The 72,089-nt window shown below is 34.8% G+C and overlaps 2 protein-coding genes and 2 pseudogenes across 2 annotated transcripts; 3 read left to right on the top strand and 1 right to left on the bottom strand.

The window, feature by feature from the left end:
* Positions 1-13,169: 13,169 nt before the first annotated feature.
* LOC138935281 (uncharacterized) lies at positions 13,170-14,288 on the top strand. The gene has a single exon (XM_070299731.1). It carries the CDS (start codon positions 13,170-13,172, stop codon positions 14,286-14,288), a length of 1,119 nt encoding a protein of 372 aa, XP_070155832.1.
* A 16,459-nt stretch (positions 14,289-30,747) lies between these two features.
* Positions 30,748-31,435, top strand: LOC138935771 (uncharacterized; annotated as a pseudogene).
* A 1,622-nt stretch (positions 31,436-33,057) lies between these two features.
* LOC138935770 (NADH-ubiquinone oxidoreductase chain 5-like) lies at positions 33,058-44,284 on the bottom strand (annotated as a pseudogene).
* Positions 44,285-45,281: 997 nt separating this feature from the next.
* On the top strand, positions 45,282-48,189 carry LOC138935769 (uncharacterized). The gene is made up of 6 exons (XM_070300604.1): positions 45,282-45,737; positions 46,068-46,143; positions 46,468-46,516; positions 46,929-47,097; positions 47,682-47,844; positions 47,954-48,189. Exons 1-6 carry the CDS (start codon positions 45,282-45,284, stop codon positions 48,187-48,189), a joined length of 1,149 nt encoding a protein of 382 aa, XP_070156705.1.
* The last annotated feature ends 23,900 nt before the right edge of the window (positions 48,190-72,089 follow it).

The raw sequence follows: 72,089 nt of genomic DNA, 5'->3' as shown, positions 1-72,089 counted from the left end.
CCGAGCACTCATGTAACATTAAACTGTTTCTTTTCGCCGCGTAAGATTGGGTTGTTTCGTCGCGCAATTGTACTCGCGCGGATTGATTGATTTTTATTAATTAATTTCTTATTAATTATTGCAAAAATCGCATGAAATGGTAAAAAACCTTCCTATTCAGTTTAACCCGCTTCACATGCAGGTGATGAGTGGGGCGCAAATTACCAAACACTTTCTTACATAGTAATATTTTTACAACAAATTAAAAATAAAAGGTAAATATGCATTGTTGTGCTTCCGTGGAGGTACAGAGATTTTGTTGGGATCGTTGGCCAATTGGAACTTAGCAGCTCAGGATCGTACAGGGTCTTCTCGTCGCTTTCATTAATTATGGAATCGTATTAGAATAAAAGGTCGTTTATTCGAATACATTAACTTTATATCTTCTTTTCTTTCTCGCACTTTAACTCGGCTTATCGCGGTATAGAGTTGCTTCGCATGCCTGATATTGCGGCTGCCGTCGCAAGATCAGCTGAGAAGTTCTTTATTAATAAACCATTTACGTTTGTCCGTCTCGTGGTTACTATTGTTAATCTATTCGCAGTATATAATTGTATGATTATAACTGTTTCGTGTGATTTTGCGATTAAGACTGCCTAGCGCTCGTTTGAGATGGGTAGTTTTATCACCTCCTGTTTGATTCGTTTTCGGAGGGAATAGCTTAGCGACAGGACCATAGGTGGTCGTGTCGCTCGATTTTGGGTGGGAAAAACCCGGATGCAAGCTATGTATATTCTTTGCTTGCATTTCCGGCGGGTCGTTCTTCAAGTCTTGCGATCGCGTGGCCTCCGCGCGTGCCTCGCTTTGTCAGCGGTTGCGCTCGTAATTTTATACGTCTTCCTCGGCTTGGAGTTATAGTCGGAAGACGTTAAATAATATTTAATAATTAATAATTATGCTAATTTGGTTATAGCCGTTTTGGGCTATAACATCATATTAAGGTCCCACCCCCGCAGGATAGTGATGTTGACATACATATGTTGTCAAAGTCATCGTCCTAAGTGACCTTGACCTTGAAATAAGTGGCGATCGCGATTCGTTAAAAAGTTATTAACAAAAAAAGATGGTAATTATGCAGTATAGGGGAGCCAGCTCCGATGACCTTGACTTTGACATGTGTTGTCAAGGACATGACCCCGAGTAACTTTTTCTTCTAATTTAATCGTCGCTCGTTGCTTATTAAAAAGTTATTACCAAAAAAATTTTGAAATATACCAAAGATATACATGGACAGGAAGCACGCGCGCGCACACACACGCACACGGGGGGTGCAAGGGGGGCCTTCGGCCCCCCTCCCGCACCCACCCCGCCGGTAGACAGGGTGGACCTTGCTTTCTTTACAATGTAGCACGTACTTTGTAAGTTGTAAAGCGAGGTCCACCCTACCTACCGGCGGGGAGGATGCGGGAGGGGGGCCGAAGGCCCCCCTTGCACCCCCCGTGTGTGTGTGTGTGTGCGCGCGCGCGTGCTTTCTGTCCATGCATGTACTTTGGTATATTTCAAATTTTTTTTGTTAATAACTTTTTAATAAGCAACGAGCGACGATTAAATTAGAAGAAAAAGTTACTTAAATTTATGTCCTTGACAACTATATCAAGGTCAGTGAAATCGGTGAGGTTGCCCTTAATCTTAAGCTTTACTATCTTTTTTGTTAATATTTTTTTAATGAATCGCAACCGCCACTTATTTCAAGATTAAGGTCATTCAGGATGATGATGTTGATAACATATGTCAAAGTCAACGTCATCCGTGAGTGTATCTGCAAACACATATTAGCCAATTACTTCCTTTAGTACTGATACAAAGTGGTAAATTTCTCAAACTTCTTTATTCTTATAACTTTTTAATAAATAATGACCGCCGATTAAGTTATAAGGAAAAGTTACTCAGGGTCATGTCCTTGACAACATATGTCAAAGTCAAGGTCATCGGAGCTGGCTCCCCTATACTGCATAATTACCATCTTTTTTTGTTAATAACTTTTTAACGAATCGCGACCGCCACTTATTTCAAGGTCAAGGTCACTTAGGACGATGATGTTGACAACATATGTTAACATCACTATCCTGTGGAGGTGGGACCTTAATATGCATATTTACCAAATAAAAATATTTTAAATAAAAAATTTATTTTTTCATAACAAATATATTTTTGTTTACATTAATTAATTAATTAATTAATTAATTTTTGTAAACATCGCAATCTAATAGTAAAAACTTTAAGTAATTATGATACTTAATTTAAGTAAATTAAAATAAATAATAAATTTAAGTAAATAATTGTTTCATGTAATGGTGTTTTATGCGATATTCTTATATTAGAAAATAATACCTTTAGAGTTTTTAAAGAGTCTTTTTCTCTAAGTATTTCTATATATATATTATATATATATATAAGAAACTGAATTTGTTGTTCGTCTTAAAGTATTAAAAATCGATACTTTGTCGCCGCGGATCCTATATGACGCGCTTTCCTAATATATAAATTAACTAAAAGAATTTGTTGCTCGCATGTTTTGGGTATTAAAATAATCTGTGGACAATATACTATCGAGATATATAAAAATCTGAATTTGTTGCACTTTACAGAATACATATGATTATCTTTTGTCGTTCTATATCTCGAAATTTCATTTTTGTTAATTTCAAACAGTTTGCATATATGTATATATATAAAAAGGCATAGTAGTGTCTTACGCCAATATGTAGTATATATGTTTCTTGAAAAGAGAAGCCTTTTCATGTCATCGTGCCGAAATGTTCGGCAGCGCTTTGTATTGTCTGAAAGTAGATAAAGGCACGTTTTGTTTTGACATCGGATCCGCGTCGCGCACGACTATCTCGCGTTTCTTCTTTTTTATAGATTCTTATATATTTCGATCACAGATATATTACATATTTCGATCATACATCGTCCACAGATTATTTTAGTACCCAAAACACATGCGAGCAACAAATTCTTTTAGTTAATTTATATATTAGGAAAGCGCGTCATATAGGATCCGCGGCGACAAAGTATCGATTTTTAATACTTTAAGACGAGCAACAAATTCAGTTTCTCATATATTTCGATAGTATATTGTCTACAGATTATTTTAGTACCAAAAACATGCGAGCAATACATTTTTTTATTTACTTTTACTTCGCGCAAGTGAATGGTACGGGGCGGCGAGACTGAGTATATAGTGGTATTAATTAAATAATATACTTTTTTTAAAATATTTTTATGTTATTTTAGAGCAACAAAATAGCAACAAATTCTAGTGTATTTTATTTTTTGATTCGAGCATATTCTATATATTTTTTTCACTATGGGGGGGGGGGCTGGATTAATGTCAAGCTAGCACCCCCCACTTTGAATGTAAATTCCTGCTAAACGGTTTGAGCAACAAAATTCGGACTACGGCAACTAATTAGCACATAATTAGCACTAAATTATTTGATGTATTTAACTTAATTTGGCGTTGGTGGGGGGGGGGGCTAACTTAATATGGGTTAATATCAAGCTAGTTCCTAGACTTAAACAGTTATTCAAGATTTAAAACTTGTATATACAGTTAATTTAAAAAAGATTTCAAGTTTAAACGCGCATAATTCATAGACAGAATAAGAACTTCCTCTTTGCATAATTTGGGAACTGTCTCGAAAGTATTCGTTTATTATACAAAAGAGATCACAACTTCCGTACAATAATTTATTAGCGTGTGCTAGAATCAAAATAGAATAAAAAATTCTAAACAAAAATAAGGCTGCAATAGTTTTTGAGTTATAAGCTATCAAAGTTTACCACTGAGATCGCGTAGATCTCACGTGCTCAGGCGCCTAACTACATATAGACGTACCGATTCGTCATTGATTTTTTCAATCAATAAAATAAAATCAGCCTTGCCGTAAAAATCAATATCACAATTATTTCAAAAAATGAATAACAGATCGGTACGCGTGTATGTTTAGTTATCCGCCTAAGCGCCTAAGTTCTACATATCATTGGCAAACTTTGATCACTTATAACACAAAAATTATGGCAGACTCAACATTTTTGTATTACAATGTTTTATTCTATTTTACCTCTACATCGCGCTAATAAATTATTTTATGGATTTTATGAGATATTCTACATATATAAGATCTTTCATATATTTACCGCATACTTTGAGGACAAATGTATATATAATAAACGGATACTTTGGAGACAGGTCCCAAATTATGCAACTCCTATATAAAATGGAAATTTATATACATGGATATATTTTTCCTCTACAATACGCTCATAAATTATTGTATGGATTTTATGAGATATTCTGCATATATAATATTTCCCATATATTTTCCGCATAGTTTAAGGACAAATGTATGTAATAAACGGATACTTTAGAGCAGTGCTGGGATTTACTTGCACATTTCGGCCTGACTCTGTGGCTCACGCCTATTGCCCCCCACTCACCGCTCGTGCGCTAGCAACGAGTCGCCAGATATGCGTAACTAAGGACCGCGGCGCTTCGTCTCAGGAGCGTTTATATGTAAGAATGCCCAAATATAATAATAAGACAATACTTTTCTAAATACAGCGCGAAAATTCTTATAATTAAAAGTTTTTCTTCAATATTTTATAATTCATTGATATAAAATATTGAAGAAAAACTTTTATATATAGAAAAGTATTGTCTTATTATTATATTTGGGCATTCTTATATACGGACGCTCCTGAGACAAAGCGTCGCGTTCCTTAGTTACGTGTATCTGGCGACTCGTTGCTAACGCACGAGCGGTGAGTGGGGGGCAATAGGCGTGAGTCACGAAATCGGGCCAAAATGTGCAAGTAAATCCCAGCACTGATATACATTTGTCCTTAAACTATGCGGAAAATATATGGGAAATATTATATATGCAGAATATCTCATAAAATCTATACAATAATTTATGAGCGTGTTGTAGAGGAAAAATATATCCATGTATATAAATTTCCATTTTATATAGGAGTTGCATAATTTGGGACCTGTCTCTAAAGTATCCGTTTATTATATATACATTTGTCCTCAAAGTATGCGGTAAATATATGAAAGATCTTATATATGTAGAATATCTCATAAAATCCATAAAATAATTTATTAGCGCGTTGTAGAGGTAAAATAGAATAAAACATTGCAATACAAAAATGTTGAGTCTGCCATAATTTTTGGGTTATAAGTGATCAAAGTTTGCCAATGATGTGTAGAACTTAGGCACTTAGGCGGATAACTAAACATACACGCGTACCGATCTGTTATTCATTTTTTAAACAACATAATGTAATACAGTTTTTTTAAAAAAAATGTTAGTTGCAAATTACATATTTTTTGTTAAAAACAAAACTATATATTTTTTTATACCAAGTAATTTCTGTCATTATTTTGTGCATAAAAGTGTTAAAGTATGATCATCGAGAAATGCAAAATTACGAGATATTTATTAGTTTATGTAAGCTTGTCAAATTAAAATATTAAATATCTCGTAAACTGTTAACTTTTTGATCATATTACCTTTATAATTTTTTATGCAGAATATTACGAGGAATCGATTTCTATAAAAAAATATAGTTGTTCTATTTAAACAATTTAAGGTAACCTTGTCCTGACTTTGACAACGTCACCTAAGGTCAAACCATAGGTATTATTTTATATGTTCCCTTTAAAATCATAAAACTTTTGTCTTAAACATTTTTATCTACCGGGCTCAGTTTTTTTAGATATTCGGTTCGAATGTTTAAAATAGGACACCCTGTATATATATAAACACTATATAAAGACATTATTTTCTAATGTTATTATTTTCTGTTTATAAATAAAGTCATTTAATTTATTGTCAATATTGTGTGCATAATAAAATTATTTATATAAAAAGTACAATTTATATGTGTATATAAGGTGCGGGAAACTTCTCTTAATGCGGGTAAAGTGCGGAATAGAAATGCTGAATGTAATTCTGTATTATTTTGCGGTTTTTGTAATAATTTACGAGAAATTAGTAACAACACAATTTCTTCGGCGGTTTAGCAATGTCACCAGCTCTGTGACTCGTCGTTCCATCACGGATTTGTGACGATTTTCTAACAATTTTTATCTCCGTTAATTGAGATTCTCCATTAATCTTCGCATTTTATTTTCCACATTAATATTATATGTATAATAATCTTGTCTTGCGTCTGAAACTAACTTATTACGTTTGTTTATCATATATAAGAATCGCATAATATGGGAACGGTTTCCAAAGTATTCGTTTATTATACAGAGTGTCGCACAACTTTCGTACAATAATTTACTAACGCATTCTAAAAAGTGAAGTAAAAAATTTTAATAAAAAAATGTTGAGGCAATAGTTTTTGAATTATAAGCGATCAAATTTGCCAATGATATCGCATAAAACTAGTGCGACCCATAACTAAACATGCGCGTACCGATCTGTCAACTGTTATTGATTTTTTCAAACAACAAAATAAAATCAGCTGTGTCGCAAAAATTAATATCACACTGACTTGAAAAAAAACATGTATGCATAGTTACAAGCCTGACCGCGCGAGTTCTTTGCGGTATCATTGGCAAACTTTGATCAATTATAACTCAAAAATTATTGCAGCCTCAACATTTTTGTATTAGAATTTTTTACTCTATTTTTACGTCTAGAATACACTAATAAATTATTTTATGGATTTTATGAGATATTCTACATATATAAGATCTTTCATATATTTACCGCATACTTTAAGGACAAATGTATATACAATAATAAACGGATACTTTGGAGGCAAGTCCCAAATTATGCAATTCCTATATAAAATAGAAATTTATATACGTATTTTCTCAAAGTAAGAAGTTAATATAAAGAAGACTTTAAATTTAAATATATATTTTGTGAATAGAATAAAAATTTCTATCACATAGGAAAATCGCATATTTTGGAAACTGTCTCCGAAGTATCTGTTCATTATATATATATATTAATTCTGAAAGTATACTGTTAATATAAGAAAGACCTCAAATTTAAACGCATGTTTTGAGGACAGGATAAAATTTTCCGTCATATATGTAAATCGCATAATTTCGGGACTGTCTCCGAAGTATTGCTTATTATATATATATTTCAGTCCTCAAAGTATGCATTGTATATAAGAAACCTATATAATTTTAAAATTATTGACTTATAAATAATTTTATAAATTGGGATATGTTATTGAGGTTGTATTACACACATTTATAACTAAAATCGAAGTGGTCTCAAAGTATACGCTTGACATATATATATATATATATACAATATAATAGGTAAATATGCATATTAGGTTATACCTCACCGATAACTTTCACCTTGACATATATTGTCAAAGACATAACCCTGAGTAACTTTCCCTTATAACTTAACCGGCGGTCTCTTATAGTTTCTGAGATATTTAAAGTTATGATTTCACAATTTTAATGATTTTTCTATTATAAAATAAAGAAAAATAAAGGTTGTTTACATTGTATTTACGTAGATCAGACATGACAAAAGTGTTAACTTACATTTTTAGAGACAAAGCTCTTTGGGCTTTTTTATTTTCCACGCAAAGCGAGATTCAACGCAAACCTATATATTTAGTTTTTTATAGTAGAGCCCACTGCGTCCACACATATACTTTCTCATCTATACATGTGGGGCGGACTGTTTCTCTGTCTCTATATTATTACCCAAATGTTAACTTTAAATATCTCAGAAACTATAAGAGACCGCCGGTTAAGTTATAAGGAAAAGTTACTCAGGCTTATGTCCTTGACAACATATGTCAAGGTCAAAGTCATCGGTAAGGTGTAACCTATGCATATTTACCATATAATAAGATCATTAATCATACAACAGAATGCAATAGATTATAATAGAATACAATGTGAGAATTAATAATAAATTCATACTCATAATTAAATAAATTATTTATATTAATAAAGCAAAAACAGCTGGTAAGTAAAAACTAAATTTTGAGAATGCTGAATTAACATGCATTTCTAAAAGATATCTTAAGGGCATCTTATTTATGATGATACCATGATACTATTTATTTATTCATTACAAAGCAGCATATGAAAACATAAATAGGAAACAACTATACCACATCTTAAGAAAAATAGAAATTGCAGGAAAGTTAGGGAGGTAGTAAAAATAACAATGACAGAGACAAAAAGCAGTAAAGGTTCGAGGGTCTCTGTCAGAGCCGCTAAACATCCAGAATGGAGTTCGACAATGAGACCCGCTGGCGTGCCTACTTTTTAATTCGCTTTGGAGAAAGTAATAAGATCCCTGATGTCCAACCATAACTTAAGGAAAAGAATTAGTTTCACTAATCCGTCTTATACCCAAGAATACTGTAACTTATTATTTTATTATGAGCAAATTATGTAGAAATAATTTTACAAATCCACTGTAGTAAAATTCAATAAATTACTATTAACATTATAAATTAATGTAATTAAAATATTTGTTTATCATCAACATTTGAAAAACAATCAAGAAAAATGCGTGTAAAGTGCTCAGTTTGCTTACAATTTTACACGTCATCTGACATAGTCTACAATATTACATATGGGTATATTTTCCACCAAGAATGTCTAAGACATTGGCTTCGATAGTAAGTTTTTTGATAAAAAATGCTATCTTTTTCTAATTCTAATTCTTCCTTCCATGTCTGTAATACAAGGTTTGAGGCTTTAAGGGTTATATATATATATATATATATATATATATATATATATATATATATATATATAACATTAACATACTTGTTCAATCTTTACAACAATATCATTTAAAATACAAGGTGAAAGAATATGTCAGTAAGCCAAAGGAAAAGTTTTTGGAAGAGCTACTAACAATTGTGACGCAGTACTTTCAACCACGCAAACATGCTAGGCAGGGAAACTATCTTTTATAACTTGTCAGTACAGCATGCAATAGATTATAATAGAATACAATGTAAATTGATAATAAATTTCTACTCATGACTAAATAAACTATTTATATCAATAAAGCAAAAACAACTGCTAATTAAAAACTGAATGATACTTTCCCAGACAGCACAAGGATGTCCTTAGGACGTCCAAAAGGCATCCAGGATATACATGTGGGATATCCTGAAAATATCCCATTTTAATCCTCGGATCTCCTCTAGATGTCCTGAAGAAGAGTAAATGATAGCCGAATACTAACCTCTGGAGAACCCAGGGAGATCCTGTGGAACATCCTATTTCTATGGGATATATTAAAGATATTTTTCATACGTTTCAAGGAACAAATTTTAAAATTTAAATATAAATTAAGATTGTGTTCTGTTATTTACTACTAATACTAAAAATCTAATATTAAAAACAGTTCACGTTGTTTAATATTTGAGGCTTTCATGCTGTACATGAATATTTTAAGTTTGGTTTCCGGATTTGAGTCGTGTAATATTTTATAAACAATCCAATATCTGAATTTCCTATGTTGGGATTGCATCAGAAATTGAACTGTTAGAAAATAATTACATTTGTAATTTCCTGTCTGTTGCTCTTTGCAAGCTTTATATAATTCTCATGACCAAATCTCAAATACGAGTTTGCGCGTCGCATAGCGGTAAACAAACGAACTAGCGGTTGAATATTATTTTTTGTAAAGTTTTTGGAATATTGCGGACAGTAACATTTCTCATGAAATATTAAATAAATAATAATTTTAGATACATGAAAATGTGCGCATCAAAACTCAATTATTAATATTACACAAAATTAATGTTAATTATCTCCCGTCACACGCACGCCGCCACTTGCACGGTACATGTCGCGTTTCTCGCATCGCTAGGCAACGTAACAATGTGATCGCGCAGTCTCCGCGGTCCGTCGCTAAATAATAATCGTGCAGCAGTTAACGATAATAAGACGATAAAGATTCGCTACGCTGTGTGTGAGCAGGTGAGTGAGTGAGTGTGTGAATGAGTGACCGAATGAGAGAGTGTATAAGTGTTGTGTAAAAAAGACAAAGAGAGCGAGAAAAAATGTGTATGTGTACGTGCGTGCGTATGTATAAACATTTCTCCCTCATTCCCTCCTTCCCTTCCTCTTCCTCTCTCTCTCTCCCTATCTGTGTCTCCCTTTCTTTTACGCACACATTCCACCATACACACATCGCGTGTAGCAATCAGCTGATCGCAGCATCCGACGAGCGGCGATCCGGAACAACTTTCGCTAAAGTGACGTTATTTTAAATATTCCTGACGTAATTCTAAGACATTTTCTTTTTTACCAAAATTTCATTTGAAGCATAATTTTATGTTATAAAATAAAATAGTTAGCGACTCATGCGTGGTAGTCACACGTCGGACGGTCAGCCGCGGCGCGTTGCGCCGCTCCTGGCTGCCTTCTGTACTCGACGCGTGATTTGCTAACTATTTTTGCTTATAACTCAAAAATTATGCTTTAATTCAAATTTTAGTAAAGGAAAAATCGTCATAGAATCGTATCAGGAATACGTCATTTTAAGGATGGAAGGTTGTTCTGAAACACCCTATATATCCTCTGGAAATCCAAAAGACATCCAATATAATAAACAGGGCAGATATATCCTACAGACATCTAAGGCTTGGCACGATTACGATAACTGTGGCCCCCTATTTAAAAGGTCGTTTCTGAAGACATTTTTCACGAAGAACACGGGAAAAATAGAAAAAAAATTTCCGACCAATAGTTTTCGAGATGTATCACTTTAAAGTATTGGACATGATAATAAAACGTTACAAAACGGACCCAATGACCTTGACCTTAACATATGTTGTGAAGATCACTGTCACAAGTATCTTCTTGATTTATTTTTTATTCAATATTTTTTCAAAATAGACTTTTTTTGTTAAAATTTATTTAATTTTTTTATTTATTTTAATTTCCTCGCTTCGCATTGTAAAGTATATGCGTGGGCGCAGTGGGTTCCGCCCCCCCTACGGGGGGAGGCACCACTTTCGAAAGATATAACCTAACCCAAACCTATTTCTGATTTAAAACTAAAATTTGGTTTGGGTTACGTTATATAACCCAAACCAAATTTTCGTTTCGAATTAAACTTTAACTTTAAATATCTCAAAAATTATAAGAGACCGCCGATTAAATTATAAGGAAAAGTTACTCAGGATCATAATTTTGACAACATATATCAAGGTCAACATTGTTGGGTCCGTTTTTATAAAGTTTTATTATCATGTCCAATACTTTAAAGTGATATATCTCGAAAACTATTGGCCGGAAATTTTTTTTACTATTTTTCCCGTGTTCCTCGTCAAAAATGTCTTCAGAAACGACCTTTCAAATAAGGGGGCCACAGTTATCGTAATCACCCCCAGGGCTTATCCAGTGGACATTTATAGGACATTAATACTTATTATAATACTTAAGATTTCTAAATTATATTAAATAGCCGACACAACTAAAAATAATTATGTATGCATATTAAATTTTTATAAATATATATATTTATAATAATACCTTAAAACATCCTACAAATGTCCTGAATCGTCCTGGACATTTTCAAGATGATCCTCAGGATGTTTTGTGCTGTCTGGGTTATGATGTGTAAAAGGACTCCCAAATATTGATAACATAACTAACTATGTTAATGTTTCTTTTCAAAATACTTCATTCCTCTACTGTCAAGAAATTGTTTCTTGAGCATACAAATATTATGAAAAAAAATTTATTGATTGTTATATATCAAACGATAAAGCTATTAATATAATTGCAATACACAAATTGGCAATAAGTGTTTATTACTTTGTGTTCAGAAAATCTCGCGACTTTTGCGCAATTTCCTCAACGTCGTCTCACTCACTCTGGTCCTTCTCTTTTAGTGTTCTCTCTCTCTTCCTTTTCTCTCTTGTACGCGACCTCAACCCAATCCCGAAGCCTGTCTTATCAATTTATTCAGCATCGCGCCATGCTATCATACAATCATAAGCACGCTCTCAGGACCTTTTCCGCGCTCCTGCGTCGATATCGACCCTTCCGATGATCCTCGATCATTCTGTGAGTAACGGTCTTTTGTAACGCACGTAGCCTTTAGAAAAGTCTACAAAGCTCTCGGAATTCGGTTTTGCGATTCGGATCTAGTGATCAATCTCACGGTGTTCTCAAGGTTCTCGGTGACTATAAGGACATTATCAATCGGAAATCAATCATCGAAGTAAGTTTGAGTGAGAATATTCGCGAGATGCGGCTCGGACCAACGTACGTGCGCGTGGATTCTAAGTGTTCTTCCCGACAACCCCCCGAAACCAGAAACTCCTCGGATACTTTATCAAACATTTTTTGGTCCTTCGAGCCGGATCGGTGGGTGCGGTAACGAACATATCTGTGTGCGGACTTAGAAATTCGAGTGTGTGCTTTCCACGTGCTAACGGCGAAAGTTCGAGAACGTTCCGTGTCGTGCTTTCTCTCTCGCTCTGACTTCCGTTGGGCTCGGTTGCTCGTGCGTGTTCGGCGACGCTCGGACGGACTCGGGCGCTCGGTAACGGATCTCTGCGACACATGCTCAGGCTCACCCTCTCAACGGTCATCTTGTGAGCCTCGTGCGCGCGATATGGACGGCTCATTGAACACTCTCTCCTCAGTGAATCGGATCGAACATCTCTGTGTGCGGACTAAGAGAACCACGTGTGTGCTTTTCAAGTGCTACCGGCGAAAGTTCGAGAACGATCCTCGGCGCGCTCTCTCTCTTGCTCTCAGACTTCCGTCGCGCTCGCCAGTTCGTGCGTGTTCGGCGATGTACGGACGGAATCGGTCGCTCGGTGAGTGATCGTCGTGGCTCGTAGTGCTCTCTCACTCTCTCTCTCTCCGACTTCCGTCGCTCTCGGTTGTTCGTGCGTGTTCGGCGACGCTCGGACGGATTCGGGAGCTCGGCAACGGATCTCCGCGACGCGTAGGGCGCTCTCTCTCGCTCCCGTAGCCACGCGGTGCTTTGACTCACCCTCTCTACGGCCATCTTGTGAGTCTCGTGCGCGGTATACGGACCTCTCTTTCTCACCCTCGGACACGCACGGCTCATCGGACACTCTCTCTTCAGTGAAGTTAATCAATTAGACATCACCTGACAAAACAAGCATAACTCATCATGTCCAATCTCGAAGCAAGATTCTCTCTGCAGCTGAATCGGTACACTTACATCAAATCGGTGGCTTTCGAGTGTAAGGAACCGACGTTCCCCACTTTCCAACTGCAAATGCTCAGGGTGAAACTCGACCTCATAGACAACAACTGGCAAAAGTTTGAAGCGACTCACAAGCGAATGGCGGAATCCAAGGCTGGACTCCTTCTGGATCACGATTACTTTCAAAAAAGATATACGATCAGTGTCTTTTATATTATGCTGACGCAAAAGCTATTGCTTACGCAGATTGAAGAAAAGGAACGGATTAATCGTCTTTCTGGCTCGCAATTAGCCAACCTCTCAATGGGCGGGCAGACATCAGCACGACGGCATCTTCCGGAGATCACTCTTCCACAATTCTCGGGTGACTTCTCAGCGTGGAGGCCATTCCACGACTTATTCTCATCGTTAGTTGGCAGGAATGCTGACATCTCCAACGTTGAGAAAATGCATTATCTCCGGACCAGCCTCATGGGCGAGGCGACTCAACTTATCTCCAACCTGCCAGTGTCGGAGGACTCATTCGCCTCCGCTTGGGACTTGCTTGTCAGTCGCTTTGAAAACAAGCGGCTTCTCATTTCGGCCCAGGTAGATAGATTATTCCGCACTAAGACCATCTCACAACGGTCCGCCAAGGAGCTCAACACCCTCCTCAACATCAAAACGGAAGCGCTCAATGCCTTGGAGTCTCTTGGAGCCCCTGTTCAACACTGGGATTATCTCTTGGTTCACCTCACTGTCCAATGGCTCGACCCAAGCACCCGAGAGACATGGGAAGTCAAGCTTGGCTCCACTACGGACCCCCCATCATACAAGGACATTCACACATTTCTCACCGGCCGCGCTCGAGCCATGAAAAGTATGGAATTCGGAACGTTGAGCGTCTCTCCAGCGGACAATTCAGCGTCCCCGGCATTACGACACAGCAGCAAACCATCGACGGCCACCGCTTATGTGGCCATCTCATCCCCCCCTTCGGGACTTCGGAAACCTCTGGATGTGCACTGTACTCTGGCCCTCATTACATTGTCTCTTGTCCTCGTTTCAGAGATATGTCTCCTCATCTGCGGCGCAACATCGTAATAGACCGTCGACTCTGCTTTAATTGCTTGGGCAGGCATAACGCACTCGCCTGTCAAAACTCCAAGAGGTGCAGAGAATGCGGCAACAAGCATCATACCATGATACACATGGATGGTCAACCGCCCCCACGTCGGTCAGCTACACAAGGCAAGGTAACCTTCGACCGCAGCCACACAGACGTCGGCGCCAGCCTGACCAACTGAGAGCACTACATCAGCGGCTTCATCATGATTCACGCACGCAGTCGTCGCTCCATCTCACTCGTCCGGCAGTCTTACTCGCTACTTGTTGCGCTATCATCCGATCACCTGGCGGCTCGCCTCACTCGGTCAGGATGCTCATCGATCCCGGATCTGAACTCACCTTTGCTTCCGGGCAACTTATCAAAATCCTCCAGGTACCTCGACGGCACGCCTCTGTCCCCATCATAGGTATTGGTGGATCTCAGTCGGAGCGAACTCGGGGTGTCGTCCCCCTAACACTTCACTCAGTTTACTTTTCGCAATCCATCAAGGTTACAGCTTACATCCTCAAGAATTTAACAACCTCACTTCCGTCTATAGCGACAGCAGAGCATAGTTGGCCTCACCTTCGCGGACTCCAGCTGGCGGATCCAGATTCCTCCTCGGAACCATAGATTTAATCCTCGGTGCCGACTCCTACGGACTGTTTATCCAGCCCGATATCATTAAAGGGTCGGAGGAGGAGCCCATCGCTCAACACACTATTTTTGGATGGATTGTTCTCGGTCCGACCTCTACACCATCGGCCACAGCTCATAGTTCTCATCATGTCGCGGTGGATCATGAGCTTCACGACCTGCTCACGAAGTTCTGGATTCAAGAAGAGATTCCCTCATTCTCCACAACTCAGCTCAACCCTGACGAAGAAGAGTGCGAAACTCATTTCACGGACACCCATTCTCGAGATAGTGCTGGGCGTTATGTCATACGGCTCCCCCTCAAGTTACAGACCAGCCATCTAGGGGAGTCGCGAGCAACTGCTCAACGTTGCCTGCAACGCATACTACGGCGCCTCTCAACGGATCCGACCTATCAGAATCTGTACTCATCATTTATTCGGGAGTACGAAGAGCTTCAGCACATGGTCAGGGTTCCTCCTTCCACTCCAAAACCATCACCAGTGTTCTACCTTCCTCACCATGGAGTCCTTCAGGATGACAGTATCACCACCAAGTGGTATTCAACAGGTCCAGCCTCACCAGTACGGGATCTTCCCTCAACGATATTCTGCACACGGGTGCGAACCTCCAACCAGACATCTCAGATATCTTACTCTGGGTGCGACGACACCGGTACATTTTTATCACGGATATCACCAAGATGTTCCGCCAAATTCAGGTTTATCCAGACGATTGGGATCTCCAACGGATCCTCTGGGTCGACGATCAACTCAACATCATCCCGTATCAACTCACGACGGTCACGTATGGCACCCGATCAGCCCCCTTCTTAGCTGTTCGCGTCCTCCTTCAACTTGTCGAAGACGAAGGTAAGAACTATCCCTTGGCGGTCCACCCTCTCCTCAAGGGGCGGTATGTGGACGACATCTGCGGTGGCGCTGACACTCTTCCGGAGCTGATCTCTATCGTTCACCAACTGGTAAACCTCTGCAAGGTGGGCGGCATTCCTCTGGCGAAGTGGCAGAGTAATCATCCGGAGTTATTCCAGCTATGGACGGCGCAGCAGTAGAGCCTCACTCGTTTGCTAACACGCAGGGTAAGATTTTGGAACTCACATGGCAGCCTCACTCAGATCAGTTCGTCTTCCAGAGCAAGGCCTCCAACCGGCCCGTCATCACCAAACGGACAATACTATCGGAAGTAGCGCAACTGTTTTATCCTTTGGGATTCTTATCTCCGGTAATCATCAGAGCGAAGACGCTCCTCCAGGAACTATGGCTGGAAAAGGTCGGCTGGGATGACTGTCTCTCGCCGCAACTTCGAGATCGGTGGACGCACTTCCGTTCAGAGCTGTCTGACCTGACTTCTATCACGATTCCTCGGTGGATGTCTCTCACGCCGTCAGCCACGGTCGAGCTTCATGGATTTTCGGATGCTTCGCAACTTGCCATGGCGGCTGTAGTTTACATCAAGGTCACCCCTCATACAACAGAGCCAATCATCACACTGGTGTGCGCCAAAACCAAGAACGCGTACCTCAGGGCCATTGGCGGTTTATTTCCGGCAAGGAGAATCCAGCAGACTGTGCTTCTCGTGATCTCTCTTCCGCGCAATTCTCTCGGCATCATCTTTGGTGGAACGGTCCCTCGTGGCTAGTACAGTCTCCTCAACATTGGCCAAGCACGATATCACAGCTAGATTCGGCGGCGACTCTTGAGGAGTGGCCCGGGCTTTTTCTCACCTCCTCAACAGTAAGGCAACACCACCTCTGGGAGTTCCTCTATCATTACTCATCACTCACACGGCTTCTTCGGATTACGGCTCACTGTCAACGGTGTTCTGCGATGAAAAGTATACCACAGTCCTCTCTGGCCACACCTCTCACACCTGCAGATCTGGAAGTTTCACGACTATATTGGATTCGGTCAGTTCAATCGGCGTACTTCTCATCGGAACTGACAATCATCGCAAGCGGAGCACACTTGTCAAAGTCTCATCCTCTCGCCAAGTTTACGGCCTTCATCGATCATTCGGGCATCCTCAGAATCGGAGGCCGACTCAGGCATTCTCAATTGGACCCTGAATGCAAGCACTCAGCCATCTTGCCACGGGATTCATGTCTGTTCCAACTCATTATATCGGATGCTCATCTAAGAACTCTTCACGGCGGAACTCAGGTAACCTTGACATATCTTCGCCAGGCTTACTGGATTGTTGGTGGCCGAGCTCCAGTAAGATCTCACATTTTCTGCTGCGTTCGGTGTGCTCGACAACGTGGCGTAAGGGCACAGCAACTCATGGGTCAACTGCCATCATCTCGCATTACGCCATCTCGTCCCTTCCTCAACACAGGGGTTGATTACGCCGGCCCCCTCACTCTCAAAACTTGGCGAGGACGAGGGGCTAAGTGTCACAAGGGATGGTTAGTCATCTTTGTTTGCTTCTCAACTTCGGCGGTTCATCTGGAGGCAGTGACGGACTACTCAAGAAGGATTCATCGCAGCGTATCGGCGGTTAACGGGACGGCGAGGTATCTGCCAAACTCTTTTTAGCGACTGTGGAACCAATTTTCTGGGGGCAGATACATCTCTTAAGCGGCTATTCAACTCGGGATCAAAGGAATTCTTGGAACTCACTCAGCTACTGACGGCACCACTTGGGTCTTCAATCCTCCAGCAGCCCCTTACTTCGGCAGTAAATGGGAGGCCGCTGTCAAATCGGTTAAACATCATCTGCGAAGAACTATAGGCGAGACTGCCCTAACCTATAAAGAACTTACGACTCTTCTAGTTCAAATCGAGGCAGTCCTCAACTCCAGGCCATTGTGTCCACTTTCAGACGACCCGGAAGACCTGGCACCCCTCACCCCCGGGCACTTCGTCATCGGGGCAGCGCCAACTACAATTCCAGAGCCATCTCTCTCCGCAGTGCCTCTCTAAAGGTTATCTCGGTGGCAGCTCATTCAGCAGCAATTCCAACATTTCTGGTCGCGTTGGTCAGCTGAATGTCTTCAACGTCAGCTTGCGATATCGAAATGGCACCATCCTTCCACGCAAATCAAGGTCGGCTCTCTTGTACTTCTCACGGATGAGAGATTCCCTCCATCAAAATGGCCTCTTGCTCGGGTCACACAGCTTCATCTAGGCTCGGACGGTCTCTGCAGAGTGGTCACCCTTAAGATGGCCACAACAGAACTCAAACGGCCTATCACCAAGTTGGCAGTGCTTCCGATGACACCAGATCAACCCTCACCCTCGGAGCAAACAGCAACGGATCCGGCCTTACCATCACCAATAGCATAATTCTTCAACGCTGTTGTAGAAGGCGGGCGGAATGTTCAGAAAATATCGCGACTTTTGCGCAATCTCCTCAACATCATCTCATTCACTCTGGTCCTTCTCTTTAGTGTTCTCTTTCTCTTCCTTTTCTCTCTTGTACTCGACCTCAACCCAATCCCGATGCCTGTCTTATCAATCTAATAAGCATCGCGCCATGCTATCAGCCAATCATAATCACGCTCTCAGGACCTTCTCCGCGCTCCTGCGTCGATATCGACCTTTCCGGTGATCCTCGATCATTCTGTGAGTACCGGTCTTTCGTAACGCACGTTGCTTTTAGAACAGTCTACAAAGCTCTCGGAATTCGGTTTTGCGATTCGGATCGGATCTAGTGATCAATCTCCCGGTGTTCTCAAGGATGTCGGTGACCACAAGGACTTTATCAATCGGAAATCGATCATCTAAATACGTTTGAGTGAGAATATTTGCGAAGTGCGGCTCGGACCAGAGTGAGTGCGCGTGGATTCTAACTGTTTTTCCCGACACCCCCCGAAACCAGAAACTCCTCGGGTACTTTATCAAACACATTTTTTTTTTAAATAATTGTTATAAATTTTCGAAATATATGTATATGTGACTTATATACTAAATTTTGCAATTACAGCGTCGACGGTTTAGAAAAGGCTACAAGCAACAAAATATTCAAGTTATGACAATAGAACTCTAAAATTATAAATGACAATTATGATATATATACATATATACATACATACATATATATATATATATATATATATATATAGGGTGTCCCATTTTAAAGGACCCACTTAAATATCTCAAAAACACTGTGTTAAATCGAAAAATGTTTCAAACAAAAGTTGTGTGATTTCAAGGGAGCCATAAGATGGTGACAATGATTTGACCTTGGAAAATCATTTAAAGGTCATGTAAATGTCAACTTTAAAATCTTAAATAGAAACCCCCATTTTTTATTTAGTATTCTTGTAGCTGACATCGAGAGCTTTCCAAAACACTATAATAAAGTATTTTTTTATTAAGTACTTTTTTAGTTATTTTATATTTTAATCTGACATATTTTGATATAAAAAATAAAATATTTTGTAAAATATTCAGTTTTCGATAATGTTCCTGTAATACTTCTATATACAGAATAATAAGACAAATTAATTAGTGCCAAAAAAACAAATAATTGTTTTAAAAAATACATTGTAAATAATTTTCTTAAAAACTATGTTTTTATACTAATTGATTTGTCTCATTATTCTGTACATAGAAGTATTACGGTAAGATTATCAAAAACTAAATATTTTACGAGATATTTAATTTTTTATATCAAAATATGTCAGATTAAAATATAAAATAACTCAAAAAGTACTTAATAAAAAAATACTTTATTATAATGTTTTGGAAAGCTATCGATGTCAGCTACAAGAATACTAAATAAAAAATGGGGGTTTCTATTTAAGATTTTAAAGTTTACCTTCACATGACCTTCAAATGACTTTCCAAGGTCAAATCATTATCACCATCTGATGGCCCTCTCGAAACCAAACAACTTTTGTCTAAATATTTTTCTCTTCCGGGCTTGGTTTTTGAGATATTTGCCTGAGGAGATTAAAACGGGACACCCTGTATATATATATATATATATATATATTTGAGATACATGCAGAGCAATATAATTTAATTAATGTATTTTTCAGGGATTTTAATATTCAATTGGAAAGAGAGAAGAATAAGAATAACAAATTACAAGAAAAAATATTGTAAGTTTTCAAATATGTATCAAATTAACGTATTAAATGAAAGTAAATATTTGAAAATAAATTATCATTTTTTTAGTTTGTCTTTTCTAGATTATGTTATCATCATTCATATTGTCATATATGTCTATATATATTATCATATTGTTATTATTTCTAGAAAACTGGAAAAATCAATGAAAACTGGAAACTGTCAGCATCTTTGCCGGTATGTTTTTATGATAAAATCCCTAATAAAGAATAATAATTATATAAAATTGCAACTTATTTAATTACATTATTGTGATTTTTTAAATTAATACTTTACTGTTACAGAATAATGTCAGATCACCGAACTCTATTAAGAAGCCACGAACCGATAATTATATAAAAAATCATTTTAAAAAACCAAGATAATATTAAATAAGGTAAACTGTTTTTTATTTGTATTTAATGTAATTATGTCTATTTTTATACATGACTATAGATCTAAATGCAATCAAAAAATGGGAATCAAAAAATCGGAAAAGCTATATCTGAAAGAAATCTGCATCTAGGAGATGGAGTGATAGACGAGGATGGCAACTGGGAACGGAGAACGCCGGAGGACGCTATAAAACCGGATACAGATAAATAGTGTTATAGCCCGAACAGGCTATACACGAATTATTAAATATATTATTCTAAATACATATGATTTTATATGATTGCTCAACGTGTAACGCGAATACAGATTACGTTACGAGCGTTGACCGAACAAAGCGCTGACAACGCGAGCCATGCGCTAAGCCCGAGCGACCGTGCAATCATTTCATTGCGAAAACGCGGAAATCAGGGCAAGCGGAAGAAGGACATTGCGAAAATGCAACGTAGAAGTCCTACTTAAAAGCGAAATAAAAAGGAATAAAGAAATTGCGAAAGTGCAAGCAAAGAAATCCTACTTAGAACTTCTTAGCTTGCATCCGGATATTGCCAAATCAAGCGACACGACACACAGCCTTGTCGCTAAACGACACCCTCCCGGGAAGCCAAGGAGAGTTAATAAAAAGGCCCACCGCTAACGAACGGCGGGCAGTCTTTACCATTAATATTACGCGGGCAGTCTTGATCATTAATTAATATTACGCGGGTAGTCACAATAACTACCAAACGGGCAATCTTTATTCCTTTACGCGAGCAATATCTCTAACAACCGCGAGTGTCAAAACGAGTATCAATAATTATTAAAATATTGAATAGCCACGCAGTCGGCAGAAATATATACGAAGAAGCGAGAGGCGAGTCTCGAGACCGAAACTCGACTCTAGACACGCGCACGTTAAGATATCCGTTATCGTGATACGCGACGCGAGCGAAAGTGCGGGAACATTGTAATCAAGTCACAAATAAAATAGATATTAATATATTTATTTAACTGAAAAGGTGTCATTTTAAACAAACAACAACAAGTGAAGTTCTCAGGCGGAGCCCGAATTCCCAAATTCCTTCCGGCAAACGATCCCAACTACCGTGCCTCTCCGGAGGCACAACAATAGGAATACTATGTTCTAAAGAAGTATTGCCTTCCCGGAAATAAGAAAGAAAATTTACAAGCAAAATCAGAAATAAAAATTGAATCAAATAACAAAAAAAAAAATAAAACTTTTGTATTGACATCGTATTTTCAAATTTATTCAAATGATAAAATAAAAGAATATTTTCGAGATGAATATAATTTAAATTATTATATGCGATACTCGACGAATTGATAACTAAAAAGTTGCGGTACAAAAAAAATGATAAAGGATGGATGATAGCCTTCTCAATACTCCCAGAAATAAATAATATCATACAAAAGATTTATAACATACAAAATTAGAATAAATACTTGCAAGAGAAAACTAAAGGAATAAAGAAACTTTCATACTGACATTTTATTTTAAATTTCATTCAAATAACAAAACAAAACAATATTTTCAAGAATAATATAATTTGTAGCAAGTTATGGTATGCGAGACTCAACAAATTGATAACCAAAAAGTTGCAGTACAAAAAAATTGATAAGGAATAGATACTGATGTAACGATGCATCCCTCCACCGGGAGGAGACCGGGACCGGCGAAGACCAGCCACCGCGCCTCCTTATGCCGACCGGCCCGGTACAACCGCCGCCAATCCGGGTCCAAGTGGAGCCCGGCATTATCTTCAACGTGCCCCACTTCACCGTGCACGTCGCACGGAAATACAAGGTCCGGTCACCGCAGGGGCACTGGATAATGCGATTCTCAAAGAACGGAAAACTCCGTTACCGTCGCCGCCTGAATTAAGAAACGCGAGCGAAAACACGCCGAACACCGCGTCACCGAAATCGTAATGCCTTTAATTTCAGGCATAGCGAACCGGGGGGGTGATGTAACGATGCATCCCTCCACCGTTACCCGGCCGTCGATCTGCTGGAAGTCCGCCGCCCGACAAACACCGGTCGGGCATAATGCGAAGGCGCCGAGCGCCCATTTTTAAAGCGTAAGAGACGCGCCGATTTAAACGCGCGATTACCCGGAACCGTCGCCGCACTCGGCTAACCATACCGATCGTTCCCGAAAATACCCGAGTCGCGCGCGCCGGTTCACCGTTAAACAATATGCCTTAAATATTTAGGCATATTACCCACGCGCACTCGCCGAAAAGCGGTATAAATAGAGCATGTTTTGACATCTCGAGACCAGATTTTCCGCAACCGCCAGAGTCTGTAAGACGCCTGGAAATCCGAAACAATCCTTAACACCGCTCAAAGAGAGAGAAAACGGGGAGTACCCAGCCTCCGCCGAGAGTTTGCGGCATCTCAAATAAATCCGACCACCTACGTGCAACGGCGATCGTCCAGTGGTAGGGAGTTCCCTGCCATTGACGGGTGTTCCTATCAGCCGTTGCACTCCTGAATTTCACAGGAAAGACCATCCCAGACGAAACTATAACGCGCTATCCACGCACCGACAGTAATTCCGCGACCGCCATTTACGCAATCGGACTCGCCATTAATACGGCGCGCTAAGTCCCGCTCAGGGGGAGGATCTATATCCTGCCGCGACACTGATCGACGTACACGAATCGATACAGGCGCGTCAAAGGACCGCCCACCGACCCGACCGAAATTACCGCCCGATAACTAGCGGCATCTGCCGAAATCAAGACCCGCGAACCGTAATCGATATTATATCGAACTGCCGAAATCGCGCTCCGCGTCGCGCATACATGCATTGTTTCAGATGCACCGCATCCGACACGATCGCACTGCTACCCGAATCCGCATCTTATACACACACGTTTGCATTCTTGTCAACCACACACTGCCATTCGCATTATATATATACTATCGATATTCTGCTAATTGATTATACATCTATATTATACATTCGCGCAGGCACTCACTCGCCTCTCGTCTCACACGCACACAACTACACACGCCCACACACATACACCGTTTATACACATACGCACACGCTGTACACACACATTTATACGCAATAAATTATATTCTACCTAACAACAAATTATCTTTTACTTTCGTTTGTCTCTCGATACACCTTTCACGAGCCCCGGATTCCGACCGAGTTATCCGCGACCGCCTCGCGAAAGCGGTTTATTACACTGTTACGTCCGGTGGGCTCCACGATTCTTTTCTTTCATAAAAACTCTTTCACTGATATAAAAAATTATGCTCTGGAACCTTTCTGCATACGACCTAAACAATAAAGAAGGAGATATCTAGCAGGTGAGACTAATCTTTCAGAACGAATTGTGGCGGTCTACGGCAACCACAAAATTACGACAGCGCGATATTGGCGAAATATTAGCGTTTCTCGCAAGCGCTCGCCCATCCGCGCGTAGTGCGGGAGACACCGCTAGTCGGCGCAAGGCACTCGGGCCAACATGGAAGTGGAAAGCAGTCCGGCGCGCATATAGCGTGTCCGCGCGTAGTTACGGGCGGCACTGCTAGGCAGCGCAGGGCGCTCGGGTCAACCTGGAAGAGGAAAGCCGCCCGACCAGAATATAGGTCAGACCCCCTGCGGTGAAAAACACGAAGAAAGTTCTTGGCGCCAATCGTCTACTTTCTAAGCGCAAGTCGCTTTAAAAACGTTGGTAAACGATACGGCGCCAGTCGCCGCACCACCATTTAAGACGCCACGAATTAAGAGCGCCAGCACGCTGCCCACATTGGCCGAGATCACCCTTCGGCGCAAGACTTGCCCCACGCCGTTGCACTTCATCTCGGCCAAACGGAGAAGAGTCGCCGCTCAGTCGCCTTCAGCCTCCGGCGCTCGGTCTCCAGATCCACCATGCGCTCAGCCGCTGATAGATCTGACCCACGGTGCCAGTCCACCATCTGCCAAGGACAAACCACTGGCTCCAGGAGACCCACTACCGAAGCGGAAGAAAACCAAGGCCTGGCGCTAGCCCGCCGAAATCAATTACCGGGCATTCCGGCTTGGGAATCAATAGGGACCAACCGATCATGCCAGATATTGGACGATCACGGAGTACCACGCCTCCGATCCCGTGGTTCCCTGCACCGCTTATATCGCTCCTACGAAGGACACCCGTAAAATTGAGCATCGCCATGCAGACGAGCCCTCACAAAACCGGCATCGACGCAGCGACACAAACGAAGAGACGAGGAGGAAGGGCACGCAAGGTGCTATTAAATAACAAATATCAAATGTGCAATCGAAATTACGATAAGGAGAATCATTATTGTAAGAAGTAAATGAAGAAATAAATAAATTATATTTTAAACAACACATTCATTTCTCTACCTACAACTTTGGGTTAAGAACTGCGAACTAGCATATAAACTACGCGTATAATCGCACAGCGACTCATACGAATAAAATTTCTGATTGCCTAATAGAGAGGATACGTGGGGAGATGCTAAGATTCGAGAATACTTAAAATCTTCGCTCCGAAAATTTATTCTGTTTTCGTTCTTCAACCGACTCATTACTTAGCTATTAGTCAGCTCTGAGATCAGATATTCGGTTTCCCGTGACTTTGAATTATGTAGAGAGCGAGTTTAGATAAAAGTGAAAGACTTAGTGATATTTCACTGAAATCGCGGCTGGAAACAAGTGTAGAATTTTTCAAAATTTTAAATAAAGTCAAATACGATTACGAAATTTTGGATTTAAAATTTTTTCGATGTTTGGATCCACATACTTATGTGAATCTTCATTTTCAAAGATGAAACATATAAAATCTGGGGCGCGATCGTTAAGCGATGCATCATTATCCTCGCTGATGCGAGTAAATTCGTCAAAAACTGACATTGATGTTTCATTCCTTAAAGCAACAAAATGCAAATAGAGTTTGCAACTTTAGTGGAATAGGCCTACTGGGGAAACCACTCTAAAAAAACGCATCAACAATAGTACCTCAAGGGTGATGCGGAAACCTATTGGCGTTAAATACAAAAATATACAACTGACTTGCTTTATATTACAATATAGTTATACTAAATAAAAATATAAATTTTATATATATATGTCTTATTATGTAATAAATTTATATACAGACCCTAGTATTATATATATATATATATATATATATATATATACCGGGTGTTAAATTTCAAACGTAACAGGTGGAATATCTCGTAAACAATGCATTTTAGAAAAAAATGTTTCCTACCAAAGTTGTAGGGTTTCGAGGGGGACATAACATAGTAATATTCATATGACCTTGGGCGGCGTCTCCAAGATCAAGTGGAGGTAAGAATAAATTTTTTAAATGGAAACCTATATTTTTTATTATAACATCTTTTTCTACTAATTAACTTGAACAACTTTTATCTGAAGCATTTTTTTATTTACCTAATATTTTTTAAGATATTCAAGAAAAACTTGGTAATTCTTCAGCTTACGATATTGAAGATCAAATAATGGAACAAAAGGACTCAAAAAATAAAAAAGAAAATAATTAATGAAGCAAATAAGAAATAAACTTTATTCATAAATCTTCACATTTAAAAATAAAAGAATTTTTACAAAAAGAATTTTTAGAAAGAGTATCGAAGTCAACCAAATTCTTTTTTTTTTTTTTTTAAATTCCATTAATCTAAGTGTTCAAAATGTTGTCCTCTTACATCTATGCAAGCTTGTAATTTTCGTTGGAAACCATTATGCACACTTTGTAATTCGTCTCTTGAAATTCTTCCGCACGCTTCGCGTATTCGTTCTATCATATTTTCTCTTGTAGTTGGAGGATTAACATAAACAATTTCCCGGATTCTACCCCACAAATAATAATCTAGGCAAGTCAGATCAGGTGATCTGGGAGGCCAAGACACTGGACCTCCCCGACCTATCCATCGGTCAGGAAAAATAACATTCATGTGTTGTCTGACGATTACACTAAAGTGGCAAGGTGCTCCGTCAAGTTGCATCCACATGTTCTGTCGAAGGTTTAGAGGCAAATCTTCCAGAAGAGGAGGTAGTTCCTCAACCAGAAAGTTCAAAAAAATTCGTCCGTTAACGATATTATCGAAGAAAAATGGGCCGATAATTGTGTCACCAATAATGGCACACCACACATTCAACGACCATACATGTTGATGATCAATTTGTCTTAACCATCTAGGATTTTGGTCGCTCCAATAATGAAGATTATGACGATTCACATGGCCACTGTTATGAAATGTAGCTTCATCGCTCCACAATATTTTAGAAAAGAACATTTCATCTTCTTCATAGCGCTGTAAGGCCCATCGGCAAAATTCTAATCTTCTATTATAATCTTCCTGCGTTAATGCTTGGTGTAAGTGGATATGATATGGATGTTGGTGTTGACGACACAAAATATTCCAAACATTTACGTTGGATGTTCCAAGTTCCCGTGACAATTGTCGTGTACTGTAATGAGGAGAAAAAGTCATAAAATCTCGCATTCGAAATCAAGCGCGTCGATTTCTTTGTTTATAACTAATACAACAAATTGTGTTTTTTTTTTGTAAAGAACAGTATGTTATTACAAAATGTCCTCGTTTTTTTAAATAACCTGTTAAAGAAAAAGTCTCAATTCTTCGTTTAGGTCATAATGTAAAGATTTGCTCTTCTACTTGTCGATCGTGTTAATCCAAGCATTCACACGCGATACTGCTTGGAGACACTTCGACAAGAATGCTCTTGTCTATGAACTTGATAAGACTGCTAGTACGCATCTGATTTACTATTCGATGTGCCTTGCCTTGCTTGATGAGCCTTACCTTGATTGATATATTTTGCTTTGTTTAATAAAAGTTCGATCATGTTACAACACTGGCGAAACTTGCACCGGAAGGATTACGAGGCACGTATCGTGCAAGGTAAGTCGCTATTTAGTCAAATTTTCACGGTCCCTTGAGTTGTTTGTTTTATATTTGCATTGTATCGCTTCGAAAGAGAAATGATTAACATCCTCTTTTTCACTCTTTATTGTTACATTTTATTATAATATTTTATGTAGATTAGAGATTATAGAAAGAGAATTAATTAACACACTCTCCTTTTCATTCTTTATTGTTACATTTTATTATAATATTTTCTGTAAATTAGAGATTATATGAGGAGAATTGATTAACACCCTCCCTTTCACTCTATATTTTTACATTTTATTTAATATTTTATATTTTAATATTTCATGTAATTTAGAGATTATATTATTTATTTGCATTTTTTTATGTATTTTATATATTTCGAAAAAAGAAAGAAGAAATATATACAAGATGTCCGGTAAAGATTGTGCCAACGTTCGTGAGCGGGTAGAGCACAGTAAACTGAATAGAAAAATCCTATAACATTTTTTTCTATAACGCTTAATAAAGGAGTTATTATTCAGTAAAATCTGGTCAATTAGCGCCGACTTTTAGCCGGTCGCACGTCAGTGAGCCATCCACTTGGTAGCGTGCGCCGCCGTAGCGACGGAGCGTTCACGCACATTATCAAGCGCGCGGCTAAAGGTCGGCTCTGATTGCCAAACTTTACTCAATAATAACTCATTTATTAAGCGTTATAGAAAAAAATGTTACAGGACTTTCCTGTTCAATTTATTGTGCTCTAGCCGCTCATAAACGTTGGCACAATCTTTACTGGATAACCTGTATATATGCATCATGATAAATATTATAAGGCAATAAAAAGTTTTTTAATTAAAATTCATGTGTAACAAAAGTTCAAAAAATAGTAAAGTTTCTTATAAAAAATTTTTCCCTAGAAAATAATAAACGCTTTATATAATGAAAATATTTCCAAACTTTTCAAACGTAAAAAATTACTGTTAAAAAATTAATGATCCAAAAACAAATATGAGATCAATATTAGGAAATCTGACACTCTAAATGAGCATTTCCTGCCCTTAGATTGGTAGTTAATACCGGCTCAACCGAACTCTACGCCTAACACCTCGCAAGTGGAACCAGAGGAAGCTGAACCTCCTAGTAATGAAGTTGAACCTCCTAAACCTCTTAGTAATGAAGTTGAACCTTCTAAACCTCCTAGTAATGAAGTGACACAGGTTTCTGGGCCGATTGTTCGCCGTTCTATCACGTCAGTTACAGCCCGACTACAAAACTAGGAAAGACTTGTTAAAGGAACTCGTCAATATCGGCAAAAGCATTTTTAAGCGAAAGAGGAATGTTGGGATATCGATGTATCGATGACATGTCAATGACATGTCCGCGATTGCGCATGTCCCGATGCTGAACAACGGAAAAAGAAAAGGAGAATCTGGAAGAGTAATAAACAATTTGACGTGACTGTGCTTTTTCGTGTCTGTTTAAATAAATTGTATTCTCGGACATTAACTGGAATTACTAATAAATACAACCAAATACCACAACACAAATGCTTACTTTTCTGTTGCTTTTCAGCTGACGGCCAACAAATTGCAGAACAAAATAGAATTTAGCTGATCCATAATCAGAAACCACAGCAAGAAGTTAATCAAAAATGGGATGCGTCATATATATTACGCGTTGAGGATTGCGCTAGTAAAATATATAGAAATATTAACAATATATTTGTCAAGTGGTCTATATTAACATTGGATTCTTCTTATGTATTATAGAGACTAGCACGAGCTTGCGTGTGAATTAGAAGCGTAAGTGAGAGGACCGTTTTGGCGAGAGCAAATTCGAGAGCGTTGCTGCGTGAACGAGCTGAGAGGATTCCGGCGATCGACGGAAGGACCGGACGAAAGGATCCGACGATCTACCCTGTGACAGCCTCGGAAAAACAACCAAGAATTTGGTGGTTATCCTCCGCGAAATAGCCACGCGCGATCATGCTCGGGATTATATCGTTCTGTCGTCATTGCCGTGAATTCGTACTTTGGTGTAAAGGCTAAGCCCGATGCTTTGATGTAGATTTTTCGCGTCATGGCCACGTCGTCAAGCGATTTGAGTCCCGGAGCCTCGAGAGTATCGGTTTCCGCAGATCGAGACATTACCTCGCGTTTTAATAAAACGTGTGTCGTCTCTCTGGAGATTCGGATTTCGTATATTGTGTTTGGTTCTCGCACGTTTAACCTTTAAGTCTCATTCGTGTTGTATGTCGGTCGTCCGAGTGTGTGTGTCGGTTGCGTAAGGAACGTCCTTTTGTATGTCGTTTACGAATCTTCGCGTCTAAACTTTGCGTGCACGTCTGGTGCGAATTTCCTTCGCGATTATTGTACGAGTTGCGCGAGAGTGTGAGTCGCGTAAATTTGAGGTGTTATGTCGGTTGTGCAGAATCGCATTTGAAATTGTGAGCGCGTTTTGTGAAAGTCTCCTCGCGATTCTTGCATGGATAGCGTGTGTATATGCAAAGTGTTCGGTATTGCGTGTTACGTTTGTTCATATTCAAAGCATGTCCGCGTTGCGTTAATTGCTTGTTAATTCTAAGTTGCGTGTTAGTTTTTAAGTCATAATAGCGGGCGATACGGTCGCCTTCGGAGATTGGATATCGAGAATCGAATAGGTTCTCACTCGAATTATATTCAGTAACTAATTATTTGTCAACTCCGCGTTGCGAGGCGTAGTTAACGCCGAGAGAGAGTTATGGTCGATTTATCGGGTCGATCTCGGCGTATATCTCGTCACGGTACGCGCTGACCTTCTAACATCCCGTTTCCACCTGGCGCGTTAATCTCTGTCTCCGTTTTCCCGTTTTTGTCAACGACTATTCCGCATCTCCCCTTTGGCGAATTAGCTCCGATTCACCGATGCAACGTACATCCGCGTGACGGAGAAATCGACACGGCAAACGCGTCTATCGTTCGGCCGCGAGACGAATGTAAAAGTCGTCGCAAAAATTTGGCTTGGATCTAATAGTTTTTATGTAGACATATACCAATATCTAATGTGTGTGTGTGTGTGTGTGTGTGTGTATCACTTTATAAAGAAAAATTAAAAAAAAAATAAATAAAAAAGTTATTTAAAAAATTATTAAAAAAATTATAAGAAAAATTATAAAAAAATAAGAAAAATTATAAAATAAAAAGATTTCAATGTGTTATTTTGAACATAAACGAAATTACTGTTATTACAAACAATTATAAACAAAATACTATAATTTTCTGTATTGAAAACTTAATTTATTAAAAATGGGGTGCCAAGTTCACATAGATATAAATATTTCTACTTGTTCTTACAGATTAAAAGAGATTTTGATAGAAAATTTCCTGACTGTAAAGAACAATTAATGAAATCTTAGAACATAAATTTCAACAAATTTTTCAATTATTTTGAAAAAAGTCTATCTATAGGCGATAGCATTTATGAAACTTTAATGAATGCACAGTCTCTGAAATTGGGCTAATATTCCTGTATTACAAACTTTATCTTAATTTATAATATGCAAATAATATGAACAATATTCTATTAAAACATTATATCTATTAATTTCTTTGTAGATTAGAAAACGGCTCTTGAAATATGGCTTTTAGCAAGTTTTGTAGTCCCTAAGTTAAATAAAATTACTTTTAAAATTGGAATCAAGAAAAAATGTGGAAACCTACAATCTCGGAAAGTCAGGAAGGAATTCTAGTACACTGCAAAGTAAGTTTATTTCTATTCTATTCGTTTCTGAAGATCCAAAATAAAAAAAAAACCGGTTTTTCACGATTTGTAATTTACTTTAGGTATCTGGAGATTTTGAAAAAATATGTCAGGACAAACAAAATAAAATGCCTCAAATGAACCTTACGATGCAACCTTTTATAATCGTCGTTGGACCAGAAATAACTGCAATCAAAAATGTATACATCCGACTCGATACAACATTGTATTTTATGCCGACGGTATTAAAAGCATTGGATGTACTTTTCAAGATTTGTGCAACATTTAATGCATGTTATCCCAAAGAATGTGAAAACATATAGTACTTAACCCAATGGGGAATTTATGAGATTCATACGATTTGGGATGAGAATATTCCTTTTCTGTGTAGTGCATTAAATAAAATAAAAAGAAATTAGTGTTCTTCATTGTATATATATCTGAAAATTTGTATATATATTATTGTATATATTATTGTATATATATTATATATTTTTTCATATATATTTGAAACTTTTTTTCTCATTACTATTTAGTTTTATTTAGCTTATTATTAGCTTATTATTTGGTTCTTGCAATATAAAAAACAATTAGTTTTCCTAATACTAACATCGCATTAAAAATCGCTCTAGCAAAATAAATGGTCGAATTTGTTTTAAAAAGATTTCGGAGATAATCGAGCATATATAAAACATTTGAAATCATATCATCTATTTGAGATGACATATAAATGCACTCATTCTAAATGTTATCGAATATTTCCTTCTTTTCTTTTCATTACAAAAGCATTTAGGCTCATGTTCATTCCAAATACATCAATTACAAGACACAAATGATAGGAAATCGCAAGATGATTCGTCATTACAGATGTCTATAGTATTTAAAAGGGAAAACATATCAGAAAGTAATTCATGTAATAATACAAATAATTTTGAAATTGAATAAAATATTGCATCTAACGATATTGAAAATTGTGTGCTAAAATTTGTCGCTCAATTATATTAGAAACCCACTTCCTGATCGATAGTTCAAAAAATTATAGAAGAATTTCAAGATACAATTCAGAATGTTTCTAAACATTTTCTTCAAAAATTAAAATCGCAGTTACCCTCTGATTTACATAATTTTGATAATTGTTTTAAGATATCCATATTGGAAAATATTAACAGCGAGTATAAAAGATTCCAATATCTCCGAAAATCTAAATATTTTATCTCTCCACAATCATTCTTTATTGGAGAATTGTATAGTAATAAAAGAAAAGAGCAAAACACAGTTCTCACTGTTCAGAAATGTGAAGGTAAAATCATACCTCTGTGTGAAACATTAAAATCTCTTTTAGAATTACCAGGTTTCTACGAAAAATTATTTTCTATTCTTAAAACAAATGTTGCTGCAAAATACATTGATAAGACGTATATAAGTATTTGCGATGGTACTATATGGAAATCTATTACAGAGCATTATCCAAATAAAACAGTTATACCGTTGTTTTTATATTACGATGATTTTGAAACGAATAATGTTGGATTTCCCGCTCTCATTGCACCTGCGCTTAGCCCTATCACGCGAGGCTACCATATATTGTTCTCAAGTTAGCAGCAATGCAAGTTTTAATGTTGGTAACCCTGAAGGTGCCGGCCCCCGGCCATTTTTCTCTCTCTCAATAAAGTGATCTCACAGTCGAAACCACGTGCGCTACAATCTTTTATTCCTCACCTTCCGGAAATACGGCACAAGTCGTAACAAATAATCCTTTAGGATCTGCAGCAAGGATTTATAAAGTAGGAGTACTTTATCGCAATTTTGCCTTCGCAATATGCTTCGTTATTAGAGAATATTTTTTTAATACAACTGATAAATTCATCAGATCAAATATATTTTAGGAACGAAAAATGCTTTCGGCCTATAATAGAGGAATTGAAATATTTAAGTAATAAAGGAATTGTTATTCGTGATGCAAACGGTTCTGAACATATTGTTTATTTCGTCATAATAACACTTTTAGGTGATAATTTAGGACTTAACGGCCTTCCAGGTTTCAATGAGTTTTTCCAGTGATTATTTTTGTAGAATTTGTCGTGCTGTAAAAACAAATACGTGTTCTACAATTTCCAAAGACAAAAGTTTATTACGTACCCCTCAAAATTATTGCGAAAATGTTGCAGAATTGGCATACGGCATAAAAGAGGAATGTATATTCAACGAAATTTCTTATTTTGATTATTCGATAAATATAACTTGCGATATAATGCATGATCTTTTCGAAGATGTTTGCAGATATGATCTTGCGAAAATAATTTAGTATTTTCTAGCAGAGAAGTTTTTCACAATAGAATATCTAAATGAAAGAATTAAATACTTTAATCATCAATCAAATTTTGATAGAGGAAACAAAATGCCATTGATAAAAATTGATTACGTGAAAAAAAGATGTGTAATAATAATAGTAGCAGAAATGTTTGCAATGATTTGTTACTTAACTTTTATTATAGGAGATCTAGTTCCTTATGACGATGAAGTTTAGAATTTCTATCTCATGCTTTGTAAAATTATTAATATTGTAACAGGTAGAATTATATCAGATGCTCAAGTAAACTTCTTTAGATCATTAATAATTTCCCATTATGAAATGTATATACAATTATTCAATAATTACCTAAAACCTAAATTTCACTTTATGGTACATTATCCAGAAATTATTCGAAAAATGGGACCTCTTAAAAATTTATCTTCCATTGGATATGAGAGGTTTCATAAAATTTCGAAGACTTATGCGTTTATCGCAACGTCAAAAAGAAATATAACATTGACATTAGCGCTCAAGGTACAATTGCGTTCTTGTTATAGCTTTCTTAGTAAAAAAGGACTTGACGACATAATTAAAATAAGTTCAGAAATAAGATTATTATCAAGTGATTCGGATGCGCACTTAATAGCACTCATTCGTAGAAAGACACTCACGACAACTTGTCCCAAATCAATTTTTATAAATGTATCCCAAATAGATGATAACATTTAATGGAAGTTGCATGGGTTCGATATAACAGCGTTATATTTAAATCTAAATATGTGATAATTTCTAATGCCGATGATAATAATTTGTCATTTGGCATAATAAAACGTATTATTTTAAAGAACAGAAAATTTTTTTATGTTATATATAAAAAGTGTACTACTTTAGGTTTAGATACTTATTTTAAAGCTTACGAAATCGAACTACCACACGAAAATAGTTCATATGAAATTTACATAGTTGATGTTTCGAGAATATAATGTGAAAACATGCAATTTCCATATTTCAGGCAAAGATCGATATTTTATTTCAATGTTCAATGTTTAAGAAATATTATAAAATTATTGTAATAAAATTTGTTCTAAAATATAAAAATATTGTAATAAAACTTGTTATAAATTATAAAAATATTGTAATAAATCTTTTTCAATACTTCAATAATATTGACTTGTCTTATTTCATATTTTACCATCTTAAAAATATTTTTTATTTTATATATCTATATTAATATTATTATATCTATAATATATATATACATATATATATATATATATATATATATATATATAACATATATAATATAATTTATCTATAATAATATTAATGAATCTATAATAAACTTCGATTCAAATTTTGGTAAAAGAAAAATCGTCTTAGAATTGTATCAGGAATACGTCATTTTACGGACGGAAGATTGTTCTGAAACACCCTGTATATAAAATTCTGAAACTTTTTTCAGCAAAAGATCAAATGAATTTTGAGTGGAAAAATTATGTGCACCTCGTGTTACGGAATTATTAACTAATATTCCAGATAGCGAGGGTACTAAACAGTTTCTTATTTTAATTCAACATATACTCAATTTTTTTTTAAATAAAAAGTTAAAAATAGAAGAACGCATATATTCTATGTGGCATGCAACATCTTTTTTAAAATTATAGAGAAGATAGTTCGAGGAACTAATCATACCTTGATTACGTAGCAGTTAGCCATGTGAAAAAATTTTCAGACGAATAAGGTCCATAACATCTACTTTCTCAATAGTAGTTAATTTTAATTTATTGAGCATTTTGAGACGTTTAAATCGACTGCAAATTTTAAACGAAATAAGTAGTGACTTAAGTAAGTTTAATTTATACTGTCAATTTTAATTAAATCGCATAAATGTTTATCAAAGTTTAATTCACTTTAGTAATGGATCTTCTTATTTTAAGGAAGTACATTTCAATTTCTACAAGAAGAAAATAATCAATTAGGAATTTCTTCTGATACTTAAATTTTAAAATCTTATGAAACTCCATCTATAGAAAAAATTTTACATATTTTGGACACCGCTAAAAATGCATTGAATATCGCAATAAAATTAAAAATGGATATGACTGAAGAAAAAATAAAGGAAAGTTTTGAAATCATTAATATTCGACATTTAACTGAAGAGGAAAGTGAAGAAAAAGAGGAAAATGACAATGACATTATAAAACAACAAAATAATGAAGAAGCTGCTAATGAAGATTTTGAAGAAGATTTAGAAAATCTGCAAAATGATATTTTAATATTTAAAACTCAAACAAAATTAAATTTAAGAGATTATACGGCTAACTGCACAGAAAATAATAAAAGTTTATTTTTAGATGAAAATATTAATTTAAAAAATGTTAGGAAATCTTTACTTTGTTGGCCGTATCAAAATAAAAATAGGTTGTTTAGTGACAGATTATATCAAGTTCGTGGTATGAAACTTGCAAGTACAAATAAATCAAATGAAGAATTGAAAATAGAATGTGAAAAATATTACTGTGTTTATCATGATACAGGATGGTACATAGGAAGGGTATTACGCGTAGAACAAAATACATGTAAAATTAAATTTTTATGTGCCAATTTAGATGAACTTAAACGGCTAAAGAAAGATGATATTCAAGAAGTCGATAAGAAATTTATAATATACAGACCAATATCTTTAAATGGTATAAATCCTTTTATAATTAACAAAGATGTACGTACAGAAATCCCCAAAAAGTTCAAAAAATTAAAGAATGATTAGTTATTATTTTATTTTATTCATTATATTTTTATGAAAATTTTAAATTTTAGTTTTAATATAATAGTAATGTACCAAATTTTTATTTTCACGTATTATATTATTTATTACATTATCTGTTATGTAAAATAAAAAGAATAATAGATTTATTTTGTTACTTTACCTGATCTCATTGATATACTTTTTTACCAAACTATGTATAGTGTATAAATAAAGAAAATAAATATAATTTTTGAAAACACGTTTTAAAAAAATATACCGAAATACTAGCAATATAAGAAAAAAAAAATAATACAATAGAAATACTTTTTAATACTGCGGCAGTACTGGCAATACTAGCAATAAAATAAAAATACTAAGAATAAATCATTATATCATAACATAATACAAATGAATTAAAACCGTCTTGACATAAAATTAATTCAAAACACACAGAGAAAGATACAGCCTACGTGGAATTACTTTTATGTCAAAACATAATTTTAATTTATTTTTATTATGCCATAAGATAATATTAATGTACTTTTGTTATATTGTAATATAATTGCAAGAATATAAATTGTAAGCCATCATAATAATTCAGTGAATTAAAATTATATCTATGACATAATAAAAATTCACGAATTAAAATTATATATGTACATAATAAAAATTTGGGAATTAAAATTATGCACATAATTTTAATTTCCAAGAAATTTTCCATAACAAAATAAATCCAAGATTAATATTTTGTCTAGACATAATTCAAATTCTGCATTTTCAATTATAGCTTAATAATAATTCGATAAATAAGTATGTCTAGATATAATACTAATTTCTTATCTTTGAGTATCAATTTAATTTGGTAGAATTTTTTTGATGGTATTAAATAGCAAAACAGCGTGCCATATCCGTTCCCGTCCGTGGGTGGTAACGAACTCCGTCAATGACCTAAGTCACAACTAATTTCCGCGATACTTTGTTTATTAATTTTGTTTTTCTTTCATTCGCGATAAAATTCTCGCAAAATATCTTTTATCATATACACTTATGTTATTTTACAATATATCGCTCTAACTAATGTAAAGTCAAATTATCAATCCATATGAATCGGATTATAAAAAATTAAAATTTAATGTATATATATAAAAGTAAATTATTAATGATTATATAATCATTTAAAAAATTTATAATCATACACGCAATTAATGATCATTAGTATGTATATCAAATAAATTAGTTTAAATCTATGTATTATAAAAGTATTATAAAATATTTTCTATTTATTTTAAAGTGAAATATTAATCTAATCTAATAATCTAATAATCCATTCATCTATTTTGTGGTAACGGAAGTAACTACAGTCTACAGTCTACAGTCTACAGTCTATTTAAAATTCAAAATCTACCATCAACTCACTACAAAACCGTTACCTCGTAATAAAATATAATTCACTCACCATCCGATGCGCAGTAGCGGAGTTGACTGCATTGAGATCTATATTTACTTCGTAGATCTATACCAAACAAATACAATACATAATCAATAATCGAAATTATAGCGACACTCGCAATAATTATATAATTGTTGTAAAATTATTATTGTACTCTTTGATTTTACATACCAAGCGTACGATAATAAACAGAAATATATTTAAATAATTTTATAAATTTTGAGATTCAGAACAATTAATTAATAAATAATAAATTCTCACCTTTGCGTTGCTCCGCCGGCGCCCGATGATTCTCCCAGATCTTCTCTTCCTCTCAGTTTGTCTAGATCGTTAGCTCTATATGCATATTGTATCCTCGATTAACCGATTTATCGAATAAACTGCAAACAAATACTATTGATATTCTCGCATAAAAGATATTTTTTATAATATTTTGTATACATATTTGGTAATTTTCGATAAAACATTATTTATAAATCCAACACAAGTTAACCTCAAAAGTGTTAATCGGATATTTTAAACTTCTGGTATTTTATCGTGAACTTATACTTGATTCTTATATTTGATACGAATGCCGTTATTCTTTCCTAAAATTCTTATTAATATATTATTGTAGCTACACATATTTGTTTATATTTATTGCAGATTTTCATTATGTTATAATGTTTCGCTGCAGGAAAGGGATAACATGTACTTATGTATAATTGACTGATTGTGAATCAAATTGTATTAATAGAATTTCATACAATTGCAAAAAAATTGTTAAAACTGTTATAGCCCGAACAGGCTATACATGAATTATTAAATATATTATTCTAAATACATATTATTTTATATGATTGCTCAACGTGTAACGCGAATACAGATCACGTTACGAGCGTTGACCGAACAAAGCGCTGAAAACGCGAGCCACGCGCTAAGCCCGAGCGACCGTGCAATCATTTCATTGCGAAAACGCGGAAATCAGGGCAAACGGAAGAAGGACATTGCGAAAATGCAACGTAGAAGTTCTACTTAAAGGCGAAATAAAAAGGAATAAAGAAATTGCGAAAGTGCAAGCAAAGAAGTCCTACTTAGAACTTCTTAGCTTGCATCCGGATATTGCCAAAATCAAGCGACAAGACACACAGCCTTGTCGCTAAACGACCCCCTCCCGGGAAGCCAAGGGGAGTTAATAAAAAGGCCCACCGCTAACGAACGGCGGGCAGTCTTTACCATTAATATTACGCGGGCAGTCTTGATCATTAATTAATATTACGCGGGTAGTCACAATAACTACCAAACGGGCAATCTTTATTCCTTTACGCGAGCAATATCTCTAACAACCGCGAGTGTCAAAACGAGTATCAATAATTATTATAATATTGAATAGCCACGCAGTCGGCAGAAATATATACGAAGAAGCGAGAGGCGAGTCTCGAGACCGAAACTCGATTCTAGACACGCGCACGTTAAGATATCCGTTATCGTGATACGCGACGCGAGCGAAAGTGCGGGAACATTGTAATCAAGTCACAAATAAAATAAATATTAATATATTTATTTAACTGAAAAGGTGTCAATCTTTAAACAAATAAAAACAGTGAAGTTCTCAGGTGGAGCCCGAATTCCCAAATTCCTTCCGGCAAACGATCCCAACTACCGTGCCTCTCCGGAGGCACAAAAAACGCAGAAGTGCAGCGCATATTGACAAAGTACCATATAGGACATAAAATAAAATCTAAAAGCACATAAAATAAAGAGTAAGTAAAACAATCAGCCAAATGCTTAAATTTCTTTTTGTTCGACATATCTCTTATACAATAGTTGCATGTTTCTTATAATTCAATGTATCTCTTGCTGTCTATGTCTCATAATTTACGATACATCATCATTGCAATACAAAACGTTTTTGCTACGTATGTGAAATGATTTTTGCTAGCTAGGCCTTTGAGATCACATTGAATCTAAATATTTACAGTCACATTTATGAATTGGTTTAAAAGTATATAAAAAATACAAATATATATTTGTATACCAATCTAGGAATGTGAACATACATATTTAGATTTAAAGTGATTCCAAAGGCCCCGTAACATACCATTTCATATATGTTCCCCTCTCGACCATTCTATATCTGTATTACACTAATGTGTAATACAATAATGTATCAAATAAAGACATCGATCTAACCGGTAACATCACATACAAACGCGCGCGCATGTGTGTGTGTGTGTGTGTGTGTGTGTGTGTGTGTGTGTGTGTGTGTGTGTGTGTGTGTGTGTGTGTGTGATTATAATTTAAATCGTGGTACTCAATTATTTTTAAATTTGTTCATATTTATTGCAGATTTTCGTTATGTTACAACGTTTTGCTGCAGGAAAGGGATAACTTGTACTTATGTATAATTGACTGATTGTGAGTCAAATTGTATCATTAGAATTTCATACAATTGCAAAAAAATTGTTAAAACGCAGAAGTGCAGCGCACATTGACGAAGTACCATAGAAGACATAAAATAAAGTTTAAAAGCACATAAAATAAAGAGTAAGTAAAACAATCAGCCAAATGCTTAAATTTCTTTTTGTTCGACATATCTCTTGTAGTTGCATGTGTCTTATAATTCAATGTACCTCTTGCTGTCTATGTCTCATAATCTATGATACATCAATACAAAACGCTTTTGCACGGATGTGAAATAATTTTTGCTAGCTAGGTCTTTGAGATCACATTGAATCTAAATATTGACAGTCACATTTATGAATTGGTTTAAAAGTATATAAAAAATACAAATATATATTTGTATACCAATCTAGGAATGTGAACATAAATATTTAGATTTAATGTGATTCCAAAGGGCTCGTAACATACCATTTCATATATGTTCCCCTCTCGATCATTCTATATCTATATTACACTAATGTGTAATACAATAATATATCAAAGACATATCGATCTAACCGGTAAGATAACATACAAACGCGCGTGACTCTCTATTTTCTTTAATTATTATTAATACATAAATTACAATAAAAATAAACATAAAAATTTTATAATAATTTACATTTAATCTAATTCCCTTAATTACTCTTAAAACTAAATTTTTTCTTGTAAATGTAATCCACTTTTTATCTATTTCATATATATTATTACCTTAATTAAAAAATGATTTATAAATTTATATAAATATTATATATAATTTAAAAATCATATAGATCTAAAAAAAAACCTATAAAAATATAAACTTGTACAATTTTTTAGATATATAAAATTTCCTAAAATAATCTCTAATAATAATATAAAAATTGTTAATAATTTAATATTAATTTTTAACAACATAAAATAATTATCAAAAAAAAATAATCATGTTAATATTGAACTTCTAATTAAACTTAATCTTATTAAAATAATTATAGAAAATTTTATTAACTTTTTTTCTTTATATTAATAAAACCTATACCTTCTATTATTTTCATCAAAATAAATATAATAAAATAATCGAAAAGAATATGAAACAGTCAAAGAAATTGATAAAACTATTATAAATAATAAAAATATATTAATATTTATTAAATAAATTGATTCTATAATTAAATCTTTAGAGTAAAATCCTGCTATAAATGGAAATCTTATCAAAACTAATCTTGAAATATAAAAACTTACTATAGTAAAAGAAATATATTTATTTATATTCCCACAAAATCGAATATCCTGATTATCATTTATTAAATGAATTATAATTCCAGCACATATAAATAACAATGATTTAAAGATTGCATGAGTTAACAAATGATAGAATGATAAATAATTTAATCCCAATCTTAAAATTATTATTATTAAACCCAATTGACTTAAAGTAGGCAATGCAATAATTTTTTTAAAATCATTCTCAGAATTTGCCATTAATCCAGATATAAATATAGTAAAAATTGATACACACAACAAAATTTTATCTATTATTTTATTAATCAAAATTTTATTAACTCGAATTATTAAATAAACACCTACTGTTACTAATGTTGAAGAATGAACCAAGGCAGATACTGGTGTGGGAGCTGCTATCGCCATAGATAATCAGACAGAAAAAGGAATCTGTGCTCTTTTAGTAATCGAGGTTAAAAAAAACATTAACTTATTAGACCTTTATATAAAATAAATATTCATCTCTCATAAATATATATTAATCTAATAGATATTAATAAACCAATATCTCCAATTCGATTACATAAAACAGTTACTAACCCAGAATTATAAGACATATATAATTTTAATAAAAAATTACTAAACTACATGAAATAAGACCTAGCCCACCCAAATAAAATCCTAATTAAATTTGAACTAATAATTATTATAATTATTGATAAAATAAACAAAATTACTAATTTAATAAATCGATCAATATAAATTTCTCTCCCTGTATAAATTATACTATATAACATAATTATTGAAGAGATTAATATAACTATCCTAATAAATAAACATGATAATCAAATAATAAATAAAATTCTATATTAATTGAATTAAAATTAAATAATAATCACTTCATTATAATTCCTAAATCTATATAATAATAATAAAGTCTTAAAAAAATAAATAAAATAAATATCATAAATATAACAAATGAATAAATGAATAAATTATTTATTTAAGATAAAAAAATTTCTTCAATTCCACAAATTAATGTTTTATAAATAAACTACTTAAACTTCTTAAAAATTAATATAATAAACATAAATTTAAAATTAATAAAACTAATGGTTTAATATGAATTAATAAAATTATATAATCTTTTAAATAAATATTTATAAATTTCTCCTCTATATAAACATTACCATGAAGAATATATGAATATAAATATAAAGAATAAGCACTTCTCTAAAAAAACAAATAATTATTAAGTAAACTATCATATATAAATCTCATCCAATTAAAATTCTAATTATATAAATCTCTCTAATAAAATTTAAAGAAAATCGAAAAGAAAAATTAGCTGAACATAAAAAAAATCATCAAATTCTTAATGAAGGCATTACATTTAATATCCCTTTATTAAAAAATATTAATCGCCTATGTGAACGTTCATAATATAAATTTACTATAAAAAATAATCCTGATGAACATAATCCATAAGAAATTATTAAAATATATGATCTAATAAATCCTATCTTTATTAACGTTAATATTGAACATATTAATATATTTATATGAACAACTGACGAATAAGCAATAAGTCGTTTTACATCAATCTGAATTAAACAAATTAATCTCACTAATAATCTTCTTATAACCCCTACTCTAATAATTAAATAATTAAATTTGTTTATACTCATTGCAGATTTTTGTTGTTACAGCGTTGCCGCAAGAAACGAATGATTTTGTACTGAACCGAATCATACTTAACAGTCAGGATTTCATACAGTAAAATGTTTTTATTTATATAATATAGCAAATTCAAATAAATTAAAGTATAGTAAAAGTTTTACGCATAAAAGCATATCGCAAAAGAAAAGGCAAATATTATTTCTAAGATCGAAAGAGAATTACGAAAAATGTAGTGAAAAATCTTATAATTTGGCAGTAAAATGCGATTCTGAAAAATCAGAATTAATGTCTGAGCCCAATAATTTTGCAGATGAAAAAAATTATCTTAATTATTCAAAAGTATCGCATGCAAATATAGAGAAAGAATCAGAATTAGCTGTTGACTCAGATGTAGAATCAGCTATTAACTCATAATAGATCAATCATCAATATTTATTTACTTCTGCTTTACGTAATGTTTTTGTCATACATAATATTACACATGTACAAGGTGATGCTATTTTACGTATTTTGAGATCACATCCTATCGTATTTACCACGTTTAACTAAAACTTTTCTGCAAACACCAAAAAATTCAAATTATAATATTATACCATTAGGTTCAGGTCAATACGTTCATATCGGTTTCGAAACAACTCTTCAAAATAGATTGATATGCATACCTGAAAATCAATTACCTACTAAAATAATTATAGATATAAGCACAGATGGTGCAATATTGAATGAATCTAGACAATTTTGGCCAATACAATATAGAATAAAAAATATAAATAGTAAACCTATTATAGCTGGAGTTTATATAGGAAAATTGAAACCATGTGATCCTCATAAATTTATGGAACGATTTGTTAATGATGTTCTACAAGTGATACAAAATGGTGGAGTATCTATTCATGATAGAAAAATTCCTTTACGCATTAGATGCTTTATTGCAGATGCACCAGCAAGAGCATTAATTTTAAATCATAGAGGTCACATGTCTTCAAATTCATGTTCTAAATGCAAAGTTGAAGGGTTTAGAGCATCTAATAGAATGGTATTTAATGAGTTTGATTCACCATTACGAACTGATTTTGAATATAAAATGTGTATAGATATAGAACATCATAATGGTGAAAGTCCATTATCTGTACTTCCAATGGGATTAGTTTCAAATGTTCCTTTTGAATACATGCATTTGGTTTTGCTTGGAGTGACTAAAAAATTGATTATTGCATAGCTTGAAGGGAAGTTTGCCGTGTCAAAATTGTCTGGTAGACAAATAAACATAATTTCAACAAGATTGATTTCTTCTAGCGTTTATTGTCCACGTGAATTTTCTCGTCGGTGTAGAGATATTGTAGAATATAAAACCTATAAGGCTACTGAATATATATATTTCGTACATTTTTAATATACACAGGATCTTCTGTATTATGTAACGTGGTGACACAGAATGTTTATATACATTTTTTATTGTTATCCTGTGGTATCCGCATTCTTATGTCCGATATTTAATCTGATGAAGATATCTTATTTGCAAAAAAAGCATTACGAAAATTTGTAATTCTTAGCGAAAATTTGTACGGAATAGAATTTATGTCATATAATTTGCACGGTTTATTTCATCTTGCCAACGATGTAAAACTTTTAGGGAAGTTAGATTCATTTTCCGCATTCGATTTTGAGAATTATATGCCAGAATTTCGGAATTTCGGAATCTTTCATTGCAACAGTTTGTTTGAAGATTACACGAGTTAAACTTATGTACTGTATCCTTAAAATCGAATAATTCTGACGGTATAGTACGTGCATATTATATTCATAAAAGTGGTCCTCTTTTACGTAATATCCCTTCGACATGTACTCAATTCAAATTATTAAAAGTAGGTCATATTACATATGGATGTAATGAACGTGACAATTGTTGTTTCTTAAAAAGTGGAATTATATGCATTATAGAAAACATTGTTCAAATCTCAACAAAATATTATTTTATTCTTAAAAGATTTAAGGAAGTTAACAATTTTTATAATTATGTAATTGAATCAAAATCAATGGGAGTGTTTGAGTGTTTTAATTTATCTGAACGATTTATTATTACTTTATCGGATGTATATACTAAATGTTTTAGAATTCCAAAATGGTCTGGAATTATTGGTGAAGAAGATACTATTATTCAAAATGTATGGGTAATAACTACAATGTTTCCAGACATATTAAACTGATATGCTATGATTTACTATTTTGTTTAAATTTGAATAATTAAATAGTGTATATAATATAATATAATAGTATATATAATTAAATAGTGACGTGTATATAACATATAACATTTATAATGTTAATAAATGTTATATAATATATATACATAACATTTTTTTTGATTATTAAAATTTATATAACATTAATATTCTTAACTAATATTTATCTAACTTAATATTCTTTATAATATTGAAAATAATTGTATTAAGTTTTTATTCTATTTAGTATAATATGTCTAACGTTAAAAATACAATTAATTGTATAAATAAGCATAAATATAAGATAAAAGAATCGAAAATGACTTCAAAAGGAAGACATATAATAAAACCTAAGAAATTGCTTACAACTTCATCTGATGAAAAACGGAAAACGAAAAAAAGAATTATAAAACGCATATGTACAGATATGTGTGAAGAACTGTACGATCTTCAGTCAAGTGCAGCACACCCCAATATCTTAAGAGATATTACTTTTCCAAACAACATGCATAAATCAAAAATACAACGTGTTACATCGGAAATATCACACGATGCAAATCACGTTTTATCTCGTAGCATCAGCATGGATACTAGTCTATCACCCAATAATCACAAACAATCAGTTACATATGATACCAGTCATGCATTGTCAAGAAATCTCACTGAAGATTTAAACATGTCATCCAATGATCACAATTTAAAGCTTCCAGTCAAATATGATAAAAGTCATTCATTATCAAGAATATTTACTGGGCAAGACTTGAGTATATCTTACAATAATGAGAATTCTAAATTATTAAGTAAAAATAATGAAACGGTTGAGCCATCTGGAAGTATCAATGGATTGCAGAAAAATATATATCATAATAATGATGGAACAAGGATTAAGACTTTACCAACTATGTTAGAAAATTCGTTTGTAACATCATCAAATAGAACGAAATCAACTAATAATATCTCAAACATCCCTGAAAAGGAGAATTGTCAATCCATATCTGATTCTGGTGTTAACGATAATGGAAATACTAAAAACAATAAGCACAATGAATACACATTTATTTCATTAGATGTTGAACAAATACCAATTGTCTTTCACAACGACTTACAGGAATCTGGTAATATTAGAGTTTTATTTGAATTGCAATTTTTATTAAAGTTTTATTTGGATTAGAGTTTTAATGAAAATCTTTTAACGTATAAATAAGGTCTACAAAATTAATCATGATTAACTATTTTGGAAAAGTTTATTAAAAAACGTATATATAATATATATCTATATGAAACTATTACTATAAACGTAGTTTATATAAAATTAATTTAAAATTATACATTACATTTTTTAAATTTATTTAATAAGTTATTTCTTCAAAAATGTGCAATAGCGAAAAAGCAAAAATAAAATGATTAATAACTTGATTTGTTTGTAGATTGTCGCAGAGCAAAATCATCTAATGACACGATCCAATGCGAAATTATTAAACTTCTGAGGTATGTAAATAATACTAATCTTTTAGTTTCCTTTTAATTTATAAATATTGATTAAAATCAAGTGACATATGCGGTAGCATTGTCAAATACAGACAGAGGCATAAATATTTTGATACATGTACAAGTTGTACTATTTTAACTGAATTTTAGTAATTATTAATTTGGCACACCGTTGAATTTAAAAAAAAAAATATATATATATATATATAATAATGAATATTATAAATATTATAAATATAATATATTATGAATATAACATTATATTTGTAATGTAATATTATGAATATAAAATATACAATAATAAACTTATACTAATAAAAAATGTCTATAAGAAATTTATAACATTCAGGTATCATAATACGTTATTTTTATTTTATTATATATGTACAATTATATATTTTCTATGTTATAGTCAAGTAGTTGAGCAAAATTCTATAATATTATCTGATATAAAAGTTTTAAAAGAACATCATACATTGACGATGCGAAACAATTTATATAAAAGAACAGATGGTTTTCCCTTGAAAACGGTAAAAGAATTTAAGGAACTAGAAACCGATACAGATCGTCTGCAAGAATTGGTATTTCATATGCATTTTTCCAACGACATATCTTATAATAGACTTCATGATGGACATAATAATGGATCAAGCATTCCATCTAACAAGTAAAGTCGGAATTAACAGTTATGAAGAAAGAGGGTGATGTCCGTTTAGACACGTTCGATTGGACAATAATCTTTGATTGGCCAATCATGCTGCTTACCTAAGCATCAGTCGATGTCAGTGGTTTTTGTCCAATTGCTCATGTCCAAAAATGCGCATCCCAGAAAGATAATTTTTTTTTAAGTCTTGCCATCTCATTCTATCTTATAATAGGAAGATGTCACTATATTCGCTGTTTCAATAGTCCTATTATAGGTAAGGCTACACAATTAAATGCTAAAATACAGATATCTCTGAATTGACATCTTATAAGATAAAACGAGATAGAGTTGTAAAGCAATTCTATAAAGCCTTCTAAAGGAATTATCTGTCACAGTAAACTGTCAACTTCCAGCTTTATATGCTGCTGTACTAAGGTATAGAAATGCTTGATCTATATATATTATTGATTTTTTGCAAAAAACAGATAATTATGAACTAATTATGAAAATTTGTTACAGCTAACATATCTTCAATTTGTTGGCGGCATAAAGTTGAGAGAAGCTCTCAGTCATTTCCAAAAAGAAACAATGACAGATGAACTAACATGTAAATTTACTTATTGGGGTCGAACAAAAGAATCGTTAGCATTTTACAATACACAGATTGCAAAAGTGTTTTTTTGTACGTATTTTCCGTTTTATGAAAGCATAATATACGCTACATATGTTAAAATATGAATATTTTGATTCTTTAAATATCAATAATGTGAAAATATTATTATATGTTTTAGATGCAGCTAAAAGATGTCCACATTTTAAAAGGCCCGAAACTAGGGCGGAATTTAAATTAGAAATAATGGAAGTTTTTCGTGCGGCAAAACAACGACAGTATTTGAGAAGTACCAAAGATAAAAGAACAGCAGAAACGGAAGAAATGTGTTCTGAAGACGCTGTTTCCAATGATCATTTTGATACTGATGGCATTTTTGAAACGGAAGATCCTGATGCGTCCGATGAAAGTGATTGATATATATATATATATATATATATATATATATATATATATATATATATATATATATATGTATATATGTCACACACACACACACACACACACTCATGTTTACATTTATGTGTAACGTTCAATATATAATAAGAACTTTACATTTAGTTTAAATATTTACATGCGTTATTACATTTTTAATCATAAATATTAATTTTTGTTTATGCGTTATTACATTTTTAACCATAAATATTAATTTTTGTTTATGCGACCTTCGTAAAGAGAAAATTAGTCTTCAAATGTATATCAATAGTATATATATATATATATATATATATATATATATATATATATATATATATATATATATATCAGAGATATATAGATCAGATCATATTCATCAGATATACATATATACAATATATAAAGACTGCGCGCTTCCATACGAGTCAATGAGTCAGCATCAGTAAGAGAGGAAGCAAATGGGTTATATGGTATGCTCTGTTACACAATCTTCAGTGTGACGAAGAGAACATCTCTCTTGAACATCACCTCTCCCTCCTCTCTTGCTGATGCTGTCGCGCTGACTTGCGTACGGAAGCGCGCAGTCTATTATATGCTGTGTTCAATATAAATATATATTATCCAGTATATGTGCGTATATCATATATAATGTATGCATGTCGAATGTACATTTGTAATAAATATATTAGAATAAATTATTATAAATGTAACAACATTATAATAAATGTAACTTTTTGTCAATTATATTTATTGAATTTTATTTATTTTCTAATCCTAATCTAATCTTGATCTAATTCTAACCTAAATGTCCCAAAAATATTATCATTAATAAAAATATATTAATAAAAATTAATTAAATACATTAATAAAAATATATTAATAAAAATAAACTCATAGACCGCAATAAATACAAACATATATTGTTGTCATTTTCTAAACTTCATATAACGTACAATATGCAGTATCAGCTTGAACATCATTTATGTATTCATTGTGTCATTCTTATGTTAAATTTTATAGATATCATAACATGTTTGCGTTCTGAGCAGCATATGAGCCCGCATCTGTTTCTATTTTTGTCATCATGTTTGTAAGAAATATGAGTACAATATGAACTCAGAATGCATATATTTTGCTATCTAGGTAATTTTGTCAATTTTAAAGATATTTGGAATCCGCTTTCGCCATGTGTTTTAGAATCGTTTGTAGTTGTTTGTAGTGATTTTGCTTTTATTTGTAATTGAATAGTTTAAAAGTTACAACGTATTTGCGATAAACAAATAACGTAACTTTTAAAATATTCAACTACAAATGAATCCGTTTTCGCCATCCGTTTTAGAATCGTTTTTAGTTGTTTGTAATAATTTTGCTTTTGTTTGTAGTTTAAAAGTTACGACGTAATTGCAATAAATAAATAATGTTATTTTGTCAATTTTAAAGATATCTCAAATCCGCTTTTGCCATGTTTTAGAATCATCTATAATTGTTTGTAGTGATTTTGCTTTCGTTTGTAGTTGAATAGTTTAAATGTTATGTTATTTTTTTATCGCAAATACGTTGTAACTTTTAAACTATTCAACTACAAACGAAAGCAAAATCACTACAAACAACTACAAACGATTCTAAAACACATGGCGAAAGCGGATTTGAAATATCTTTAAAATTGACAAATTTACGTTATTTATTTATTGCAAATACGTCGTAACTTTTAAACTATTCAACTACAAACGAAAGCAAAATCACTACATACAACTACAAACGAGTCTAAAACACATGGCGAAAGTGGATTTGAGATATCTTAAAGTCGGGTGATAGCCATTTTTTTTAAATTTTTTATTTATTTATGGCTCGAACTACAAACGAAAATATTTTTACTGCAAACAACTACAAACGAAATACTGTCATTTTTTGTATTGAAAATTATTTATTTAATAAAAGTGGGGTGCCAACTTCACATACGTAGTTTTTTATGCGAATGTATTCCGAATGTTCTAAAACATTGAAAAATCATATTCTTAAAAAATGTCTGTATGTATGTATGTATGTACGCGATTTGTTGTGCAACCGCCAACTTCCGCAACTTTTGAGATATCTAGTTAAACTTTGAGATTCTAGTTAAATTTTTTTACATGGATAGATTATTAAAAGTTGGTTAGTATAGAATTTTTAGTGAGAATCGGTGAAGGGATCCATTATTTATAAAATTTTGAATTTTTTAAGAAATGTTTGTACACGTAACTTTCGCAAATTTTGAAATATCGATATTAGATATTTTATATTAGTCTCTATCTTTAGATATAGAGGAGAATTTTAGTTCACTTACCTCTGAAGAGAAAGACGACGAGGAAGATGTTTGGTACAGGGCGAAAGCTCTACCTAAGAGGCTTCTTGGTAGGCATCTCCGTCGGCCGCTTCCTCATCGCTATGAGCCTCTACTTAGTCCTGGGAGTTGAAATTATTAAACCTAAAAAGCAAATTATTAATTATTATATATACATAATCAAAAATATATCGAAAAATGATAATTAATTGCCAAATAAAATAGTTGAAACTAATATAAACATATATATTTATCTCTTGCGATACCTTTATTGATTATTACTTCTCCAAGTTCTTAAAAATGGAAAAAGTCGTGATATTTCCCGAATCATTCAGATGCGCTCAGAATTGAGCGAGAAACAATATGTAACGCAAATCCGTAGATTCGCTGGAGGAATAGGAGATGAGAGATTACTCACGTGAGCGTAATTTTAAAGAATGTTTATTAGAAAACACTGGGAGCGAGCGATGACACGTATCCCGCACTTAGATCGGAAATTTTCTAAATGTCCTCCGATGACCTGCCTTTCTCCGCGTTTCGGAAATCTTGAAGGGCTTCTTGCGAGAAGCCCACGCGAGAACGAAAATCTTGTGCGCGAACGCCGGATGATTTTTAGCGCGAGGCAGAAGACTTCACTAACAAACAAAGCGATTAAACAATTTAACTATAAAGAATTGATCGCCGCGATAATATGATGCGATCGTGAGACACTTCGATTTTAAATTGAAGAGAAAGCGAATTTGATTATGAGTGGCGCGACTCGACACGAGAATAAGACACGAGAATAAACACGAGAAATTATGATCGACCAGCTCGAATCGTTGTCGTAGGCAGACTGACTAACGCCCGGTAAGACTTGCGATTGACCAAATTCCATAATAGGTTATTTTCGGCATCGAAGAATTTCGAGAATCTAGGTGTTTGTCATAGTTTTTTATTGTAAGGCTCACGCGATCACGCGCCGATCGTCTGATCGCGACGATGTTTATCCTCGCTCGTATTTTGATTTTGGCTCTTACCGTTCAGATTTGTCGGTTGAATTTACCGTTTAAATTTATCGACTAAATTTAACGTTTCAATCTTCAACAATATACAATGAGTTTATATAGTTTGACAATATTTTTATAATAATGAACCATCCCAGACAGCACACAATATTTATGATAAATATTCATAAATATTTTTTACTATTTATTTTTTAAAATATCATATAAATATTTTATGCATATTTCGTTGCGCAAAAAAAACAAACTATTCGAGAACTAGAAAATATTAAGTTTCAATCAAAACAAAAAGCTATGACTAAATTAGAAGATGAAACCTAAAGAAACCTAAAGAAACGGTTAATAATTTTCTTTTAACAAATAACAATAATGAGAATTAAGAAGAACTATCAAATGTCCAAGAAGTACATAACAAACACTTTCATGAACATGCAATGGATTTTGATAGAGTATCAATACAGTGATAGTGATGTACATACTGAAATAGATGCATCTAGTATTGACGGTAATATTAATTTACATAACAAAGATATGGAAAATCCAGAAAAATTGCTTGCCAAACAATTTAAATAAAAAATAAAAAATTAGGCTAAAGAGTTTAGAGTATTCCATAATTGCTTAAAAGGATTGTTAGCTATTTTAAATGAACATACAGAAATAGATTTTCCTAAAGATCTTCGCACGCTTTTAAGAACACTAAGAACAACGCATATAGAAAATATGGGACGTGGACAATACTGTCACATAGGATTGACAAAAGCTGTCGAAGAAATAATTAAGAAACGACGGAAAACTAGTTAAGAAATTACCGATGTAAAACTATATATAAATATTGATAGTGCACCTATAGGAAATTCTACCGAAAGGGGCTTTTGGCCGATATTATGTATTGATACAGAATTACGTCAAGTTAAAGTGATAGGAGTTTATTATGGCACAAGCAAGCCTGAAAATGTTAATGACTTCTTAAGAACTTTTATTGACAAAGCGATAACTGTTGTAACAAACGGTTACCAATTTGATAACCAAATAATCAGAATAACAATTAGTGCATTTATATGCAATTCGCCGGCGAAAGCTTTCATTTTAAATGTTAAGTATCATGATGGTTACAACAGTTGCACTAAACGCACTATTGAAGGGGATTATACAGGGTGGCCCTGAACGTTCCAGCCAGACTTTGAGATCTTAAATTTAATTCTGAACAAAAAATTTCCTATAAACATAGGTCGAAAAATGCTTCCTTAAAAAGTTATCGCTCAAAAACCTCTGATGCAAAGAAAGAGTAAAAGATGAAACTTAATAAATTTCTTGAAAAACGATAAAAATAAAGAATAAAAATTTTTTTCTTTTATGAAAATAAAATAAATTTTTTTAAACTGAAATATAGCACGTAATAGTAGAAAATGAATAAAGACGTGAAAAAACTAACTGTTCTCAAAATGTTCCCCTCCCCCTAACTGCAATACATTTTTGGCATCGAGTAATGATCGATTTAATTTGAAAGATAATTCAATTTTCTACAACTTTTGTTTCGATACTTTTTGTTAAAAGACACACATTTTCCATGATATTTGGAAAAATGTGTAAAATAATCACGATTTCAGAGGTTTTTGAGCGATAATTTCTTAAGAAAGCATTTTTCGACCCATGTTTATACGAAACTTTTTGTTCAGAATTAAATTTTCTATAAGATCTCAAAGTCTGGTTGGAACGTTCGGGGCCACCCTGTAAAAAACCGTACGTGTTTCCCCATATCAAAATATGCTTCACTGAAACAAGATGATAAGTTTAGAAATTTTGATTATGAGGATTATCAACATGGAGAAACCATTTTGAAAGAGATAACAAATTTTAGCTTAGTGTTTAAATTTTAGTGTCGAATATTGCATTGGATAGCATCCATCTTGTTTATCTTGGCGTAATAAAAAAGCTCATTAGGCTGTGGATGCAAAATAATTCAGTCAATGTACGACTTTCAGATATACAAATAACAGAGATTTCTATTAAACCTGAAGATTTTATGAAAATGTTGCCAAATGGATTTGCAAAAAGGTCTAGACCCTTAAAATATTGGAAACAGTGGAAAGCTACTGCATATCGACATTTTTTACTTTATTTTGGGCCCTTTTGAAAAACATTTTACCGTCAAATGTATACAAACATTTTTTAATGCTTTACACGGCTATTACAATACTTAATAATCCTTCTTTAATATTATAGTAACATAATTTGTCTCTAGCAGATAAACTTTTACGTAAATCTGTTCAAAAATTTTCTGATATTTATGAATCTGAAAATGTTCTCTATTTTCTTGTTGCAAGAATTTCTTCCGAGCTTTTCAATATAGAGCATGATAAGTAAAAACACTTTTGTCCATATCCCTCTTGATCACAACCTATTGAGCATTCTTGTAATGCATGAACAGGTATTTGACAAATGTGCACTAATTGGTTTGTCATTATTGATATAAGCTGGAGATTTTAAAGCTTGTTGTGCAGTTTCGACACTTTGAATTTCTTCTTTTTTGTTCATGCACTTACCATATACTAATTTAATCCTTTGAGAACGTATCATTCTCTTCTATGTCCACAATCTTCAATTTGCCGTGCAAAAAATCTAAATAAACTTTTATAAATTCGTCCACTCTCTTATCGGCAAATTATAATTTTTTAATCTATTATTTTTTAATTTATTAAATTCTCCTTCGATTGCTGCGCTGGACGCTGGCACTCATCCATAATCAAAGTCATCGTGACAAATACATGACCATAAAAGAAACATATTTACATCTTTTAATAGACGTTCCGCTAAAAGTGGAAAATAATGAGCGTTGTCACGATCACCAATTTCGTTTACGTTTTTTTCCACTTCTTTATTAATTTCAGCACTTCACTATGACTATTCATTATCTAGGTCTTCAATTATGTTCTCATTAGCATTTGGATATTTTTCTTCCAAATCTTCATTATTTTCATAATCTGATATATCTGTAACATATTAGCAAACTAATAAACACATGCAATTTTAAAGTTTAAGTTAAAATATGCTTTCTTTTATATTTCTATGAAAAATTTAGAGAAATTATGTATAAATGGCAATTAAATATAAAATATTTACATATTATATATTCAGTGTGTTAATGCACTTTGCATACTGATAGATAATATAATATACGTATATCTATTCTAAATTGAAATCTTTTGAAAATATTCTTATTCTTTACTTTAATCATTTCAGTAAATATCATAAAAAAAATTTCTTTTTCCGTGCACGTACGTTACAAATTCACACATCTTCACACAAATAATTCCGATTTATGTTGAAAAATCAAATCATCTTAGAAATGTTGCAAGAGTTTGTTTATACTACTTTATATTTGAATATACAGAGTATCCCGAATTTCGAGCAACCTTATATACTAATTTAATAAAAATAATAATTAATATTATAATGAGAATAGTAAAAAGAACTAACCAGTTATAACAGATTTTTCTAGAATCTATTCTTTTCTTTCTCGCAGCGAGTTTCTTCGCCTTGCCAATTTACCTTCCGTTTCAGACCGTGTTGTTAATATGGCTTTAAATATGATAGCAGCTTTGTCTATGTTTCGACACCTAATTGGTTGACCGATAGCAGCCATATAAAAATTTTTTTATTTTTTGTGACATTCTTAAAAAAAATTGCGTACATTTTAATAAAGTGCGCAACATCTATGCGTATGTGGCACTCTGGTATGACTTTATTTTTGTAAGCATTTGCATAATCTTTTATTGTTATGTAAGATGTAAAACATTGAATAGCAGTATTTAATATATATAATTCTTTATTGATCCCCTTGGGGTTACAAAACAACCATCCTACACAACATACAAATAAAAAACAACGCAATACATCTTTTTCTTACAACTAAACTCTTAGTCTATCCCGCAATCTTAACCTATACTCCATTACCCTACCTAATACACACACACACTACGCATCTACGCTGTCTTACCCACTAACTTAGCCTATGGATCTCCGTTTCCGTTTATTCACATTCTCCCTCATCCACTCCCGTACTCTTCCACTCATTCACCCTTTCCCCCCTTCTTTCTTCCAATTCCCTCATCCATCTCTCCCCCTCCCCCTCCTCCCCTAACACCATCCCTACATTTTCCTGCCACCCACCCTCCTTCCCCCAATCCGTGCAATCCTCCCAAACGTGCTCCCACGACTCCAACACCCTCTCACACTCCCTGCATTTCCTTCCCTCCTCCCCTTCCCAGTATCTCCCTTCTCTCATCCCATTCCCTAATCTAAATCTTGCTACCCTTTGCCATCTACTTTCCCCCCATCCTTTTTTTAAATACCCCGGCACTCCTTCCCCCTTCACCCATTTATACCACCTATTATATTCCGACCCCCATATCCTTTTCCATCTTTCTTCTTTCTGCAACTTTCTTTCTCTCTCAATCATCTCTTCCCCCCTTAATTTCACCATCTCCTCCATTTTCCACCCCCTTTCCTCTATAAATCTCCTCCTCTCCCCCTCCCATCCTATCCCTTCCTTTCCTCTCCTAATCCTTCCCTTCATCTCCTCCCAACACTTCCTAGCCAGCTCTCCCCCCTTACCCTCCTCCAATTTCTTCTCAAAATTCCAAGCTTTCATACCCGCCCTCCCCCTCAACAAATCCCTCTGCAATTCCTCCCTTACCATATATCCCGGCGTATACCTTTCTACTCCTAACACCCACTTCAAATACCTGTCCTGCAATTTTTCCACCCTCTCCCTTTCCTTCCACCCCCACACCTCCACCCCATAACTAACCACCGACCATACTAGCTTATCAAACAACCAAATCCTTTTTCCCCAATCTCCCCCAAACCTCCTTTTTCCTATCCCCCACACCTGCCCCAATAATGCTGCTCCCTTCCTAACCCTTTCCCTCACATGCGCATCCTGTTTTCCATCCGACCTCACCGTGTACCCCAAATACTTAAACTCCCTCACCTCCTCCAGCAATTTTCCCTTCCAAAACCATTTTACTTTCTTCCATCTCCCTCCTCCCTTTCTACATCTCATTACTTTAGTCTTTGCCACATTCACCTCCAAACCCTTCCTGTCCATATAACTCTCCAACTTTCCTATCATCCCCTTCATTCCTCCTTCATCCTCCGCCAACAACACTATGTCATCCGCATACGCCAAAGTATACACCTTCCCTCCCCCCAGCCTGACCCCACCCCACCCTCCCCTCTTCAGTTCATCATCCACGTCCGCCAACAACAGTGTAAACAAACATGGACTCAACGGGCAACCCTGTCTCACCCCCCTCACTGTCCAGAACCTCTCCCCCTCTCTTTCCCCCACCCTCACCCTACTTACCGTCTCCCTCAAAACCTCCCCACACCTCTCAATTAGACCCTCCCTTACTCCTCTTGCCCTCATCGCCTCTATTAACACCCCTCTATCCACGGAATCAAACGCCGCCTTTAAATCCAAAAACATAGCTATCATTCTACCTCCTTTCTCTCCCACCTGCCTATTAATTAAATAATTGAGCACATATATGTTGTCTATCGTCCCTACTCCCTTTCTGAACCCCGTCTGACTTGCCGGTATCAACCGCTTCCGTTCCACCTCATTCCTCAACCTTTCCGCCAATACCGCTACATACACCTTATATCCCGTCTGGGTTAACGTTACCCCTCTATAATCCTCTACCCTATCCCCCTCCCCTTTTTTCAGTATCGGCACTATTATCCCCTCCCTCCATTCTCTTGGCCACTCTTCCCCTTTCCAAGTCCTTCTACACACCCCCCAAATCCCCTCCTCCACCTCTTCTCCTCCATACTTCCACACCTCATTCGGTATTCCATCCCCCCCCGCCGCCTTGCCATCCTTCAACTTCCTTATCACTTTTCTAACCTCCTCCCTTCCGATTTCCTCCTCTTCATTCTCCCCCATCTTCCTTCCTATCCCCCTTATTACCCTCCACTCCACTCCCCCCAAGAGCCCTCTAAAAAAACCATCCCATTCCTCCATTTCTATCCCTTCATTCACTCTCTTCTTGATCCTTCTTTCTCTATTTATTATCTTCCAAATCTGCCCTTCCGTTTTCACTTCCCTCACCTCTCTCTCCCACCTCTCAGCTTCCTTCCTCTTCTTTTCCTCACATATGACCTTGTACCTCCTCTTTTCCTCTCTATATTTATCCCCTGTCCCCTCCCCCCTCCTCCATCTCCTTAGCTCCCTCCTAACCACTTCTTTCCCCTCTTTACATTCCTCATCCCACCATCCTTTTTCCTTCCTCCGTTGCTTTTCCTCTTCCGTCTTTTCTAACGCTCTCAACACCCTACCCTTCAACTCCCCCCACTCCTCCTCTATTCCTTCCTTTCTTCCCTTCCTTTTCCCAACCTCTTCCCCAAACCCCTTTCTACCCTCCATCGTCCAAACTCCTCTTCTCATTCTGCCCCCACTTCTTGCTCCCCTCCCGCTTTTCTCCCAATTCACCCCCCTTATCCATACTGTGAGCGGATGATGATCCGAGTCCACTCTCGCTTCCACCATCATTTTCTCTACTCCTTCCCTCGTTCTCTCATCCCCTACCACATAGTCAATTACCGATTCCCCCCTTCCCCCTGTATACGTCCATTCCCCTTTTACATCCCCCTTTACATTCCCATTCAAAATTGACCACCCTTGCTCTTCCAGGAACCTACACAATCTCCTCCCTTCTCCATTCACTTTTTTGTCTTTTGAGTTCCTGCATCTTCCTTCCCCCTCTTCCTCACTCCCCTCTTCCATTCCTCCCCCTTCCTCCCCCGTTCTTGCATTAAAGTCTCCTCCTATCAACACTCGCACACCTTCCTCTCTTTCTTCCATCCACTCTTTTAACTCCTCTAATTTCCTCTCTATATCTCTATTCACATATACCCCCACTATCCTCCACCATTCCCCTAACCATACCTTACATGTCATTAACCCTTCCTTATTTCTCCTCTCCCTTTCCTTCTCCACCGTCAATCCCACCCTTACTCCCAAAATCATCCCACCCATCGCCCTTCCTTTCTTATTCTTTCTTCCGGCCCACTGCATTTCCCATACATATCCCCTCGGCATCTTACCCCTTACCCTCTCCCAGCTTTTACTATCCACCCACGTTTCGCACAATATCATAATATCCCACCCTTTCAGACCCTCCCAAAACTCTCTATCCTTATTCTTCAGCCCCGCCACATTCCAAAAACCCACCCTATACCTTCCCTTTCCCCCTCTCTTTTCCTCCCCCTCCCTCTCCTCTCCTCTCCCCATGCTCCTCTTTCCCCTCTCACCTTCCTCTTCCTCTCCCACTATCTCTCCTCCCTCCCTGTCCTTTCCTACTCTTATTCTTCCCCCTGATCTTTCCACCCTCTTCCCTCCCCATCCCTTAACTCTTCCTTTCCTTCATTCCATTTCCACCAAATACCATTTATTTGCACTTTTCCATATCCTACCCATACCCTCTTACCTTTTTCTCTCTCTCTCCTTGCCACACTCTCTATTACCCATCTCATCCTTCTTTCTTTCCATGTTAAGTCATCATCCAACCTTATATCTCTGCCCTTTATTTCTCCTCTCCTTCTCATTATCTCTTTCTTCTTCTCTACTTCGTCTATTTTCACTATCGCCGTCCCTTTTCCCCCCTCCTTACTTCCTAAGCATCTCACCCCCTCTACCCTAGCCTCTATTTTTATCTCTTTTAATACATCCTCTACCCTCGCCCTCACCTCTCTTTCCCCTCCCTTTACTCCTCTTACTACAATATTCCTCCTTCTCTCCTCTCTTTCCTTCATCTCCATCCTTATTTCAATTTCTTTAATTTTCCCCTCTAATTCTCCTCCTCTTCCCTCCCCCTTTTTCCCTCCCCCCCTTCTCTAAGTTTCATCTCTCGCCATTCATTCTCTAGCGCCTCCACTCTTCCCTTCATCTCTTCTCTCTCCACCCTGCCTCTCTCATCCATTTCCTCCATCTGTCTCCTCACTATCCCATCTATTTCCTCTCTTAGGTCTTTCATGTACCCCCTTAACATCTCCCCTATCATCTCCCTATCTTTCTGCATTTCTTTCCTCATTTCCTCCTTCACCCCCTTTAACCCTTCCTTTAACTCCTTTTTCCATTCCTCTTTCATTTCCCTCCACCATTCCATCTCTCCTACTCCCCCCCCTTCCAAACCCCTCACCGGTGACCTTTGAACCCTTTTCCCTTTCCTACCCTCCCCCACATCTTCACCCCCTTTTTCCTCTGCCTCTCTCTCTATCACTTCCCTTTTTCTTTTCCACATCTCATCTAAACTCCCCGTGCTCCCCCTTCTCACCTCCCCCGTCTTCAATAATTCCTTTTTTGTCTTATCCTCCATCTCTCCTTCCCTGCTATTTTCCCTGATCTAATCCTCTATTTCTGTCGCCTCTCTATCTTCTCTATTGTCAGTGCTTATTCCCCTTCCTCTTCTGCTTCTGTCTCTATCCCTGTGCTCGCCTCTCTACCTAACTTCTATATTCCTTTCTCTCTACCTCACCGTATGCCGCCGCTCTACCTATCTCACGCTCCCGGTTCTTCACTTCTCTACCACGTGACCCTCTTTCTCTCTTCCTAACCTTACTCTGCTCTGCTCTATCTTTTCCGCCTCCTTGCTTCTATTACCCTCTCCCGTACCTCCACCCTTACTTCTCCACTTTCCCCTCACCTCACTCCTCACTTGCACACCTCTCACTCTCTCACTCACTTCCCTATCTCCTCACTTTCTCCACCTTTCGCTCTGCACACTTCCTACAATACTCTTTCTCACCCACCGGAAACGGAAATCTCAATAGCAGTATTTAATAATACTTTAGAAAAATCCACAACAATTTCACGCGGAAAAGGAGCACCCATTCTGCATCATTCTAGTAACCAGAAGTGAATATTGTTGGTTGTGTACTTTTCGGATAACATTTATATTAGCGAAAATTGTTTGTGTAGATGTGTGAGTTTGTAACTGTGTTAGTACGAAAAAAAAATTATTTATGATATTTACCAAAATGATAAAAGTAAAGAAAAAGAATTTTTTTATAAGATTTCAATTTAGAATAATTTAGAATATAAATATATGCTATATAATATGATATTATATTATCTCTCAATATGTAAAATGCATTAACACACTGAATATATAATATGCAAATATTTTATATTTAATTGCAATTTATACTTAATTTCTCTAAATTTTTCATAAAAATAAAAAAAATATAAAATTATAAAAAAAGCATATTTTAATATAAACTTTAAAATTACATGTGTTTATTAGTTTGCTAATATGTTACAGATATATGAGATTATAAAAATAATGAAGATTTGGAAGAAAAATATCCAAATGCTGATGAGAACGTAATTGTAAACCTAAATAATGAATGGTCACAAAGAGGTGCTGAAATTAATAAAGAAGTGGAAAAAAACGTAAACGAAATTGTTGATTGTGACAACGCTTATTATTTTCCACTTTTAGCGGAACGTCTATTAAAAGATGTAAATATGTTTCTCTTATGGTCATGCGTTTGTCGCGATAACTTTGGTTATAGAGTACCAGCGTCCAGCGCAGCAATCGAAAGAGAATTTAATAAATTAAAAAATAATAGATTAAAAAATTATAATTAGCCGATAAGAGAGTGGACGAATTTATAAAAGTTTATTTAGATTTTTTGCACGGCAAATTGAAGATTGTGGTCATAGAAGAGAATGATACGTTCTCAAAGGATTAAATTAGTATAAGTATTAAATTAGTAATATAATGAGTAATAAGGATTAAATTAGTAAGTGCATGAACAAAAAAGAAGAAATTCAAAGTGTCGAATCTGCACAACAAGCTTCAGAATGTCCAGTTTGTATGAATAAGGACAAACCAACTAGTGCACACGTTTGTGAAATTTCTCAAATACCTATTCATGCATTATAAGAATGCTCAATAGCCTGTGATGAAGAGGGATATGGATAAAAGCGTATTTGCTTATTATGCTCCACATTAAAAAGTTCGGAAGAAATTCTTGCCATACAAGAAATAGAAATTTAGCGAGGATTGAATAACAATAACAAAAAACAACGTACAACAAAATATTTAGGAGACAACCAGCACGGTATAAAAGACTCTCTAGCATGGAGCAAAAGCACCAAGCTACCTATTATTAAAAATGGTAGCACCATAGAGTTACAAGCAGTTAGCATAGATGGTATAAATTATTCTTTAACGAATACTTGCGTATTTGACAGCTTTCTACAAATTGTGCTTGTAGTTTTATCAGATTACAAACATTTTGCAAACAAGGTACATTATTTTAAGTAATTGTTTTTTCCTGAGATTAAATTTAAATAATTATTACACAATAATTATAAAATTAGAATAAAGATATTAAAGTTTATGACTGAAAAATTTGAATTGTTTACATTTTAATTTTTTATAACAATGTCTATTCTGAACGTTGGCAATCTTATATTGTAGTACTTAAGATTTATTTTCAATTATAATATTATTGAGATACAACTAATCAATTTTAAATAAAATATATATATATATATATATATATATATTGATATTAATTTGATCTCTATTTTATTATGTAGATACGTGCAACAGAGAGCAATCCAATATTTTAAATAGCCATTGACGTTTTAAATAAAGGCATCAGAGCACACATATACAAGCTCCATGCACAAATATTAAAGCCTATTTTTATTATCAAAGATCCAAAATCTGAACTTTGTTTGCAAATGGATTGCCAAACCAATGTTGGATATTTGGCCAGTATGCTTTCTAAATATACACCAAGTTTTGAAGAAAAATCAGTTTGCAATATGGGATGTCCAACACGAAAAAAGAAATTCCCTATTGCAAAAATCGATTCAAACATAATATTGGAAAATAATTTCTACAATATTATAAGTGATAACATTATATTAACCGGAAAAAGTGTTATCAAACGAATTGCCCAGGTTTTGAATCAATGACACTCTGTAAAATAGGTAAATAAAACTATGTCATGTTTTTAAAAAGTTTGGATACTCTTTACCAAGATTTTAATTTTATTTAATTTATTTTTTGGATCAAACATTATTCCAATAAATTTGTGATAATTATTACTTGTCACTAAAATACATATTGAAGATTAAATCTCAAGTAAATAAAGAATAGAAGTGATATAAAAAAAACAATTCTCGATCTAAAAGATTCTATAATAACTCATTTCAATTTAACGCTCATAGTAATTTTCTCTCTCTTTACAATAGTTCCTACAATATTTTCATAATTATACCATTTATACCACAAATCTATATTTATAATCTATATATCACAAATCGTTCAACAGACAGACAGACACACACACACACACACACACACACACACACACACACACATATTTTCATTTCAAATCTTTTTCAGGTCTTATAGTATTATTTGACATTTGTAATTTTTAAAGTAAAAGCCAATCTATAAAATTACAAGATATACCAAAAGTAATCGAAAATCCACTATATAAAGAAAATGATTTACAATTACTAGAAATTGTAGATTACAAAAAACCAGGGTTGGGAAAGTTACTTTATAAAAGTAACTCGTTACCGTTACCGTTATTTTTTCTAAAAAGTAACTCGTTATCGTTACTCGTTACCAATTTTAAAAAGTAACTCGTTACCGTTACAGTTACTAAAAAGTAACGAGTCGTTACAATTTCCGTTACTTTTTTATAATACAAACTAATAAATTATTTTGCATAAGAAAAACTTTTACAAAATTGTAAGCAAGATTTCATTTAAGGTTTATTACAAAATAAATGATTAAATTTTATCGAAATTCTTTATTCATTTTTAATAAAATTTGTTGCTCCATAGTATCATCATTTAAATGCCCTCTTTGTGGTGTTAATACAGAGCCACCGATGCTAAACATTCTTTCTACAGATGCACTGCTTGGTAGAGCTGTATTATATTTAATAAAAAGTTTTTTAAGGTTTGGATAGTCGTTTAACATTTTTATATTACAATTATTTGATTTTAAAAACCGTTGCAATTCTTCTTATTCAGATTCATTTTGCACCGTTTTTTGCTCAAAAATGAAAAAATTATCGTGATCGTCAGATTTTCCAGCTTTTGAAGAATTTTCAGTTGATCGGATTCCCAATAAATCCTCCAAGTAATTTTCAGCACGTTTTCTTTTTTCTCCGTTTAACCAGTTTAACTTAAATTTTGGATGTAAACATGCTGCTATTATTAATTCTTTTGTTTCAAATATTGTAAGAAATTTAAAATCAAATATAGTAAATTAAGCGACATTGTTTGTTTTATTGAAATTAATACTTTTGAATCAATAGTTTAAAATAAAATAATATTTTTCAATTAAATCCTTATTTAAAATTAACTAACATATGTATTAATCAAATTAATAAGTTACCTTTTATTTAAACCTTACTGAATAGCTTCAACTAATGAATGGCAATCTATAAGGTCAGATTTATTGAGATTTTCTAATTTTCGTTGCAAGGTACTTAGAACTGGTAGTAAATGAGAGCTCTGCTTTTCCGAAAAGATAAAGCTCTCATTGGATATCGCGCGTCGCGTCATCGCACTGGTCTGCAAGAGCCATAAGTTGATCAATCACATTCAAGCATTTTTACAACATAATAAGAATGGTAATTGGTCGATTTGCTTACGGCTTTACGGTTAAGATAAAAATTTTATCACGCACAATAGCAAGAATAATATCTTAAATAAATCAAAAAATTTGAAAAAAGTAACGATAAAAGTAACTGTTAAATTCGTTACTCGTTACCGAAAAATGTAACGAAGTTACTTTTTCCGTTACAAATAAAATTTGTAACGCCATTACCGTTACAGTTACCGAAAAAAAGTAACTGTAACGATAACGGCGTTACAAGTAACGCGTTACTTCCCAACCCTGCAAAAAACCTCCAATGCCACGAGAATCCTATACGGAAATAGTATTGTACATAGCATTGGACGACAATTACTCAGGAATTTGAAAACTAGACCGAATACAATGATCTCGTATCAGCAGCAAAAAATATTAAAAGAACACAACAGGTATATCCACCCATTCTCATGTATGTGATTAAAAATCAAATAAATTATACATTACAAAACAAAAAGTTTCACTTATTGTTCCTAAAAAATTGAACGTATCTGTAAAAAATCGAAACATTTAAATAATTTATATTATTTTTGTCCTATCTTATTATATGTAAAAAAAATAAATTAAGAAAGTATATTACACATGATAAATTTTAAAAAAGTACATAAATATTTTTTTAAATATAAAACGCATTCTATACTTAAATTACAAAGAACAATAATATTAATTATACAACAAAATTAAAAAATTGTTATAAACTAAAATATGTAATAAAAATGGAAATTTTAAAACCAAAGAGATGTAATTAATTGAATTATCCGATTAATTTACAGTTTTAAAGTGTTGTGCTAATGTAGGATATAGCCAGGGGTGGTTTTCAAAGGTTAAGGTTGGCACAACAAAATCGGATTCATTGCAAATCGCGAGCAAAAATCGCAACAAAGTTAAGGAAACGTAATCAACCGGAATATCTGATTAATTTACAGTGTTGTGCTAATGTAGGTAGTCAAGGGTGGTTTTCAAAGATTAAGAGTGGAGCGACAAAATCGGATTTATTGCAAATCGCAAGCAACTAAATCAAAAAAACATAATCAACCAAAATATCTGAGTAATTTGCAATTTCAGAATGTTTGCGAGAGGTAATTTTGGGGATGGTTTTCCGGATCAAAAAATTTTTTATTCTGTCGTTATTGTAAGGAGCAAAGTGATCTTCTCAAGAATTGACGATCGGGCCTGTGTCCGATTGGGTCTGTGTCCGATCGAGCCCGTGTCCGATCGGGACTGTGTCTGATCGAACATGTGTCCGATCGGGTCTGTATTCGATCGGGAAATATTGTCGTGTCCGATCGATAATGTGCGCAATCGGGACGATCCCGTGCACAACAGGGATCCGAACGGGAGTCGCACCCGTCCAAATCTCAAGCAACCAAATAGATAAGCCCAAAACAAACATAAGGCTCGTGACTGTAAATCTCGACAAACAGAGTTGTGTGCCTACCATTCAAGTCAGTATTGATAACATATTTACAACTTTCATATTAGAGTTCATATCATATTAGAGTTCATATAGACTTTCATATTAGATACGGAATCTGGGCCAAATATAATCAAAGAAAATCTTTTTCCCGAAGAAATAAACATTAATTACACTAATATTCTCAAATTAAACAGTATAAATAATTATCCTGTCTACACTTTAAGTGAGATTATGTTAACTCTTTTTGAAATACCGGTAATATTTCATATTGTATCTAACGATTTTCCGATATCACAATCCGGCATCTTAGAAAACGATTTTTTTAAATAAACCTCATCGAAAATATTGTAGATTACCCACAAAGACATTCCGGAATCAATATATCTTTCTTATCACCTGAAGCCATTATAGTAAGTAGTATAGGGGCAACTATAGCGAGACACAACAAACCCCCACTCCTCGGCCACTGGCGCCGACCCCCTGCTGTGTGTCTGTCTGGCCACGCCCACCATAGGTACCTATGGAAAAAAGAGGGGACTCGTGGACGTCTACGAGACAATTTTTATTATTTAAAAAAAAGGGGGGAGGGGATGCGTGGACGTCTACGAGACAATTTTTTTTTTATTTTAAATTTTAAATTTTTTCCTTTAAAATTTTTTATTTTTTTTTTCCGGGCGAGTGGAAATTCTCGGGGTTCGAACCTGGGTCCTCCACATTTCCAGACAGGGTCTTAGTATATGCTGGGCTAGCTGAAATATTATTAGAATAAGGATTAGATGTAGTATTTGTAGAGAGTAGTCCTCCGGCATAGAGGGCCCTACGCTCTGATTGGCTTCCCTATAGTTGCCGGCAGTTTGATTGGATGAGGAGCATGTTTCTGAGTGAGAGGGAAAAACGCGGCAAAATAACACGTGTGTAAGAATCGGCAAGATGGCGACTACCGAGGATGGAGATATCGTGCAATATACGCATCTCCGCTTCACCACCCCTACGGAAAAACCGAGAAATGTACGGTATATTTCATCCTCTCCTCCGACCTCTTTGTGAAAATACAAAATCGGATAAGGTATTGCTAGAATAAAGTAACTGATACGTCGGGGCTGAACACGGGCGTACATGTACGGGTAGGGTTGACCGGGCGGCCGAGGTGCACTAGGCAGGTAGACATTCGGTAACGTCATCGCTGGAGAGGATAGAAAGGGTCATGAAATACGGGTACCTGAGACTGTTTGACACGGAGTCTTAGGACGGAAACTATGACGTCACGGAGACCCCGGGAAGAAAGGATAGGAAAAGAGAAAATGTTTTTACGTAGCATTATTTTAAAAACAGTTTTATTTATATTTATTTATATTTCTTACATAAGAATATTATGCTTTGTACAATAAAAAATTATTTTACATAAAAATATTTGTACAATAAAAATTCTTATTTACAATTAAATATAACTATATTGCGTAGCAAAAAAGATTATCTTGTAACGGTTCACCTTTCCCGTACGCCGCGGATCAAGGCTCGCCGGTGCCAGGATTCGGGAGAAGGGGGAAACTCCAACTTACTTTACCTTCGGGTAATCGGTTTAAACGAATCTGTTTATTCATGCGGTTATTACAAACGATACTTAATACTTACAGCTAAGCGCGAAGCAACATGCGGGAACGGTGCGGGTATACAGTTGTGCGCGTGGAGCCCGGGCAGCGAGCGTGGCTCAAATGGCCGTGTTCCGCAGTCGCGGGATTTGCATGCAATTAACCTACGATTATTATTATTGGGACAGTACGGATCTTAAACACTACGGGGTGTCGCGGGGCCCTCAATGTAATTCCAACTGCCTGACTGCCTTATCCTTAAAAGGACGGGGCGTCGGCGTTCTCGGTGTTCTATCCTTAAAAGGACTGAAGCTCCCGTAGTAGTTTGAGGGCCGGGGGTGAAGATAGAAACGGCGCGACACTGGCGGGAATTCTAAAGTCTATTTTATTCTCTAGTTAAAAGTCGCGGTATGTACAATGCGGTCTTATAATACGAACAGGTCGCGGTGTATTCACAAAGCGATACGAGAAGCTACTAGAACGCGGAGACCAAAGCGGTCTTACGATACAAACGGGTCACGGTATATATGCAAACGGTCTTACGGTATAACGCGGTGCGAACTTATCGACTAGTAGGAGGCGCCGTCCCAGCAACCGGGAAGCCCGGCATAACCACGGGTAGCCCGTGACCTGGTTTAACGCGGGGTAGGATGCGCCGTCCCAGCAACCGGGAAGCCCGGCATAACCACGGGTAGCCCGTGACCTGGTTTAACGCGGGGTAGGATGCGCCGTCCCAGCAACCGGGAAGCCCGGCATAACCACGGGTAGCCCGTGACCTGGTTTAACGCGGGGTAGGATGCGCCGTCCCAGCAACCGGGAAGCCCGGCATAACCACGGGTAGCCCGTGACCTGGTGTAACGCTAGGTATTAGGGTGCGCCGTCCCAGCAACCGGGTAGCCCGGCGTAACTACGGGTAGCCCGTAGCCTGGTGTAACGCGGTATAGGTTTCGGATCTGGAGTTGTACGAGGTAGGACTCGGGATCGGGAACTGGTAACGCTACGTTTGCCGGAGCGCCTTATATACCGGCGGTCGGCCTCCCACTCACGCGAGTCGGCGCATGGTGGGGCGGCCCCGCGGTGGGGCCGCGACACGGGTGTGGAAGTTTAGGGGCGCCATAGGCGCCGAGCCTCAAAATTGCGGGCGGCTGGTCGGCCCGCGAGGCTGGTAACGGTATCGTTACAATCTCTTAGCACGAGGGAAAATACGCGATTTCGTTATATTGCAACTTTAAAAACGAGAGTTGAGAAAACAGAGAAGAAAAATTATCGTTCTGCTACATAGCCGTATGGTAACGAACAATGACTATTGATAAATTTACGTTTCATCAATACAGGAGCACATACTTCAGTTTCATAGCGTGTTACCAGCTCATGAAACACAGTACGCCAAATTGCTCTAAACCGTAAGTTTATCGAAGTTCCAGCCGATTCTTCCTCATTTTCTTCATTTTCCCGTACCCTTTCTTTAGCTAACATCAAATTTCTAATACTAAGAAAATTGATTAGTTGAGAGTTTTCAAAATTTAAGGTTATGCCCTTCACTTTGCAACATTCGTGTGTTCGTCCGTCCGGTGCACGAACAATGTACGCATAAAATTTAGGGCCACCAGATACGAACGTCTCGATATAGCTACCGCGGCCGTAACTTTCAAGCTCGTCCGTCATATCGCCTAGAAAATTTCCCGTACGTGGTTCATACGTTCGGGTCACCGCTGCTCACGTAAATACATGAATCCGTATCATAATACAAAACGCGACGATCTAATCGCTCTAAATAAGAATATAATTTAAACGCGTCTGCGCCGTCGTATATGCAGCTATTACAACATTCGTTATCGGTGAGGGAATCTTGTCGCAATCGCCACGAAAGATATATTACCTCGTCGTTTACGGGTAATATGCCGGTTATCTCGTGCTCAGCACTCATCATCAATGTCGCAAAACGCTGAGGCGTTCTCACGACTTCGGTATTTGGTAAATTGGATCGCTGGCCGAATTTTCCCCAAAAAGAATTTAAGCACAGCTTCGCGACAGAACGTAAACCGGGATTCCGAGTGACGTTACGTTTATCAAGAACGATACCTTCGGTTTTCTCGTACTCCCTCAGATATCGTTCTTTAGCATCGTCGTCGTTTTCCCCGCATTCACACGGCCATCCACTGGCTTCTTGTTTAAGCTGCAAGAATGTATTTATATATTCGGTGAACAATCCGCCTTGACGTGTCGTATGATCGAATTGGCTAACTTTATATTGCCAAATCTCGCTTACAACTGTCACGAGATAATCCTTTCCGTTGGCCTTGCGTAATTCGTAGGTCACCCACGTACCCTCGAATTCGCGTTCACGAGCATCGTCATGTGTACAGGGCACCTGCGAAAATGTTTCGCAACAACTGCGGCATAAAGCAAAAAGCAATTTTCCCTGCACACGATATGGGAGTACCGGATGAAATAGGTCGCGTGGTGGGAGTACTCTGCAACGTATGAGTCTTTCAAGCGTATCGAAATTATAATTCGGTGCCCTTCCGATTATTGCGGAACATTCCTCGCCGACGTAAATATCCGGATGGTCGATTGGGAACAAAGAGGGTACAAAGAGCACACGTCCACGTATCGTATTTTCTCCGTACCCGTAACCTCATAACGAGTCACGATATTTCCCGTGCGGCCGCCGAAAAATGCATCGCGAGGATCGAGCGGAGATGTTTCCACCATCGGATGATTTTCGAGATATTCGCGCATTTCGTGATTATCGCGTCATAATTTATCAAAATTATTTTTAACAAAAAAATTAATTGTTCAACTGAATCTTTTTTTCATTGTCAATATTATAGAGCTAAATTTACTTCCGCAATGTAAAATATCATCCGCTAAGTCTGCATATTTTTCTTCCTCTATAAGATGCAAAGATCATCAAGCGAATTATCTTTTCAAATAAACATATTAAAATAATCATCAAACAAGAGAGTCTTTTCAAATAAACAGTAAGATGTACCGACACTATTTGCGCACGTACAAATTCGATACGATACAACACACACAAATAATATTGTTTTCTAAAATAATAAATTATTGTTTATTTTACAATCACCAAAACAATGAACAGCTAAAAGCACTTATTAATAATTATAAATTATTTTACTTTAACAATAAATTTGTATTTTTAAATAAATAAATTGAATCAGCAAAAATTGTTCTATTTCACCGAAAAAAAGAAGTTTTGTTGTAACATTAAACTTGTTAAATTCGTTAAATTTAACAAATTTTTAATTTAATAAAATTTTTATTTGTTAAATTTGTCATATTTAATTTTTAATATTAAATTTGTTTCTTTATTTTGTTATAATATTAAATAATTCATTGTAATAGCAAAATATGGACATATTTTTCATATATGCAATAACAACAATTGTATTACTGATTAAAATTCTTTTTCTCTATTAGATCAAAAAACATTTTAATAATTTATAATGATATGTTTATGAAAGTTTACTCTATTTAACTATTGAAAAAAAGTTTTGTTTTCTTACGATATTAAATTACTATTTATACACACACATTTACATCGCAAAAAATATAACCGATACTTTACTATAAGATTTTGTTATACTATTAGTAAGATTCTTTTCATTCTTACCTCTAAAAATTCGGGTTTATAGATATTAATGAACGGTTTCATGCCAACCCTAATTATAAAAATACCTTCTTTAGAATGAAACATATATTGCTCAAGCCATTGTTTGCGTTCTACGATAAGTACATAATTAGATATTTAGTATTACTTTGTTTTTGTGACAAAATTTACTAATTATTATACTGATTTACAGTAAATGACAATTTTTTTTTTCATTTATTAATTCCTTTAAACTTTTTACTAAAAATATATAAACAATATTTGTAAAAGCATATAATAACAATATCTTATGTATAAGATTTTTTACCATAGTCCGTTTGCTTCATTAATTTAAATGCCATGCTAAAAGGAAATCTACCGATCTGAGAAATATTTTTGAGCTTTTGTCGAAGAACGTATTGATGATGTACTATCGATATAATTGCGGGAATTATTAAAACTACGAATTATTAATACTACCAAATATGTAATGCATAAATTATTATAAATACTTTGTAAGATTGAATTTTACACTCACACATTGACAAATATTTTATTGACACGATGTTTATATCATTATTATCTTTATTAATTCAGAAAATTATATAAAGATACTTTATTAAAGAAGATGGAATATAATGTGTATATAAATATATATCATCGATGAAAATTGAGTATAAAATTAATGTGGTTGAGAATATTTCGTCGGCAAAACATTTCTCGATTATTTCTATGTAACTCGCCCAAATTTGAAATCTGTGTTCATTAATCGAAAGATTCACGAAATAAATTATTTATATTCATGCAATAAATTATTTATATTTTATTTTTCTACCGTATTTCATTGAGATTTTGAAAAAGTTTTGCGGTTTAAAACGTATAATTATTCTTTTTTGCTTCCTCATAGAGGAAGCTTTGTTTTTGTGACAAAATATTTTTTCGAATTTTTTTATGCCAATGTGTTCAAAATGTTCCAAAACGTCAAAAAATTATATTCCTAGAAAATGTATGTATCTGTGTATGTATGTATGTACGGAATGTTTGTATAACTCTAACTTCCGCAATTTTTGAGATATCTGATCAAATTTTTTATATGAATAGATTATTATAAAAGGATGGTTGATTATGAATTTGGTGATAGAGTCAGCATCAGTGAAAGAGTCCATTTTCTATAAAATTTTGAATTTTTTGAAAAATGTTTGTATACGAATTATACTCGGAAATAATTTTCGCAAATTCTGAGATATCGGGTTAAATTT

Source organism: Polyergus mexicanus, unplaced genomic scaffold (assembly GCF_030449975.1).
Source record: "Polyergus mexicanus isolate NDT 795.1 unplaced genomic scaffold, iyPolMexi1.0 SCAF_8, whole genome shotgun sequence".
NCBI lineage: Eukaryota > Metazoa > Arthropoda > Insecta > Hymenoptera > Formicidae > Polyergus > Polyergus mexicanus.
Note: the sequence above shows the minus strand (reverse complement) of the source record. Positions and strands in the feature narration are given on the sequence as shown.

Bases quoted from the DNA above. Each gene is read 5' to 3' on its own strand.
- LOC138935281 (XM_070299731.1), top strand. From the start codon at position 13,170: ATGTCCAATCTCGAAGCAAGATTCTCTCTGCAGCTGAATCGGTACACT.
- LOC138935769 (XM_070300604.1), top strand. From the start codon at position 45,282: ATGTCTAACGTTAAAAATACAATTAATTGTATAAATAAGCATAAATAT. The intron at 47,098-47,681 runs GTATTTCATATG...AATTTGTTACAG, and splicing joins CAGATCGTCTGCAAGAATTG to CTAACATATCTTCAATTTGT. The intron at 47,845-47,953 runs GTACGTATTTTC...TATATGTTTTAG, and splicing joins GATTGCAAAAGTGTTTTTTT to ATGCAGCTAAAAGATGTCCA.